Below are 72,089 nucleotides of genomic sequence, written 5' to 3' on the forward strand. Positions count from 1 at the left end.
TTTTTTTAAACAAACATTCATCTCTAGTTCATTACTGCTTTACTGAAGTTAAAAGTAACTTTTGTCCAACTGAACAATCTCTCCTGAGACCAAATGCCCAGCATGCAGACATCCTGAGTGGTCTCAGGAGATGCAAGTTCTTTTCCCTTTTAGAATCAGACAATGAAGAGCCAGCACAGGGGAAGATGGAGAGCAGGAGGCCTAGTGTCTGGAATGAATGCTGTGCACCCCCCAACCCCATTCATTCACTGGAGGCTCTAAGGCCCAGCATGCCTGCCTTTGGACCCAGGGCCTCTACGGAAACAATTAAAGTTTTTGGAGTTTAAATGAGGTTCCAAAGGTGATCTCATGGGATTAATGTTCTTATCAAAAGGGACCAGGGCCTGCCCACTCCCTTTCTCTCTATCCTCTCTCTCCTCCTCTCTCCCTCCACCCCACCTCCCTCTCTCTAGCTGCATTCAGAGGAAAAGCCAAGTCTGCAAACCAAGAGAATCTTTACTAGCCACTGAAAACTGACCTTGACCTCCTTTAGGACCTGCAGCCTCCAAAAGTGTGAGAAAATAAACGTCTGATGTTTAAGCCTCCTAGTCAATGGTATTTCCTTACGGCAGCCTTAGCAGGTTAACAGCCATGGCGACAGGCTGTAATGTGACCAGTAGTAGTGGAGAGTTGCCAAAACCAGATTTCTTGACTCCATTGCTACTATGTAACTTCCATGTAAATATTCTAACTGTAAGGCATTTGAATGACAAAATCCCTCCTTTAATCTCAGAATTAGAAATGCATAATCATTAAAAATATAAATACTGTGTTAATTTATAATCTTGTACTGTGCAATTTCCAACCTAAGAATTTCTTTTGAAACTAGCCATTTTAATGTGTATAATTCAGAAGTCCATCTTTGACCACCTATAAATCAAAGTGCTGTACTATTTCCAGATGAATATGCTGCCATGGAAACGTGTGAGGTCACCAAGAGAGCTCCATTGCTATGCAAGGTACAGGGTGTGGGCTTATACTTCCTGAATTACAGGTAATAAAGTCAAGCTTTGGATGGAAAGAGATAATTGTGTGTACATAAAAGTGTGAGGAGCAGGTATTCATGGTTAATCATCTCATTTTTATCTACTGATTCCTGACTTTCTGAATGGAGGAAATATCTCAGCATACAGCTATTGAGCTAATGACATTAAAACACTAATGTAATATTGATTTAATGCAGGTTTCTCAAAGGTTAAAGATCCTGTTGACTTCTGCATAAACAGCACAGAACAGAACAAAATGCAAAATGCCACTTGGTAAGACTCTTAATGTCTAAGTACTTAAATCCAGAGACTTTGGATGAAGTCTATGCAGATGTATCAACTATTTGGTTATGGCTTTAAAACCAACTAAACAAATGAAGCAGTTCTACATCTGTCAGTATCTGTCAGCAAGCATGCCCCATATATATCAGATTTCCATTACTCAGTGGCAAATGTGGCAGATTTTTTCCTCCCTTCATCCCAGTGAATTCACACCTTTGATATCCAGCACCTTGACATTTGGCCCACCGAGAAAATGTACAAAATCTCCAGACAGTGGCAGTCATCATGCCAGGAGCTGTTTGTTTGGGTAGATGCCTAAAAATGGTGTACTTGTTGCTGTCTTAATTATCCCACAGGAAAGTCTTAAAACACAAGAGGGAACATTATACCTAGCTCTTGAGAGCCCTGGGTCTTACAGTGAAGGATTGAACCAACTTAAAAAGCTCTGAGACACAGCCTGCCTTAGCTGCTCTGGGGCTTTGAGCAACAGTCTTCCCTCAAAAGGAGTTTGTTTCCTGACACTATTAGGATGAGAGTCTAGATACAAGACAAGCCCATCACCACAATGTACCTCGCCCAGGATCCTCCAGGAATCAATGGAAAGCTAAGAAACACTTAGGTCGTGCATATGACCTTTCAAATCACATTTCTGAAATATTCTCAAGATAATAATTTCATTTCCTTAAAAGCAATCCCTTGCTTCTTCCTTCGATGTTTTATTTATGATTGCATCTGACAGATAGAAGCTCAGATAGCAGATTATTATGTTGCAGACTAGATGTTTGTCAAAGTACATTCCCTCTTATTCTTCCTATTCTCTTTATATTGTTCTATACAGGTATTTCACAAAATATTGTATATGAGAAAAGTTAGGCAAATATTTTCCATGACACAAAAGTCACACCCATATGTTTCAGAAATAATTCAATAGAATATTGGGGTGTATACATATTTGATGTGAATCCTCTGTGTGCATGTACACATCTATTCATGGACACTGATACACACACAATTTGCAGAAAGCTAGGGCAGGAAGGAAAAAAAGAATGTATATATGTATAACCAGGTCACTTTGCTGGACAGCAAAAATTGACAGAATATTGTAAATCAACTATAATAATAATAATAAAAAAGAAACAAAAAGTTTTTTTCTTTGCATGCTAAAAATGAAGCAAGATGAAGTTACCATTGTGGCTCTGTGGTAACAAACCTGACTAGGATCCATGAGGATGTGGGTTCAATCCCTGGCGTCATTCAGTGGATTAAGGATGTGGCATTAGAGTGAGCTGTGGTGTAAGTTACAGACACAGCTCAGGTCCCACGTTGCTGCTGCTGTGGTATAGGCTGGCAGCTGTAGTGCCAATTTGACCCCTAGCCTGGGAACTTCCATATGCCACAGGTGCAACCCTAAAAAAGCAAAAGTAAATAAATAAATAAATAAATAAATAAATAAAATAAAGCAAGGTGATATAGATGTTAACTAGGCCTCCTGTAGTAAATATTTCCTGATATATGCAAGTGTCAAATCATCATGTGGTACACCTGCAACTAATATAATAACATCTGTCAATTAGACCTCAACAGAAAAGCAAAAACAAACAAGAATAAATAAAAATTATTCAGAGTTTTCTACCCTGGAAATGTTAGATTTGTAAAGACAAGTCCAAAAATATATTTACAGCTAATCACCTGATCTGAATTTCAGAAATACCTAAAGTCTTCCTCTAAGTTTGAAAATGAATGTTCCTCAGGCATAAAAATTTCATAAATATTCTATCATTTTGAAACAATGTGCACTAGGTTAATTTCTGTTAATAAGAGCACTAGATCTGACCATATACATATATATGCACATATATACATACATATGTTTGTATATATATATGTATATGTGAGTGTATATAGCCATATGAATGGGAAAGTAGAAGAAATCCAGTTAATTTAGTAGATACCCTGTGAAATTTAGAGATTGAAAGTAAAAGGAAAGGGTGTAACTGCAGCAAAATGGTGGAGTTCACAGCTCCAAAACACTCTCCCTCCATGGGGAAAAAAAAAAAAAAAAAGGCAGAAAATGTCAAAACCAACTATGTCACAATTCTGGAAAACAGTCAAGTCTGACAAGCAACCATGCAAGTGCTGAATTAAGAAAAAGGCAACTTGGAAAGAGTCAGAAAGCTTTGGGCCATTCTCACTTGCCACCACCCTCCCTGGCCTGAGATGCAGCCTGCAAGCTGGTGTGGGGCCCTGATTTCTGGCTTTAGAAGGAGAAAGGCAGAGTGTATCTACAAGTTGTTGCATTTGCCTGTCCTGACCTATCTGGTGGCTGCCTGAGGGCTGATGTAAGCCTTTCATTTCTGTTTTGCCAACTCAGCCCACTTGGGGCAGAATCTTGGTGAGCATTGCTTGAAAATATTGTCTGGCCGAGAAAAATCCACATCCATGAGGGGCAAAAGATAACAGCTGAGATATACAGAGTCCACAAAAGCCTCGGAGAACAAGCCAGGAGAATTTCCTTCAGAAATTAGGGCTTCATAAGCACCCATGTTACTGGCACAATTTAGAAAGGCACATGAGTACCCAGGACAGGGTGCATGCTCAGAAAAGACCTGAGAGACCCCAGGTTGGTCTCTAGGCTCAGCACAAACAAGCAGAAAAGGAAGACTGAGCAGAGGTTGTAAACAGCCAAGCTAGGATTAAAGGAGTCCCCAGCACAGTGGGGGCAGCATTTTTGTGATTTGTTTTTTTTCTTTTGCTTTGACTTTTGCTCTTGGAATTGAAGGAAATCTTTGTCTTAACACTATGTCAGCTGAACAAAAGGTCAGCTTTCAACCATCAAGAAAAAGACCTAAGACAGGAAGAGAATTTGATTGAGTTACCATAGAATAATATTCTGATGTCCAATTTTCAAACAACACAAAATCACAAAGTATACAATAAAACAAAAAGACATGATGGGGCAAAGGAAAAAAATAAATTGACAGAAATTGTCCTTAAAGAAGCCCAGACATTGGGGTTACTAAAGACTTTAAATCAACACTTTTAAAAATTTGCAGAAAGCTAAAGAAAACCATAAGCAAAGAAGTAAAAGAAAACAGAAAAAAATTTTAAACAAAAAAATGGGAATATAAACAAAGAGAACTTACAAAGATGAACCAAATAGAAATCCTGGAGCTGCAAAATATAATAAAACTAAGTGAAAACTCCTAAGAAAAGTTCAACAGCAGATTTAATTAGGCAGAATCAGTGAACTTTGAGATGAGACAACTGAAATTATTAAGTCTGAAGAGAAGAATGAAAAAAAATGAAGAATGGTGAACAAAAACATAGGGACCTATGGCTCACTGTGAAGCAGAATAATATATTGGAGTCCCAGAAGGACAATGGTCCTCAATTATATTAATAAATTATTTCACATAACAACCTGGGAAGTAAGAGGGCAATGAGATGACAGAGTTAAAGTGCTCAACAAAGGAAAAAACTATCAGCAATAATTCCAGATAAAAAGCTACCCTTCAAGGGAGATCCCATTGTGGCTCAGCAGAAACGAACCAGACTAGTATCCATAAGGATGCAGGTTTGATCCCTGGCCTCGCTCAGTGAATGGGGGATCCAGAGTTGCCCTGAGCTGTTGTGTAGGCTGCAGACACAGCTCAGATCCCACGTTGCTGTGGCTGTAAGGTAGGATGGTAGCTGCAGATCCAATTCAACCCCTAGCTTGGGAACTTCCATTTGCCGCAGGTTCAGTCCTAAAATGAAAAGCAAAAAAACCAAAAAAATTCCTTTAAAAAATGGGGGGGAAATTATGATATTTACAAATAAGCAAAAGCTGAGAGAGTTTATTACCTTAGACATGCCCTATAGAAAATGCTAACAGAAGTCCTTCAAGCAGAAATAAAAGAACCCTAGATAAACACAAGCAGCAAGAAGAAATAAAAAAACATGGTAAAGGTAACTACAAAAGTAAATGTAAAAGTTAATATTATTGCACTTTTGTTTATAATTCCTCTTTTATTTTCCATATGATTTAAAGGGCAAACACATAAGGCAATATTTATATTGTTTGTATCTATGTTAATGGATACACAATGCACAAAGATGTAATCTATGAAAATAAAAATACAAAAGGTGAGAGATAGAGATGTTATTACACTTTTGACATTTGCCATCATTCGCACTAGACTGCAATAATGTGACAGTATAAATTGCAATCTCCAAGGCAACTACTAATAAAGTAACAATAACAACAACGACAAAAAGACAGAAAGGGAAAGAAGGAATCATAACGGTATACCCCACACATGCACACACAAACAAGACAACTACATACAAGGAAATGCAATAATGGAAGATTGAAGAACAATACAAAAAAATCTGTAAGACATTCAGAAAAATGTTGCTAAATGGTAGAAAGAAATCTTTCCTTATTAAGCATTACTTTAAATATAAATAGACTAAACTTTCCAACTAAGCCAGAGATTGGCAGAATGTATAAAACATCATTTATCTATTTGCAGTCTGCAAGAGATTGGCTTTAGATACAAAGACACAATGAGGTTAAAAATTAAAGACTAGTAAAAGATATTTCAAACAGTAACCAAAAGGTAGCTGGGATGACTATATTATTAGAAAAAATAGGCTTTAAGTTAAAACATATACACACCCACAAAGTTACAAGAGATGAAATACATTACACACTGTTAAAAGTTTCAAGCCATCAAGAAGATGTAACAATTATAAATTTATATGTATCTAACAAGAGTCCCAAAATATATGAAGCAGAAATCTGACAGAACTGAAGACAGGAGTTCTACAATACTTGGACTTATCAATCTCCCACTCTCAGTATGGAGAGAACCACCCACTGAAAGATCAGTGGGAAACAGGACATGAACCACATTTTAAACCAATTAGACTTGAGAGATACTCAGAACTGTTCACCCATCAACAGGAAAACATACATCTTTCTAAAGTCACCTGGAACAGTCACAGGAATAGGCCATATATTATACCACAAAACAAGTCTTAGTGAATCAAAAAAAGTGTAGCAATCATACAAAGTATCTTTTCCAATCACCTTGGAATGAAACTAGAAGTTAGTAACAGAAGGAAAACTGGAAAATCCATAAATATGTGGAAAGTAAACAACACACAGCCAACCAATGGGTCAAATAGGAAATAACGAAGTCAGGAAATACCTTGAGATTAATAAAAACAAAAACACAAACTTGGTGATTCAGTGAAAGCAATGCTCAGATCTGTAAATAGTCAACAGGCACATGAAAAACAGTCAGGCTCATTCATTTCCAGGGAAATAATTTTGTACTTCAAAGCAAAAACAAGATACCTCTTCCTACCTATTAAGATTGCTATAATCCCCTAACTTGAAAACTAACAAGTCGTTTGTGAGGATCTGAAGAAATCAGAATCGTTGTCCATTGTTGGTGGGAATGTAAAATATGTAGCTGCTGTGGGAACAATTTAGTGGTTCCTCCAAAAATTACATGTAGAATCACCACATGAATCAGATTTCAGAGCTAGATATTTACTCAAGAGAATTAAAAGCAGGACTGATTTTTTTAGGAGATGGAGATTATTAATTTGAAATTCTTATCTTTGTTAGAAGAAAGTGGGTTTACACACACACACACACACACACACACACACACACAGAGGCAGAGGACTATTCCAGATACGCTGATTACATAAAAAGAGGCACAATTATATAAGGGATACATTTTCTTAGTAATGGCAGATAACTGACAAAATGGATCAATTTTATTTTAGATGAATGGAGATGAATTTTTTTTGTAACAGAATTGTCAACTATTTACTGGGTCATAAACATTCCCCAGTCTATCCTCTCCACAGAAAATATACAATAAACAAATATATGCTCTTAAAACAAAACAAACAATATACAGCAAGAGTGACAACAAATTGTTTCTCTTCTCTCAGGGTTCATTTAAGATGAGAATTTCCTTTTTTTTTTTTTTTTTGTCTTTTTGCCTTTTCTGGGGCCACTTCCCACAGCATATGGAGGCTCCCAGGCTAGGGGTCTAATGGGAGCTGTAGCCAGCGGCCTATACCAGTGCCACAGCAACATGGGATCCAAGCTGCACCTGCGACCTACACCACAGCAATGCCAGATCCTCAACCCACTGAGCAAGGCCAGGGATCGAACCTGAAACCTCATGGTTCCTAGTCGGATTCGTTAACCACTGAGCCACAACAGGAACTCCATAAGATGAGAATTTCCTAATTATCAACCAGTTCTTCTGTTTGTAATTCCTTTTACCCACATGCAAAAAAAGAAGAACAGGAGTTGAAATCAGGGACTTGAAGAGATATTTGTACAGCCATTTTCACAGCAGCATCATTCACAACAGTCAGAAGGTGGAAGCAAGCCAAGCATCCATCGATGGATGAACAGGCAGGCGAAACACAGTATCACATAGGAGGGGGTATTATTCAGCCATAAAAAGAATGCAATTCTTCTATGGGCTACCATATGGACAAACCTTTGAAACATCGCACTAAGCGAAATAAGCCAGGCACAATAAGAAATACTATTTAAGTCCATGTATGTGAATTACCTAGACTAGGCCAGTTCATAGAGATAGGAAGTAGAGTGAAGTAAAACCTATAATGGCCTGTGGAATAATGGAAAATATGCAAAACTGGAGAAGGAAATGACCTGACCAACCCCATGTGCCAGACATCCTGATCCACCTCATTAAATCTGTGCACACACCACCAAAATCAAAGAGTTCCTTTGCCATTAAATCAACAATAATTTCCGGACACTCCAGAAACTACTGCCAGAAATTACACCTACTTTTAGATCATTTTCATTTACTAAATTATTGAGAGTCTAATCACATCTAATAATGTTCTGGGTTTAATCTACTGATTATAAAATGCACTGTTTACCATTTACACTTTATATCTAAATAAGATGTATTAATGCAGCATTTTGTTACATGTACTTACACAGAGGATCTTTAGTGGTTTTAAATACACTTATTTCTGCCCTGACTTTTTAGGCATATTGTTGAACTTCCTAAATACCCAGTGAAGAATTTGTTTGGAGCTTAGTCCATAAATCCTAAGGATACTTATCCAATACACACACACATATTTAGCTGAACTAAGGTATTAGTGCAATTATGCATTAAAACATAATGAAAATTGTGAACAAATAGATATTAGTCATCCACAGTAGTCTGATGAGTAATGGACTTCACATTGATATGGAAATGAATTAACTCCTTTCTAAATAGAACTCAGTCATATGCGATGTAGAAGAGTTTCACACCATTTGACCAGTTTCCTGAATAAGCTGGCTGATGAAAGCAGAGTGCTTTTGCAGGAAGGAGAGTCAGTGGGTGACCTGCCTGGTGTGTGAGGTGGTCAGCATGTGATGGGGATCGGGGAACCCCAACAGGAGGCACCTCATCCTGGGACATATGCTGTCCCAGCACCCTTGGTATCTGCCCTCTCAGCGCTTCTTTTTCTGTGCCTCTTCAATATTTATTGAGAGCGTGTTAAATGTCCAGCCCTCTCTTTTGACCTTGATTTTGACTCTCTGCTGTCTGTTCCAATCCACTCCATAATTGTGGTTGGTAAAAAGGAGTAGGAAGTAGGGATATACGTTTCTGTTTAACCATTTCCTAAAAGCATCCTCCCCACTGTAGTGTTTCTGCATAATCATGATGCTCTGAATGTCTTCCAGCTCTCTACAATCCTTTTAGTCTCCTCTCCCTGGTCCTGCTAACTCCTCTTTAAAGCATAATGACTTTCAGTTGCTTCCATTGAGAAATGAGAGTGTTGACAGTTAAAAAAAAAAAAATCCTAGCTTGAGATGATGTGTCTAGAGATACCTGCAGAGCAAGTGGTTTGAGGTACAAGTTGAGATCATCAGTCTGTGGCTAATAAATGATTACTAATCTTCAAAGACAAAAAAGGTTAATCTCGTGGGTTGAAGCATCTTCCCAATGTAAACGCATGGTAGCAAGTTCATCTTTGAATACATCATAAAGGAGACATTCATGCCTCCAAATAAAGCGAAGGATGAATTTTTAAAATGCGTTCAAGTGTTTATCAACTTTATTCAACAGTCTTCTTATCCCAGAGTTAAATGTCCTTGAGGGACAGTTATACCATGCGATCCTCTCCATGGTGTACAATGCCTGCAAGGTGTACTGGATGTTTCAGGGGGCTCATTCATAGGGGCACTTATGTAACTTTGTTTAACCCAGCATTTGCCAAATTCATTAACCAGATAGCCCTTTGCTGAGTCAAAACTTATTAACATGTTTTGTCCAGTGTCAAAGAGGATGGAGGCATGATTTTTACTTTAGAGAGCAGAGAATAAGATAAAAATGGCATTAACTGCCAAAGGACAGAGGATTCGCTTTGACAAAGACAACCCTGAGTGGAAAGTTGATAAAAGCAGAAACCATCACCAAAAGCATTTTGAAAATCTCTCATTTCATTTTCATTGGCCTTTAAATTAACGTAGGCAGCACTGTGAGAATATTTACGTCTGACCTGGCATCATGAGAAATGTGGAGATCTAATGTTTATTATGGTATATTTTCAGAAGTAAGAACTAGTAGATACTATTGAAATGCTAGTTGATAAGCTATTTAAAAGAAACATAAAAGGACGCAAGAGTCAACAGTTGTGATCTTGTTCACAGATGGAGGCGTGCTGCGATGCAGGGCATGGGTGCGAAGCTACACTTGTTCCCTCAGACCACCCACTCTTGCTCCAGCATCTTCCCTCACAGGTAACTAAGGTACCCTCACCTCCCTGCCAGATGCAATCCATTCTAGGCTGTTCCACGGCAGGCACTGTCGGATGCAGAGTTCAACTACGGTTGACACAAAGGACAATCCAGTCTCCTTGGCTCTTTCTAAAACCTGCTCAGGCAGGGTTTCTAAGTTTCCTGCGTACTTCCCACAAATTCTGAGAAGTTCAAGCAAATCCTGTTATCAGCGTAGTAATTGTCTACAGCTTCTCCCAATTTTCTCTTGCCCACTTCCTCTGGTCCCCACTGACTCTACCAGGCATTCCAGCATCTACTGCCCTCTTGGGGGTCAGCAGAGATTCCCCTGCACAAATAGTGACCCAAGGCCCTTTCCCATCCCTAGTCTTTACATATCAGTTCACTTTGGTAGCCTGAGTGAGAAGACAAGATGTCCCGTCAATGAAACCATATGCCTCTTATTGTATTTTCAACTATGAGGGTCTTTGAGGTACTTCTGATATATTTTCCAGTGTCAGGAAGAACTGCCTAGTCCTCGTAGATCTACCCTGTTGTGTGTCTATTGTTCCACAGAAGAATTCTGCTGACTCGACATGCCCCTTTGGGCCCCCATCCAAGAGCGGGTCCAGGGCTGATGCTCTGCCCTAGTTGAGGGATGAAAACTCTCCACTTTACATCATGAAGAACAAAACCCAAATCTCCCCAAAACAGTGAGTTGTACCGAAGAGAAGGATATGTGTGTTGTTTCCACCCCAGCACACATGTGCGTCACTGAGAACCGTGTAAACACCCATTCTCTTACGTAGCAGTTATATCTAAAGCAGGGCTAATCCTCCACTTTCATTCAGCTGCCAATCACAGGAGCAAAGCTTGCCCCCTTCTCTGTGAGGAAGCAAGCCAACCCGGACACTACAGATCCTAAACAGTCCCTACATCCTAAACACCCCTCCTCCAAGAAACTGCCCTTTTCCTTTTATTTCCAGAAAATCACTCCTCTTTTCCAGTTGAGTAGTATCAGGAAGACAGAAATTAAGGATCAGTCAGACTTACCTTAAAGAGCTGTGTTTTGCGTTTCTGGCTTCTGGCCTGAAATTCCAGGAGCTTGCAAGTCATCACCCCCATCCTCAAGATGAGGAAAAAATATTAAAGAAACTGAAAATCAACAATTCCTTCTTGAAATAAAGTTACGGGGCAGTCTACTGCCGTGAAGACCTGAGACATGGGTAGGAGGGTGGGGCAACCTCCACTGAGCTGGAGACCCACACCTGTGGCCTGTTGGCAACAATTACTGGGCCTAAACATGGACCTGACTGAGGGGTGGGGGCCACAGGCCCCGTTTTGCATGAGCTTTGCCCCCAGGAGCAAGGATGACGATCTGAGCAAACCCCTCTGCGTATCCAGCAGTAGGAAGAGTCATCACAGAGCATCCTGTTATCCTCAACTAGGGCCTGACTGTGAGGGGAAAACATGAACACACCTGGGCTTTCCCAGTGCCTAAGGGGCCTCTCCAGTCTCCCACTGGTCCCTAAATGGGGGCGGCACCAAGATGGTCCAGGAAGCAGGCCCAGTAAAAGGCTGAGGCCCACATGTTCCATCTCTTCACTTGCATTTCCCATCTGAAGTGCTTTCCACTTTTTCCCATGAGCCTGGTGGTTATTAGTCACAGGTGCTTTACATTCCTCACTGATCATTCTAACATCTCTGTTACGTCTTGGTCTGGCATTGATATCTGCTATGCTGCATCAGACTGTGTGTGTGTGTTTCTTTCAGTATGTTTGTGATTCTTTGATGAAACCCAAACATGGTGTATTAAGGGAAAGGAACAGAGGTGAACAGGCCCTCAGCCTGAGGCTTTCCATATGTTTGGGTGGGGGTGGGGGAGGTTGTGTGTACATAGCTGCCAGAGGCTGGGGCTTCCTCTAGCGTTTTGGTTTTTTACTCTCAGGTGGTCCTCATTTTACCTAGAGCCACTTTTATAAGCATTCCCTGTGCCTTGCTGCTCTTTTCAGCTGCAAACCTATCGTACTCAGGAGCCCTGCCGATGTTCTAATGTGTGGAAAGAAAGAAAGCATTCTGTAGCCCTGTATTTAGGCAGTTTCTTTTCTACTCATTCACTCACGTGCTGATGTTCTCAGTTGTTTTTGGATGTCTATCACTAGGTCTCATGGGGTCTCATGGTCTTCCTTTGTGCTCATTTCCTATTTTTGCACGACCTGAACCAGCAGTTGGTGTCCACTCTGCACATGCAGGAAAGGCAATCTGTACACATCGTAACTTTGATGGGGGCTTTTTATAAAAAAATTCCTTGTGAAACATCTAATGGGCATTGACATGCAGGAATAGCTTCCTCAGTATGTGGTATTCAAGAAACCAGTAAGGCTTGGAGAAAAACCCCTTTGGTAAGGGACTGAGATCTTCAAGTTTCCATAAATCTTCCCCCATCATATTGCTACATCCACAGTCATTTCTTAAGCCTGAAGGCTATGGGGTAAAAACTTAGAAGTGGTATTTTAGAGTAACTTCTAAATCTGTTTCCCAAGATGTTCTGGACTATCACATTGAAACTCTAGAGGATCAACACAAATTTCTTTCATGGTTTTATCTATATCACAAAGATATTTTTTAAACCAAAGATCACCTTTAAAATGTTGATCCTTGAGTTCCCACTGTGGCTCAGTGGTAATGAACCCTACTAGTATCCATGAGGGGGTTCAATCCCTTGCCCTGCTCAGTGGGTTAAGGATCTGGCATTGCCATGAGCTGTGGCATAGGTCACAGACACAGATCAGATCTGGCATTGCTGTGATTGTTGTGTAGGCTGGCAGCTGCAGCTCTGATTAGACTGCCATCTGGGAACTTCCATATGCCATAGGTGTGGCCCTAAAAAGACAAAATTAAATAAAATAAAATGTTGATCCTTACGAAACTAGAATTCAAAATGATACAAGCTCTCCTATGTTCATAGCAGCATTATTCACAATAGCCAAGACATGGAAACCACCTAAATGTCCATTTACAGAGGAATGGGCAAATAAGATGTGGTATATACATGCAATGGAATATTACTCAGCCATAATAAAGAACAAAACAATGCCAATTATTTGCAGCAACATGGATGCAACTAGAGATTATCAACTAAGTTAGAAAGAGAAAGACAAATACCATATGATATTGCTTATATGTGGAATCTAAAATATGATACAAATGAATTTACCAATGAAACAGAAATAGTCTTACTGACATAGAGAACAGACTTTCAGTTGCCAAGGGGGAGATGTGGTGGTGGAGGGAAGGATTGGGTTTAGCAAATGCAAACTAGTATATATAAGATAGAAAAACAATAAGGCCCTGCTGTATAGCACAGGGGACTATATTCAATATCCTGTGATAAACCACAATGGAAAAGAATATGAAAAGGAATATATATATATTATACATACTATTATGTATATATAATATATATGTAACTGAATCACTTTGTTGTGCAACAGAAATGAACACATTGTAAATAAACTATATTTCAATAAAATAAATTTCTTAAACTGTTAGTCCTTATTTTCAAATAAGTGAGTTTTATTCCACATGAGGCTTGAGGATTTAGCTATTAAGTCTTTGGGCCCATGTTTCACACCTTTAGGTGACATACACCACAGTGGTTGGGACTTAGAGCTTACTCCATTTCTCACTGAAGATGGAGGTTTTATTTTTATTTTTTCCTCTTTTTCTATTTTGTTTTTCTCAGATTGGAAAAAGGAGAATGAAGAAGAAAAACAAAAACAAAGCTAGCAAAAATGTTTGTTAATGGTTTTTAAAAATCCTGTCTCTTTTTTGACATTATTATATTCTTTTTTGACAAATTATATAATTTTGGTTGAAATAAACATAATGGTGAATTACTACAATAGTTCTCTAACTGAACCCTTTGCTTACATTCTTTACTCCCTGCTGTACCATACACACTGCCAGTTTAATTTTTATGAATACAGCATAGTATAAGGGTCAGTAGGGGCTATAACATTTATTCATCCATTCAACAAATATTTATTGAGAAGCTATTGAAATTACTTCAGAAAATAGCTGAGAATAAAAAGAAAAAGACTTTATGTTTATGGAACAATATAAAAAGAGAGACAGACAATAAAAAGTAAACAGTTATATAAGTGACAGTAGCAATAAATACTATAAAGAAAAAATTTTTAAAATGACAGGACTATTTTTCTAGATAGGCTTTTCAAAGATTTACTTAGAAAGCTGATATTTGAACAGAAACAAAAATGTACTGAAGAATTAAATAATGTGGAGTTCCCACTGTGGTGCAATGGGAGAGGTGATGTCTCTGGAGAACTGGGGAGCAGGTTTGATCCCTGGCCCGCAGAGGGGGTTAAGGATCCGGCATTGCTGCAGCTGTGGTATAGGTCAAAACTGCGGCTCAGATATGATCATGGCCCAGGAGCTCCACATGCTTCAGGGTGGCCAAAAAAGGAAAACAAAAAACAAGGAACAAACAAACAAACAAACAAAAAAACAAAGAAGAAAGGATATGAGAGCCAGGAGGTGGTGGTCAGACAAGGCCATTCTTCCCATGGAATCATGAAGGCTGCAGAGTTGTGATACAGCCGCTGAAGAGGACCCAGGTGAAGGGGCCACCACAAGTGTGATGGGAGCCAAAATCCACAGGGTGAGAAGGTCAGGGAACTAAAAAGCCTGGGTTGAGACGGTTGTGTGCAGGGCTGCCAACATAGCCAAAAATGATAATAGTTCAAGTGATGAAAGACAATGAGCCAGATCCCAAATTGTTCAGGGAACAGGGGAGGGGAGGTGGGCGGTAAGTGAAGCACAGGTATCCATAACAGGGCTTGTCTGTGCTTCCGGGGGGGGGGGGAAACGGGGTGGGGGACGGACAAACGAACAAAAACCCTCCAAACTGTTTACAGAGAGGAGTGGTAAACAGTCGTATGGATGTGGGGGTAAATTAAAGGAGGAGACCTACCCCATCTCCAAGATCAGGGGTGCCTGGGGAGGTGTCAGAGAGGATGAGACGTGTACCACTGGGAGGGTGAGGGGTTGACAATGTGCTGCTGGGAAATGGATCTTAGAGCAGAAGTATGGAAGAAGCATGGGGTGAGACAGAGAATGAGGCTGGACTCTTGGGAGGGGCACTGACCCAGCCTGAGATTGAATCCTGCACACTCTGGTGACCTTGGAGGACACAGGCTGGAGGAGTGGCAGGACCAGAGTTGAACATTGGTATAAAGATGGTGCCAGGGAACTAAGGTTGGGGCAAGACTAGGGAGATGATGGGACCAAGAACAAGGATGAGGGTGATAGAGGGAGGGCAGGAAAGGAGGGAGGGCAAAGCAGAGAGGAGAAGATAAGGGCACAGGAGAGGAGGTACAGGAAGGCTGAGAAGTGGGTAGGATATGAAGGGATGGGATTAACTCTAGGTCCTGAGTAAGGCAAGACTAGACTGAGGGAGCCTGGGAAGCAAATACAAGGAATATTGGCTTACAAATAAGAGTAGGAAAGGGGGTTGCCAGATTTACTTTCCTGTAACATCTACCAAAGCATAAGCATACAGCATGGGCACTACTATTAGCATCCAACAGAAAGGGTAGATTAAAAGGGTTATGTTCTAATACAAAGGCAACATGACGTTTGGGCCACATTTGCAACTGTGTACACCTTCTGAGATGTCCTGTTTTGAATTCCAAATCTTTATACCCCCTTTCTAATCTCCCAAAGTTATTTTTCCTGTGTCAGGGGATCGGGATGAGGCAGGAAATGTGGAGTGAGAGGAGGGAAGGAAGGGAAGAGAATCGTTTTCAATTTTGAAGATAGGCGAGCAGGGAGAAAAAGACACTCTTCATGCTTAGGCACTTTTCCTGTTCAAATGACTGGAAATCAAGGGGAATCAGGGAACTGTAAACCTCTCTTCAGGAACATGGGAAGGAAAAACCCAAGCTAAGTCAGGACAATTAGAACTAAAATGAGCTAAAATATTTACATTTAAAAATAAGGTTCCAAACCCCATGTGCTAAGTACTCTCTTTTAAATGCACTGTGTGCATTTATGCAATGCTGGAAAGGGCAAAGTTAGTGTAAATTTGATTCAAAATCTTTTTCACTTTAAATGCATAAAAAATATAACATTTTCCCTTAAAGCCTACAAAAGCCAAGAAAATATTTTGAATTTATGTACAAAGAAGTGAAATAGCAATGTAATCGAGTGGAATTGATTTTAACAAGAATATCTCTTACTGCAAAATGTTATCAATGGACTATTAGTTAACGATCGAATTAATAGTGAAGTCAGACCTAACAAAAATTGTTAACGTAAACTTTGTGGCTACCTTTTTTTTTTTTGGCTCTGAACTCTTTCCATAACTAAAATCGGAAACAACTTTACTGTCACTTTATCTTTCCTAAAATATCTTTAATTTAGGAAATTTGGTCCTACTAATAAAATGTATTCACATGCAACATAACATGTAACAATAGGGAAATATGGAGGAGACTGAAACTGAAGTGCTTTTATGAACGACAAAATTCTTTTTTAATAACATTTTTGAGGCCAAGCACTTTGTTGAGTATACAGGAGACACTCGGCCATGGGTTCAATGAATTCAACACATCGCCTTGACAAGTCATTCAAGGTAAATGAAATATTGAAATTCTGTGAAATAACAGAAATTATATATGGTTTACAATAGGCTTGGAAGGTGTCAGGAAAATGCTCCAGGAAGCATTCTACCTTCCAAATGCCCACTCTCCACTCTGAAAGTGTCTCAAAACTGTAATGCACGAATGACTGCAAAAGCAGATTCCAACTCAGTGTTAAATAATTAGGGCCTGATCAATCAAGAGTAAAGGAATGGATGAAAAGAAAGCAGGGCTGCCACTTACGGCAAAATAAAATTTAGAGCAGATTATATCTGGGCCAAACAAAGGTTTTAGCTCCTCCATTAGACTGTAAAATTCTAACAACCCCGCCCGCCGTTCCCCTGCACTGTTGGTGGGAATACAAAATGCAACCGCACAAGTGAATGTACTTGGTAAACCAGATGGTATTGTAAAAATTTAAAATGTGTTTTTCTTTTCCCCGTTATTATTATGACATGTTAATGTTTTGCACACAGCTGGGGATCCTATGTTTGGCATTACCTGTAGGACAGAGGTAAAATCAAGTTATGATGGGCTTTCAGGACCATTTGAGAAATAAGACTCCATAGGAAAATGGAATCCTACACTGTTGGTGGGAATGTCAATTGGTACAACTGTTAATGGAAAACAGTATGGAGATCACCCAAAAAACTAAAAATAGAAGTGCCATATGATCCAGCAATCCCACTCTTGGGCATATATCTGAATAAAACTATATTTCAAAAAGATAACCTGGACCTGTATGTTCATAGCAGCACTATTCACAGCAGCTAAGACATTGAAAGAATCTAAATGTCCACTGACAGATGAATAGATTAAGAAGATGTGGTACACATACACATTGGAATACTACTCAGCCATAAAAAGGTCAAAATAATGCTAGTTGCAGCAATTTGGATGCAACTAGAGATTCTCATATTAGGTGAAGTAAGTCAGGAAGAGAAAGATAAATACCATGTGATATGACATAATGTGGAATCTAAAACGTGGCACAAATGAATCTATCTACAAAATAGAAACGGACCCACAGACATAGAGAACAGACTTGTGTTTGCTGAGGGGAAGGGGAGCAAGGATGAGCAGGGGGAGGATTGAGAGTTTGGGGTTTAGCAGATGCAAACTATTATACATAGAATTGATAAACAACAAGGTATAGCATGGGGATCTGTATTTGATATCCTGTGATAAACCATAATGGAAAAGATTTTAAAAAGAAGGGTATATATGTATAACTGAATCACTTTGATATACAGTGGGATTTACTACAACCCTATAAATCAACTACAATTAAAGAAAAAAATCAATAAAATGAAAGAAAATAAAATTAATCAAGGAAAAAAAAAAAGAGTAAGATTCCATACAAGGCCACACTCCAGGGATTTTTGTGACCAGGGCTTTTCACAGTTGACTGTCAAATCATACCAACAGATCTTTGTTGACTATGCCTGGTGGGAGAAAGTGGCTACTGAGAAAAGAGTGAGCATTTGATTAAAAAGAGGGACCTTCATTTCCAGCTGAATTTCTGTGGTTCCCTGGGGGCTCGGCCCTTAATTCAAACAAGTCTGGTTTCCTCAGGTAAAATAAGGACAATAACACAGATTGTGTGGGGATCATCTGAGATAGAATGTAAATGAAATTGGACTGTGACTTGAAAAGTGCTAAAGATGATCATTGTCCTAACATTTCATAAAGTGAATTCTACTTAAAGGTTTATAAAATAACCACAGTATTCTAGAGTCCTGCTTAATATGCCCTTATAAAGTTATTAAAGATCTTTTAAGTAATTATAGTGGATTTTTAGCTGTCAAACTTTAGTGAACTGAAAAAAAAAAACAACCCTGTGAATTGCTTTTCTTTCATTTTATGTGTTTAATGCGAGTATTAAAGAAAACATTCTGGGATTCAGCGAGATCAAAAAAGATTTTCCTGCTCATGTGTATCATCAAATCAGCAGCAGCTGACCCAGCTGCTCCTAGATCCCTAAGTCTTGCTGTAATTCTGCATCATTTACCATCACTTTTTAGATCAGTCTCTCACTGAGCTTTCAGCTCACGAGCTGGTGAGCTAATATATGAATTCATCTGAATTAATGTAGAAGAACGTTAGAGGTGTCCATTTTTCAGGTGTGTGTGATTTCACAGACTATCAACATCTCCCTGAGTTCCCATCTCTCAGGGATGGTGTAAATCGGTAAAGCCATCACGCGTTTGGCACAGTTTTGATATTAGATCTTCAAACATATCTATTTCTCTCCAGATGTTTGCAAATGATCTCCAATGCACTTACAGCTGAATGTGTTGGCAGGAAGCACTGAATGAGGAGTCTTTTTCCATCTCTCTCTCCTTTGAAGCACATCTCTCACATGATCAATTGCTTACAGCAGCCCCACCAGGTACAAGCAGGGATGAAGGCAAACAATCATTTTGTCACCTGTTAGCTTCTTTGAAAATATCTGAAAGTTCTAGCTAAGATGGTCATTTCGATTAATTATTAATTTGAATTATGACTGATTTCTCAGGCAAAAATTTGAAAGGCAAGCTAAATGGAGGTGGAAATACCTGAATGAAAATCTAAGAATAATCCAAACATTATGCACTACACAGTAGAACTCTATAGAGTGACATGCAGTACCTCCCAGAGTTAGTTAAGCATGAGCTGAGAATGAAAGCATATCCTCCATGTAACAAAAGTCATCATTATTCAGCCAAAGTCCTCAGGTTACACAACCCATGGGGGTGAATGGTGGGTCTTTCCAAAATATCTGAAAATACAAATTTCTATGTTAAACTAATTCTTTTCTGAAAAAAAAAAAAATTTTTTTTTTTTTCCTTGTAGGGCCAAAACTGCAGCATATGGAAGTTCCCAGGCTAGGGACTGAATCAGAGCTACAGCTTCTGGTCTACACCATGGCCACAGCAACCCCAAATTCGAGCCACATCTGTGACCTACGCTTCAGCTTGCGGTAACACCAGATCCTTAGCCCACTGAAAGAGGCCAGGGATAGAACATGCATCCTCAGGGACACTATGTTGGGTTCTTAACCCACTGAACCCACTGAGCCAAAACGGGAACTCCTGAAAAAATATTTTTAATCTCCACGATATGAGGCCTGCAAAACAACCCTGTGGCCTAAACTGACCATAATCTTTGTTTAAATTCCAGCTTGCTGGCCTGGGGCCCTGACTTGCTTCCCAATCTTTTTTCAGCTGAGCTCTTCTGCTACTGATATAACGGTTACTCTGTATAATTTGTTTCCTCCCACTTTTTAAAAATAGCATTTATTTTTACTTTTTCATAGAAAAATATGTGGGGGCAGTAGAATATGTCAAATAATTCTACAGTCCAGATGATGACTCCTCTAAGTGTTGGTAAGTAGTAATACATGCACAAGGTTGAGAAATTCTGGAATTCCCGTCATGGTGCAGCAGAAACAAATCCGACTAGGAACCACAAGGTTGGGGGTTCAATCCCTGGCCTCTCTGAATGAGTTAAGGATCTGGCGTTGCTGTGGCTGTGGTGTAGACCGGCAGCTTTAGCTCCGAATGGACCCCTAGCCTGGGGACCTCCACATGCCATGGATGCAGCCCCAAAAAGACAAAAAGACAAAAAAGAAAAAAGAAATTCAAACGATAAAATTTCCTACTCACAGTGCACTTACTGCCTGACATCCTCCTCCCAGGAATATGTGATCATTGTCATGTTCAAAACATCTCATACCAAACACACCATTTCTTAGCCTTGGCTTTATTTCCCATTCATAGAGTTTCATTTTTTTTTTGGTATAAATATTTCTCAGTCTTTTAAAAAATATGCATGCTAGTCCATATTATGCTATCATGAGGATGAATGATTTTTTTTAAGTCCATTTCATTCCTCATGAGCATTTCTGTTGCTTTTATCTTTAGAACTATAATGCTCTGCTGACACTCTAGTTTACCTGTCTTCTGATTTTTTTTAAAGTATATTCATAATTTAAATTCCTAATCCTGAAAGTGCTCATCAAAGTTTAATGTGCATTTTAAATGTAGATATTTATTGGCAACTGTCCTCTGAAATGTTTGTGCCCATCTTCTTGCCTGAAGTGCAGGGGTGTGGTGTTTTCTCCACAACGCACAAGGACTGTCTGCCGATTGAGAAGAGGTGAGTGTTTAACATTGTCTAGAGTTGCATGTTTTCCCAATTATTAGCAGCCTTCCCTGTCTTTATTGGGTATTTGTGTCTTCTTTGTGAAATTTCAGTCCACCTAAATTGCTCATTTTTCTGTTTGAGTGTTTCTTTTTCTTACAGGTTTGGGTGAATCTTCTGGTCATTAAAGGGAATTAATTATAATACACATCATGCAATTCAAATCGTTTATGAGTTTTTTCCCCTAGCAGATGTTTTTGCAGTGTTATCAGTCTAGAAAAAATGGAGTATTATTTCAATGTTTAAGTCTTCAGAGTATTCAATAACTGACAGTTCATAAATGTAATTTAGATATTACTATTATTAATATTGATAGAAAGGACTTTCATTCCAAGACTATATATATATATATAGACTATATATATATATTTGTACTTTCTTCTATATCTTATATGCTTTCATTTTTATATTAAGTTTAGGCCAATTTGGATCGTAATGTTAGGGTTTTTACTGTGAGAAAATAATCACAGTATCATTTTTTGACAAATTCTCATAAACTCATTGATTGCAAACCTTAGAGTGATTTAAATCCTCATATATGTTTGGGTTTGTTTCTGAATAATGATCCCATTAATGTAGATGAAACAACGATGTTAATTCTTTTCATTTTTTTTTTACCTATTTAAATTCATTAGATGAATTATGGTAATTTGTAAAATTAAAAACAATGCTCTCTAGAGAATTTAAATAATATTATTTTGGTGTATTAAATTTTATCACAGTCAATTTAAAAGGTAAGGGAAAATTTCCAACTTTACAAGATCAATATTTCTAGCAAAAGAAAACAGTGTATTTCTACATTATCTTAAATTTTTAATTGAAGTCCCTCAGCTATGCCTAAATATTTTTCTCACATAGTCCCCACACAATTTTTATTAAATTATATTCAATGATTTCCAGTGTGAATGTAATATTATCTTCTGTTACATTTTCTTACTAGTCATTGGTCACATCATATAAACTATTAGTTTTTGTACATTAATTTTAGAAGACTTTCTTTAGAACTTTTCTGAATTTTCTTATATACTTCAATAGTTTTTTAAATTAAATGTTTCTTGTAGCATACAATGATATTATACATAAATAAATGCACTATTCTGCCATGTTTCTCAAATGTTTGTCCCAAAGGTATTTATTCATAGGAGTGATAATGAATATCATTTTCTTCCAATAAATAACAATGTTTCTACTTTTTTAGTATAATTCTGAATTTTAGATTTTTTTCACTCTTTTTATTAGAATTTGATTTTTCTTTTTCTTTTTATGGCCACACCTATGGCATATGGAAGTTCCCAGTCTAGGGGCCCAATGGAAGCTGCAGCTGCTGGCCTATACCATAGCCAGAGCAACGCCAGATCAAAGCTACATCTGTGACCTATGCCACAGCTGTGGCCAAGACAGATCCTTAACCCACTGAGCAAGGTCAGGGATCAAACCCACATCTTCACAAAGACAATGTTGGTTCCTTAACTGACTGAGCCACCATGAGAACTCCTGATATATTCTTTCTTTAGACAGTATCTAAAAACCTTGAAAAATAAGAAATAAGGCAAACAGATTAAAATCCTAACCTCCAATGTAATGGTATTAAGAGAGAGAGCCTTTGGGAAGTGATTAGGTCATGAAGGTGGAGTCCTTGCCAATGGGATTAGTGCCCTTATAAGAAGAGACACAAAGGAGTTCCCATCATGGCTCAACAGTAATGGACCTGGCTGGTGTCCATGAGGATGCGGGTTTAATCCCTGGCCTTGCTCAGTGGATTAAGGATACAGAGTTGTCATGAGCTGCGGTGTAGGTCATAGATTCAGCTCAGATCCTGCATTGCTGTGGCTGTGGTGTAGGTCAGCAGTTATAGCTCTGATTGGACCTCTAGCCTGGGAACTTCCCTATGCCACAGGTGAAGCCCTAAAAAGCAAAAAAAGAAGAAGAAGAAGAAGAGACCCAAAAGCTGCTTCCTCTCTCTGCTCTCTTCCCTGTGAAAATGACCTGGGGAGCCATGGGAGCCAGCCACCTACAAGCCAGGAGGCAGGTCCACAGCAGATTCTGGATCTGCCAGTGACTTGATTTTGGACTTCCTGGCCTCCAGAAGTATGAGGAGTAAATGTTTCTTGTTTAAGCTACACAGTCTATGGTAATTTATTATAACAGCCTGAACAGATGAAGATACTTCTGAAAACCGACTTAATTAAAAAAAAAAGTAGAAAATCTGCATGGACCTTCAATAAAGAATAGGATTGAAGATTGAATCATTCATTTAAAAATTCCCATAAAGAAAAGCTCAGGCCCAGAGAGATTTGCTAGTAAATTCTACAAATTGTTTATAGAAGAATTCTCACAAATTCTTCAAAAATATTTTCATAGAATAGAAGAGGATGGAAAATTTACCAATTTATTCCATGAGCACAATATTACCCTGATAAAAGGAAAACAAGGTATCACAGGAAAGCTACAGGCCCAAATCTCTCTCTCTCTCTCTTTTTTTTTTTTTTTGGTCTTTTTAGGGCTGCACTGGAGGCATATGGAGGTTCCCAGGCGAGGGGTCTAATCGGAGCTATGGCTGCCAGGCTACACAACAGCCACAGCAAAGCCAGATCCAAGCCACATCTGTAACCTACACCACATCTCATGGCAACACCAGATCCTTGACCCACTGAGCAAGGCCAGGGATTGAACCTGCATCCTTATGGATACTATTCAGATTAGTTTCTGCTGATCCAAGATGGAAACTCCAGGCCAATATCTCTTATGAATATAGATGCAAAAGAATTTGACAAATACTAGCAAACTGAATCTAATAGCATATGTAAAGGAGTATACATGACAACTGGAGAGTTTCATGCAAGAATATAAGGTTGGTTAACATGACAATCAATCAATGTAATGCATGGTATTAAAAGAATAATGGACACAGACCACATAATCATCTCACCAGACTCAGAGAAAGGCATTTGACAAAGTCCAATACTACCATGATAAAAATCACTCAACAGAGTCAAATTAGATGGCAACTTCCTCAACGTGATGAAGGGTATTTAAGAAACAGTCACAGCTACCTCATTCCCCCGAAGATAAGAAAAAAGACAAGGATCTCTATTCTTGTCACTTCTCTTTCATATTTTATGGAGTTTCTAATCAGGGCAATTAGGCAGGAAAAAAAAAATAAATAAAAGGCACCCAGATTGCAAAGTAAGGAATAATACAGTCTCTGTTGGGGGAATGACACATTCTTAAGACACAGAATCCAAAAAACGACAAAGTCCTATTAGAAATATCAAACAAGTTCAGGAAGTTTTCTGGATAGAAGATAAATTTCAAAATTAGATATATTTCTATACACTAGCAACAATCAATCCATAAATGAAATTAAGAAAAAATCAATTTAAAAGAGCATAAAAAATGGAGTCCCCTTGTGGCACAGTGGATTAAGGATCTGGTGTTGTTACTGCAGGGGCTTTGGTCACTGCTGTGGTGCAGGTTTGATCCCTCACCTAGGAAGTTATACATGCCATGGGTGCAGCCAAAAAAGAAAAAAATAGCATCAAAAAGACTAAACTGCTTAGCAATACTTTTAACAAGGTCAAGATCTATATATTGAAAACTACAAAATATGGTTGAAATAAATTAAAGAAGACCTAAATAAATGGAAAGATATCCCATATTCATGGTATGAAAGACTTAAAAATGTTAAAATGGCAACACACCCCACATTTAACAGAAGGTTTAATGCAGTGCCTGTGAAAACCCCAGCTTCTATTTTGACAGATATTTGGCAGACAAGCTGATCTTAAAGTTCAAATGGAAATGTTAGGACCCAGAAGAGCCAAACGATTTTGTAAATAAAAAGCAAAGTTGGAGGAAAACTACTTCCTAATGACAAAAAAATTACTAAAAAACTATGTATTAATCAAAATGGCATGGTGCTGGCCTAAGTATAGACATGTAAGTAAATAGAATATACTTGAGATTCAGGAAAAAGATATTTATGGTCGTTTATTTTTGATAAGGGTACTAAGACACTTCAATAGAAAAAGAATAGTCTTTTCAGCAAATGATGCTGGGGCAAATGTATACACAAAGGCAAAAACTAAAGTTGGACCTCTGTCTCACACTTTATATAGCAACTAACTAACTCGAAATAAATAAACATGGTTAAATGCAAGAGATAAAACTTAAAAAATAAACTCAGCAAAGGGAGGGTAGGAGGCACTTTTCTTCACCTTGTGTTAGGTAATAATTTCTTATTTATGAAACATATGAATATAAAAAAAGGAAAAATAAACCAGAATTTATTGTTATTTTTTTCGTTTTAACAGGCATTATCAAAAGTAAAAATACAATCACAGATTTGGAAAGTATATTTACCTGATAAGACACTTGTCTCCAGAATTTATTAGGCAAGCTAAGAACACAAAAATAAACAGACAAATAACTCAGTTGAAAAACTGGAAACCTATGTGACTATGTATTTCTCCACAGAAGATATATAAATGGCCAATAATCACAAGCAAAGATGCTCAAAATTATAAATCATTAGCCAAATACAAATAAAAACCCAATGAGATACCACTTCTCACTCACTGGGATGACTATAACAATACAAATACATCAATAAACATGGCTGGCAGGGATATGGAGAAATGGAAGTTACTAACATTGCAGGTGGGAAGGTAAAATACCACCTCCACTGTGCATCACATTTTATCAATTCCAAAAGCTGCAGCTATAGTTACCAAACCACCCCCAAAACTCTGCTTCCAGGTACAGACACAAGAGCAACGAAAAAAAAAAATACAATTACTATTTGTATAAGAATGATCATTTCAGAAATTATTCATGGCAGCCATGACATGGAAGCAACTTAAGTGTCCATGAATGGATGAATATGGCATATCCATACAATGGGATATTATTAAGCCATAAAAAAGGAATGGGGTGCTATTATTAGCTACAGTATGGTTGGGCACTGGAAACATTATGCTATGTGAAAGAAACCAGATAGAGAAGCCACGTATTTCAGATATCTGTATCTAAAATGTAGTGTATTTTATGTCAAAATCATTTTGTGATACTGTGTAAATGCTTTTACAACATGCTTCAAATTATATTGAAAATTATTCAACATAATTTTCAAGATTTATAATTGTTGATTTGGTTCATTTACTTGATCTGCTATTTGACAGAGATCTATATTAACATGCCAAATTTTATTTACTAATTGCTGTATTGATGAACATTTAGGCTGTATTTCTTCTTGCTTTTCTTACAAAAAAAGCTGCAATAACCATGGGTGGATTTTTTTGAATGCATAACCAAAATATTATCTTTTTTTGAGTATGCTTTTTATTTTAAGGAAAACTTTAAAAAAAAATTATTTGGCCACTCCCACAACATACTGAAGTTCCCTGGCCAGGGATCAAACCTGTGCCACAGCAATGACAATGACAAATCCTTACCTGCTAGGCTACCAGGGGACTCCCAAAGGTTATTTTTAGTAGATACTTAGGTGTGAAAATTCTTAGAGGAAAGTTCTGCCTGTAGCTGGTCAGTCAGCAGGTGGTCCAGACATGCACTTGGCATCTGAAATGGGAGCCATCTGTAGGGCTGAGCCCTTAACATGTGGGATCTGATGTGAATTTCAGGTCTTTAGTGTCTGCATTGAATTAAAGTGCAGGACACCCAGCTGAGGTCTGGAGGGATGGAGAACTGGGGGTGTGAGGAGAACTCCACACACTCCATGTCAATAGTGTGTTACATAACAAACAAAACAGATAAGGGAGACTTGTCCTATAGCAACAGTCAAATTAGAAAAGGAAAAAGCAGTGTATGCTCCACAGGGAGGCGTTTGCGCTTCCTGTAGGAGTCATTTTGTGACTTCCATTTATATTGGGAGTAAATTACTTTGGCTGTAACTGACTATCCTTGGAAGTTCCTTAGAGACTTTTGGTTTGACTAAACAATAGATGCTTGTACCTAAAGGCAGAGGCATGGATTAAATGAACTGGAGGTTTCCATAGTCTTAAATTCTGATACTTTTTAATTTAATCTAATCAGATGGTTACTGCTAATTTACAATATAAAATTCTTTCTCTCCTCAGCAGGATTCAAAACTTCGTGTAGGGGAGGTCGCCTCCCTTGCTGTTGATGGGGGTGTATTTGTTCCACAGGAGAAATCCTTACGTCTAAATGAATTTTCCAGACACATGATTTACAGGTTTCTGAATATATATTCACCACCAAAATAAATTTTCTATATCTTCAAGAATTTGTAAAGTGCTAAAAATTCTCAAAACTTGACACTTCCAAATCTATTTTTGGGGGTCATTTTTAGATATAATAGCTTTATCTTGAGGTAAATTAAAATGCTGTCTTCCTTATCAAATTCCAAGAATATGCCCACTGGGTCTTCTGGGAGGTGTCACAAAGTCTGTTTTTCCTATTTGTTTTTTTTGTTTTTTCTTTTCTCCACATGAACCCATCCTCATTGAAAATAAATACGGAGGAGTTCCTGTCATGGCTCAGCAGAAACAAACCAGACTGGTATTCATGAGGATGCAGGTTGAATCCCTGGCCTCACTCAGTGGGTTAAGAATCCGGCACTGCCCTGAGTTGTGGTGTAGGTCACAGACGGGGCTCAGATCCCTCATTGCTATGGCTGCGATATAGGCCAACAGATGCAGCTCTGATTCGACCCCTAGCCTGGGGACTTCCATATGCTGAACCTGCAGCCCTAAAAAAATTAATAATAATAAAAAGAAAATAAATAAAGATATATGTTCATTCTATTTATAGGGGCAAATATAAAACTTACAAGCCAACTTCTGGCCCCAGAAGAACAATATTGGCTCGGCATGGCTTCTAACCTGGATTGGCTAATTTCATTGCTTGATATCAATGATTCTTTTTGTAATTTATGGTCAACTAGCTCATCTATTTGTGCCCATTTCATCATGTAAATATTGAAATCTGTACAAATGAGCCTCTGTGGGCTTGTATGGATACAAAGGAAAAGAATAAACTAGTTTTTAGTCAAGTGATCTTGAAACACATCACTTTCAGGAACAGAAGATTCAGCAAACATTCCAGTTTCCTAGGGATCAGGGTCTGACATGCTCACACTTTCACCAACATCCCAGTGAAACTGCTGCCGCTGGTCCTGGAGGACAACTAGCTCAAAACAATTTTTTTTTTTCTTTTTTGGGCCACATCTGTGGCATATGGAAGTTTCCATTCTAGCAGTTGAATCAGAGCTGCAGCTGCTGTTCTACACCACAGCCACGGCAATGCCAGATCCAAGCAGCATCTGCAACCTATACCACAGCTTATGGATCCTTAACCCACTGATTGGGATCAGGGATCAAACCCACATCCTCATGGATACTAGTAGGATTCTTAACCTGCTGAGCTACAATGGGAACTCCTATAAAATTCTTACTTGATGCTTAAATAGCAGGCTCATTGTCTAGATCTTATCTTCAGTCTAATCTATGATTGGACTGAAACTTTGAACCTGGTTTTTCTCAACTCTCTCTGGTTCTAAGACCTTAGACTGTGTCCTTAGCTGCTGGGAAGCAGGTGTTTCTTTCTGTTTTGCCTCTCGGTGGCCCCTATGTGACCCCTGAGCCTCTGCTACCATATATATATATATGGTATATATAGTGTGTATAAATGTATGTGACTAAATACACTGCACAAGTGGATAATTGTAAACCCACAGACTGTTAGTTTGCTGTTTAGTTACAGACTTGATAGAGCAAATTTATTTCCTATTCATCATCCATTTTCTTCCTTTTGAATAAAATCTTGACTGCTCTATGGCCAGTGGAAGCCATGCAGCTACTGAACTATCCCCAGGTTCAGACATAAATCCAGTTTGTCTGAGTCAGGGGTTGTAATCCTAGTCATTTTACTACAGTCAGCCAGGTATCTAAGAATAAGCTGGTCAGCCAAGAGCTCCTAACTGAAAGATGTTGTTGGTCTTAAGGTAGGCATGTGAATTAATGAGCTTGAAACTGAGCAGGACTCTGTGGGGCTCCTGCACCTGGATACACATAACGATGTGGAGCTCATCTGCAGAATTAAAACTCTCGTCAAATGGAAGACATGAACCACCTGATGAAGCGTTTCTCTCTCTCTCTCTCTTTTTTTTTTTTTGGTCTTTTTAGGGCTGCACCCACGGCAAATGGAGGTTCCCAGGCAAGGGGTCAAATCGGAGTTGCAGCTGCTGGCCTACACCAGAGCCACAGCAGCGCAGAATCCCAGCAGCATCTGCAACCTACACCATAGCTCACGGCAACACTGGAACCTTAACCCACTGAATAAGGACAGGAATCAAACCCGCATCCTCGTGGATACCAGTCAAGTTCATTTCCCCTGAGCCATGACAGGAAGTCCATCAAGCCTTTTTTATTTCAGAGAGAAGTTACAATCATAAACTCAGAACCACAGAATCTCAGCAGGAGAGTCCCCCCACACCCCCATGGCCAGATTAAAGGAAGGCAGGCCCTGCATACATCCTGATCCTTATCAGCAACCCCACCCTTGAACCATTGCTATAAAACTCCTCACCAGGTCCCCCTGGGTTGGGACACACCATTTTGGGAGTCATGAGTCTGCCATGTCCCTCTTTGCTTTGCAAAGCAAAAAAGTTATTCTTTTTTCCTTCACCCCAAACACCGCCTCTGAGATTTGGTGTCGGTTTCAGCAGCAAGTTCAGAAGGCAAGGTTCCGGGGGACTCTGGGGCCCTAATCAGGCACCCGCTGTATGCCTGATTTCCTTTTAATTTACTCTGATGTGGGGTGAGGTTTCTGGTTAGATGTGACTCGAAGTCTCTTAACTGGTACCCATTTCTTACCTACTTAGCTGTCCTCCTACCTTTCAAACATTGTCTTTCAGATGAGGATGATCTTTTAAAATAAACATCTTGTCATTTACTTTCCTATTTAAAATTATCCATCACTGAATTTCTTACAGAAAAAGGGCTAAGGATTTTCAGCAAGGCTCATGCTATTCTTGTATCTCCACTGACAAATACTTGCTTTATCTGTCCTGTATTTGTTGCTGTCACAACCAAGACCCTGGACCACCCCAACACCCCACTCTAATCCCATCCCCCTTGCTCATCCAGCTCATCATATGGCTCATCCTTCACATCTCAGCCTGACTTTCCCTGGAGGGTTTTTAAGACCATCTTCTCCTCCTGTGATTTCCACTTGGATATACAATGTACCCACAGAATGTGTTTCCTTGTTCATTTCTTTTCCTAACTGTGAACTCCTGGTGGGTAAGAATGATATTTGCCTTTTTATCTTTAGGACCTGGCACATAACATTTCCTTATTTTTGTTGAACTATATTATATGGGAGTAGTTTGCGGCACCCATTTAATCAGTAAAAAAATAAAAATAAAAGTACAGTTCCTGAAGGCTATCAACCTGTATCTAAATGGATAATCCTGAAAGAGTTGAAAGGATAAAATTTAATGCCTACTTTAATAAATATGTAGGGAAAGTGAGAGAAATAAAAGGGCTTTCTGTACTTGACAAAGCAGGACAGCTACCAGAGTGGTTCTTGGTGTTTATGCAAAGCAGATACTTTTATGGAATTTCTTGTCAGTCCACCTGATTTGTATGCTTTTGAAGTGAAGTGTTTAGTATGCTTCTGTTTTAAGGTCAGTGATAGGAATCTAGGCAGGGTAATTTTCTTATCTTTTTTCCCCTTCTGTTCATTCTTTCTTTTTTTCTCTTTTCTTGATTATCAATGATCTATCTCTGTAAAGTGGTTATTAACAATATTTTATAGATGTCATCTTTATATTTAGAACAGAAGCTCATGACAAGATTTGCAAATGTAATGAATGCTAATGTCTTTAGGTAGTCCTTCTCAAGGTTTAATGCATATTCTCTCTGTGCTGTGCAGTTGCTGTTCCCATAAAGATTAATCCTTAGGTATAGCCAAGACTACTTCTGCACTGAATTCATTGGGCACTGGCATAACTTAAGTACTTTTTAGACATTAAAGTCAAGACAAAACAGAACCCATGGAGGAAAGACAGTAGGTTTAAAGTTAGAAGATAGCATTTCTGGTTTGACCAGCTGTGTTGTAATTCGTAATAGAGTTGCTTGCAAAGATCTGATGGCACATAACACATAAAATTATTTTGCATATTAAAATGATATTCAAATCAGCTATTATAAATATTAACCCTCATAAAGTACTTAGGCATTTTCCAGCAACAGAAAACATGCCATACTGTACTTACATATACATTCATGAGGTTACTAGATGAATGTTTCTTTAAAACCAGGGGCACTATTGAACAGAGTAATAGCACAGACGGCTTGGATTTTCCTGCTCACGAGCAATAATATTTGAGAAGTTGTACATGCCCTCTGTGGCTCAGTTTCCTCGTCTGTAAAGTGGAGGTGATGATAACGATGTGCTGTGTAAGGCTACTGTGACCATAAATAATAAAGTGAACCATGCACATAATGTGCTTGGAAAGGCACTTGACACTCTGTAAGTGCCCAATAAGTACCAGCTAAGAGTATGAATCTGTCTCCCCTGCTAAATCTAGGCTCCAGGAAAGCAGGATTTAGGACTATTTATTTGTCTCAGAGTTCCTGGTACCTGGCTCAGCTGATGCTTAGCAGACATTTAATACCAAGCTGAAAGAATGCAGGGATGGAAGCCAGGGTTTTGAATACTTTCTCCTGCTAACATTGTGGGAGGCTCAGAAAATGAGGGGTTGGGAGGAAAGGAGCAGAAAGTCAGGCGGGGTGGGAATAGTTCATGACATGCAGGAAATTAGAGGTTGTGAAGGTGGCCATCTCAAGAGGTGGCTCACAGGACACTTTTCCTTGACATAACCCTGACAGCATGCCCTCCATGCCTCTGCCCTGTTTCTCTCCTTTTGAGTCCTGTTTTTTTTTTTTTTGTTTTTTTTTTTTGCTTTTTAGGGCCACATCTGCAGCATATGGAGGTTCCCAGGCTAGGGATCAAACTGGAACTACAGCTGCCAACCTACGCCACAGCCACAGCAACATGAGATCCAAGCCGTGTCTGCGACCTACACCGCAGCTCACAGCAATGCCGGATCCTTAACCCAGTGAATGAGGCCAGGGATGGAACCTGCATCCTCATCGTTCCTAGTCGGATTCGTTTTCCGCTGCACCACAACGGGAACTCCTCCCTGTTTCCTTAGACATCTTCAGGATCTATTTAATTCTGTCTCTCCTCCAATCAGCTCTCTTCAGAAGAGCTAAGCCTTTTTTGCTTTTTTTGAGAACTTAAAAGACTATGCTACCTTCGCCCCAAGAAATATTTGCAGTTTTAATTGTATTTTCCAGTATGAAAAGAAAAACAGGCAAAAAGAGGCTCTGCTCTCCTATTAAGAGGCAGCACCATCACCAGCAGGCAATGGAATTACCTTGCTGCCCGGGTAAATCTTCCTCTTTTTCCTGAAATTCAATTCAGCGGATTCTCCCACCTTTTTATCCAGTCCATCCTATACACACCCTGTATACTGTATACATCCTGTATCCAGTCCATCCTGTCCACAGACACAGGCTGACTTGGCAAATGTAACAGCAGACCAAGCTTTATGATCAAAACTCATATTTTAAATGATATGCAGCAAAAATTGTGAAGAATGAGAATATGTTTATAAAGATCATAAGCAGCTTTGTATGGCTCCTTAGTACACAGATTTTTATAAAATGCATTATCAATTTGTTCACAAAATGTTCATTAGCACCACATAAAGCTGAGGAAGCTGAGGTACAGAGTAAGTGATTGTCTTTAGGCAGATTGAGGATGTAAACCCAGGCACAAGCATCCCAAACCCTGAGTTTTTTCCATGCTCCCATGGAAGCAGGGCACCCTTCCTGTCAGGTGTGCAGTCCCTCCCCTGGGATCCTGATCTGATAGAGGCACCACCACCTCCTGCTCCAGGTGGGTAGGTGAAGAGGTCTCATTTTGGGGGTGCAAATGATAGGGATGGAGTAGGCACAGATAGCTGTAGAAGTTCCAACATGGGACCATAGATAGAGAGGGAGACCTAGGAAACTTTGGGAGTTCACTGTAAGTTGATAACTGCTCAAGAGGACCATCAGAACAAGGCAGTCTTGATTGACTAGAGGAGGCACAAGACAGGCCTCAGGTCATTGGGTGGGGGATGGGATGAGGCCTGCATTCAGATTCAGACCTAGAGCAAGAGTTTGAGGACCACCCTTCTGCCGATTTGAATACAAACCTTAAGGATACTAAGGAGGGGCTACTACTCCAAGAAAAAGGAAAAGGCGGTCTTTTCCAACCCCTACTCCTCTTGGATGATAAAACTGTAGCCCATCTGATCCTGGGTCAGATCCTCCTTGCCTGCCTGCTGTATCTCTCACAAGCATCCTATCTTAATAAATCTATTTCTTGCCTATCATTGTCTCTTGATGAATTCCTTCTGTGCAGAGGCATGAAAAACCTGAACTTCAATGAGTCTAGACACTGGGTGAATGATTCTAATTTAAAACTGTGGGTTTGAGTCCCAATCTGGGTTTAGGGTGGGTCCAAGTCCCAATGTGGGTTCTGGCTAAGTTCAGGACATCAGTGCTGTCAGTTTCAGATATTGCTACAACCAGGAAAGCACCGAACACACGGAAAGCAAGGATAACATTCATAAAAGAAATTAATAAAAGCTTAGTTAAGAAAGGGTCAACTTTAAACCAGTCAGAGACTCAATCACATCATATTGGGTCAATAAATGTTGGTCAATGTTTGTATGACCAGCATAAATAGGCACAAGTAAACACCTAATAGAAATCAAATTAATGATGGTCATTTGCAAGCTACATGGATGGACCTAGAAATGATCAAACCAAGCAAAGCATGTCAGAAAGGGAAAGACAAATATCATATATCACTTATAGATAAAATCTAAAATACAACACAAATGAACATATCTGCAAATCAAAAGGAGACTTACAGAGAGAAGAGACTTATGGTTTCCAAGGAGGAGGAGGTGGGGGAGGGATGGTTTGGGAGTTTGGAATTACCAGATGCAAAATAGGATATGTAGGATGGATAAACAACAAAGTCCTACTGTATAGCAGAGGGAACTATATTCAATATCCTGAGATAAACTATAATGGGAAATCTAAAAGAGAGATTGAATTAATGGAAGAAAATGATAGCACAGTCTTCTGCTCCTGAGACTTCCTTACTTTGGATGCCTTAGATCTTCTCTTACTGCCTGACACTCTTTCAAACACCTGTGTATTTAAGGACTGGCCTTTGTGATAATCATTGGTTAGCTGACGAGGTACTCAGGTAGGAAAGTTGATGTATCACTGCCTGAATGTAAAAAAGAAGGGGAAGGTAGGAGAAAGCAGGTGAGATGCTCTCAGATGATGCTGAAAATTACCTCATCTTTAGATTGATACCAAATTGTTCAAAAACTAACCAGCTGCTGTTTTTTCATACACACCATCCATTTAACAAGGACTCACTGAATGCCTGCCATGGTCCCAGACAGAATGAGCCAAAAGTACAAACATTTCTGGTGTTAAGTACCTTACATTCAAATAAAATCTATTGAATATTAGATGAATATAATGGGGGTGAGGAGGCATGAAAAGTTTCAGTAGGTTTTCACCAACATTTGGGACAGAACTGCTATTCTCCTAACTTTCCATGAAAGCCTTAAGCTGAAAAGAACAAAAAAAAAAAGTACTTCCCTAAATGAGTAGCCAGGGCAACAGGCATCTGAAGAATTGCATTTAGAACAGAAAAGTCTTAACATCTCAACATATGCATACTGTACCAGCAGATAAGTCAGTATCGGCTATTGGAAATACATGATTAAAAAAGAGGATTTTACAGCTTTTGAGTGCTTACCATGTGCCATATCCTCTAGTATGTATTTTACAAATATTACTTTATTGAATGCTCACAAAACCCAGAAGTATGGGTATTACCATTTCCTCATTTCTTTTGGGGTGGGGGGGCATACCCACAGAAGTTCCCAGGCCAGGGATGGAACCCACGCCACAGTAGTGGCCCAAGCCACGGCAGTGATAACACTGGACTTTTAACCCACTGAGCCCAGTGTCTTCCTTTTATAGTGGAGGGCACTGAGGCATGACGAAGTGAAATGATTTGCCCAAGATAAACAGCTACTGAAGGATAGAAACAGGATCTTTACCCAGAAGCCCACTCTGAAGTCCAAACTCCTAACCACTATCACTTAATCAGAGTTTTTGTTTTTGTTTTCTTCTATGCATTCCCTCATGACACTCTTAAAACTGAAAAGTCTTTCCTCTTAGTTGGTCCACTGACAAAAGCACACTGCTAAGTAAATTTATCAACTACTTCTTTAGTATGGAATTATCACCAAATCATTCCAATTACTTACCTATGAGACATTTCCATCCTCAAAGGATTGGGATTTTGTGATTTCACATTAGAAGTTCCTCCATCCTCAAAGTCGCCTTCCTGTGTTGAGCAGACCAATCTCAATTTTCCTGACATTCAAAGATGAAGCAGGTGTAAGTGTTTAATTGGGGAACATCAAAGGGAAAAGTTTCTGAAGATTTTATCACTTTCTTAACACTAGACCAACTTCAGTTAGTGGGCCTGTTTTTTTCTCTTTTTTTTTTTTAAGAAAAAAAAAAAGTACTGCTTGGAATAAACAAAGTGTTTTCTTTCTGTTTTCCTTTAGTTTTTTTCAAATATTTTTAAAACAGAGGATAGGATTAAACTAACCTGCTCCTTAGAAAAGAGATAAGGCTGCAGACACCAGCGAGTACTGATTTTATCTCCTTTCTAGAGAAACTGCCCCACATTCAAAATCTTTTATTTGAATATTCAGTTTGGTATTCAGAATTGGGTATTCTACCACTTGCTTCTCTGACCCACACAGGAAACACACCCATACACACACCCTCCCAACATGCACAGAACTTTTTTGAAAAATGTATTTTCAATTCCTAGAAGTAATGTCTCTTGCTTTCATTAGAAATATTGTTGACCTCTAACATAAGTTCATTTGGGCATGCTTTTTCTGTTTTTGTTATTGTTATTTGCGTTGTTTTTTTGTTATTTATTTTTTTTCCATTTTTTTTATTACTCAAATGAATTTATCACATCTGTAGTTGTATAATGATCATAACAATCTGATTTCACAGGATTTCCATCCCACAGCCCAAGCACACCCCCTCACCCCCCAAACTGTCTCCTCCGGAGACCATAAGTTTTTCAATGTCTGTGAGTCAGCATCTGTTCTGCAAAGAAGTTCAGTCTGTCCTTTTTTAAGATTCCACATGTCAGTGAAAGCATTTGATGTTGGTGTCTCATTGTATGGCTGACTTCACTTAGCATGATAGTTTCTAGGTCCATCCATGTTGCTAAAAATGCTGGTATTTCATTCTTTTTGATGGCTGAGTAATATTCCATTGTGTATATGTACCACATCTTCTGGATCTACTCTTCTGTCGATGGACATTTAGGTTGTTTCCATGTCTTGGTTATTGTAAATAGTGCTGCAATGAACATTGGAGTACATGTGTCTTTGAGAGTCATGGTTTTCTCTGGATAGATGCCCAGGAGTGGGATTGCTGGATCAAATGGTAGTTCTATGTTTAGTTTTCTGAGGCATCTCCATACTGTTGTCCACAGTGGTTGCACCAATTTACAATCCCACCAACAGTGTACTAGGGTTCCTTTTTCTCCACACCCTCTCCAGCACTTATTGTTTATAGACTTTTGGATGATGGCCATTCTGGCTGGTGTAAGGTGGTACCTCATCATTGTTATTTATTTTTATACTTTAAGCCACTCTTCAATGAAGTAAAACTGAAATATTAACTGACTTTACCTGCTCTGAATCTTTTCATATTTAAAAACAAACCCATTTAAACTTTTTTTTTTTTTAAATTTTGAAATCATTATAAACCCAAAGGAAGGTTCCAAAAAAAGTAGTACATAGAGAACCAGTGTTCTTTTCACTAGGCTTCTGCCCATGGTAATGACCCAAGCAGAATTTAGCATTTCCTATTATCCATCACTTTAGGGCTCTAGAAATGTGCTCCTCATTTTCTGACTTTGATGCTAGTTATAAATACAGTACCAGAGGACTTATGTGTGAATACAACATTGTAATAAGAAATATTTTTAAAGCTATCTAATTAAAATATATCCTCCAGTTCTTCCAAATATAACCCTAATTAAGCTTTCCAAGTTGTAGACATCCAAGGCTTTTAGATGCACAAGACACTTTAAAAAGTATAGCTTTTTTTAATTCTAAAAAGCAGTTTTGACATCAGTGTGCTTGCTGATTGTTGAAGCAGAGACGCGATGTGTATCTGGCTTTGGCTGAGTCCATCTGACAGAGACTTCTGTGGTTGGAGAAAGGTCTTTTGTGAGGTTGATTCTATTCAGTACAGAAGAGTTGACTGTGGTACTTAGAAAAATAACATAGACCAAAATAAGATGGGGAGTAATTATGCATAGTTGTAACCAAAGGAATAACTAGCAGTTACCATGGAAAATGTAATTCAGCAATGTGGTTAATTCAGAGATTTGCTTTAAAAAAAAAAAAAAAGGAAAAGGAAAGAGACAAGAATTGTAAGCAGCATTGGCTAGTGAGATGGGCAAGTCAGTTCCCATCACTGAGGGCTGTTCTTTCTGGTTCAGAAGAGCTACAGTTTGCTGCCTGTGAGCTAAGGCTGTAACCGTGGGCAGGTCTGGCTTGACCTCACCTTCTCTGTGCCTGAGCTGTGAGCACCTGGGGCAGTCATATGACTTCTCTACATTTTCTTGTTCTCTTCTGAAAAATGGGAGCTGATATTTATTACCGCTTGGTTTCATGGGTGTTAAACTTGTCTCTAAACTCATCAAGTTGTAGAGACCCAATATGCACAGGTTTTCATCGATCACACCTCAATAAAACAATCCTTAAAGAAAGAACACCTGTGTGTAGCACAGAGTGGCAGCATGAAAAAAAGATTCAGTGTAATTCCCGACATAGAATAAGCCCCTCATGACTGCAGCTGTTATCATCAGGAGACCAAACATCTTTTAATGCAAGTGCTACTTCTAATCTGGATTCTGGTCTCAAAATCCTCTTGAAAGTTACCCTAAGAGGATTTTGGTTGCTGTGGATTTGTTTCAATGAATGTAATGAAATAATATGTATGTTTAAGGCACATAATGGCTAACAGGAAAACAAATTATGAATTTATGGCCAATGAGATGAATCAGAAGCAGGCGCAGTGGCTGAAAGCCTGGGGTTTTGGAAGCATCACTTTGCTCTGGGCTTGCCCATCCTCCCCTGGATCAGGCAGCAACCTTTCCCCAGACATCCATTCTTTCGCTCACAAGCAAGGCTCCTTTCACTCAAACTGGCTTTTCCAATGTAGCTGTGAACTGGTATTAAGGAAATTCTTGGTTCCCTAGGCATTTTAAATCTACTGCATTATCCAAATTACCCTCACGTCTCAGACACATTTCTGTTGTTTGTATTTTTTATGTTCCCACCTATGGTACTAGTTAAATTCCTTTCTCTAGTCCCGAATGTGCATGCATTTTATATCTATTTTGGGAGAGCTGTCAAAGTTTTCTAACAATCACATGGAAGTACATGGTTTTAAACTTTAATTTGAAAAATAAATCAGATAGCCCTCAAATTAGAGTGAGGAGTATAATGAGTCCCATATGTCTATTCTGCAGAATCAATTTTTTCAAAGTTTGCTTACACACTTGATCCAAGGATCCAATTTTTCTTTCTCTTATGTATAGCTAATGGATTTTAAGGCAAAGAGTAAACATCATGTTCTCCCACCCCTACACACATCTACCTGCATCTCTAAAAAGTAACCATTTTCTTACAAAACCAGAATGTAATTAAGTCAATAAAATTAACAATAACTCCTTGTTGCTCATCCCATAATCACATATTCAAAATTTCTAATATTATGCTATTTTAACATTGGGTTGTTTGAATATGGCTGAAAAAAACTATGCTAAAATATATTTTTAAATTTTTAAACAAAAGATGAACTTGAACTTAAAGTATTAGTAGAAAGTTGAGAATATCTATAGGGCAAGAAACTTTCTGTAAGTTGTATGGGTTTAAGATAGAAAGACCTCAGACTGTAATATGGAACTCAGCCAGGAGGGGGAGGAAGCACCAAAGAGCTTGCTTTTCACCATTTCTACTAGGGTGGTATTCACTAAATTTTAGGAGGGCGATAAAACACCCATTGGAGCTAACATGCTGCAGAATATAATGCTATAATTCCTATTGGTTAAAAAATCTTTTAAAAATTATCAAATGAGAATAAAAAGAGAAAATGAGCAGAGATGAATATTGATCATCAAGAAAACTGTTTATATTTGGGCCTACTAAATGTGTGAGGCATTATACAAAGAATGCAGAAAGGAAACCAAAACAAAGTTGAAAACAGAATTTCCTATCAAATTATCTTTCATCAACCATGTTGTGTTTTAGCAATTATGTTGAAAAGTCATAATGTAGTATGCACCTCTTTCTTAGCACCCCAGCTGTGTTCTGTACATTTAACAAAGTAAAAGAAAATCATTTGAAAATATAGATAATGCATGACCAAAATTAAATTAACTCTAGGTGTTTACCTGTGTTCAACAGGTAATTATGAAGCTCTGAATACTTGCTAGGTACTGGGTGGATATTCTGAAGAAACTAAGAGCTAAATAAGGTTATTTTCCAATATAAATAATATTATGTATATGAAATAGGGAGAGGAGTTGTTTTATTTTTTGATATTGCTAAGCTAGGCCACAGGATGCTGACCTGCTGACATTTTCTTTTATAAAACTGGTAAAGTTGTATTTTCATGTAAATCCAGGTGGTTAGAATGTATACACTTTTTGTAAAAATAGCAAACCGCCCTAAAATGATACCTTATAAAAAGTTTAACAAGTTGGTCAATGCAAGAATTAACGCATGAAGAAATTGTTGAAATAAATTATTCAAATAAAATGAAAAATGTGTATTATATGAAGACTCTTAATGATCACATGAATGTCAATGTCCTGTGCATTTTGGGAAATCTAATCTCCATCAGGACTCTGCAAGCATAATGTTATTAATTAAAATTATATCTATAGAGTGATGTATAGATAAAAAATAAATTTCTGATATTTTCCTTATTTCAAAATTATCAATTACTTTAAGATTTTGAATTCTCTTTAATGATCTATTAAAGATTAATTTATCATTGATAGCATCATTTCCAGAACTAACCCAAGTATTTTAAAAGTTAGCAGAAAAAAATATTTAGAGACCATAATTTTAAATGTGAATACTGTTTTTGCCTTATCAAATTACTAGCCTCTGTGTTTCTGTGAAAAGAAAAAAGTCATGTTCATCAAAACCCTAATGGTTGTTAAATCACATCGTTGCCGAATAAAAAGAAACAATTCCTTTAGGATATTTGTCGAAGTTTCTTAGATTTTTTTTCAAAAGTTGATTTAATTATTTTTGTTGTTATTCTGATCTCCAGTGAAATCTGGCATATTTTCTAGGTTGACTGACATTTGAAATCCTAAATCTTTTTGTTAGCAACACATTTTGAGAATAGGCAATAATGCAAGTAGTTTTGAAACAATCATGCTGTAATCAACAGAAAAAGGAGTTTTATACCAAGACACTTTTCATAAATGACAACATATAACTTAAAGAGTCACTGTGGGATGAGCACTAATATCATTCAGGTCAAGCTCTGTAACTCCTTAAAGAACAGTTTAAATGCTGTGAATATCTGTTTTGGGTTATGATTCACTTGTTAACAAGGCATTACAAGCTACCTAAAACCTAGTTAGTTAGACGATTCTAAAGGATTTGAATTCACCTTTTAGGTTCAAAGAAATGAGCATAATTAGTGATAGAACTTTCCATGGAGAACAAAGCACTACTGCAATATATTCTTCCCTCCAAGAGAATTATTGCCATAATTATGTAAATAGAAGGGGATCAATAAGTGTGTGTTGTAAGCTCCATGAGATCCAGGTTTGCTTTTTTCAGTATTGAATCCTTCTACTAGAACAACAGCTGGTATCTATCACGTAGGTGTTGTAGAAACATTTCTTGACATGAATAAATCTGGGGGTCAATGAACAGGGTGCTAGAGAGAGAGAATTCAAGCATGTGGAGATGTCTTTTGGTGGCAGAACTGTCAGGGTTGTGGATGGAAATCTGGAGCAGAAAGACAAATGAAGAGAAGTTAAAGGAAATTCCTAACCCGTAATTTTCCTGGCCAGGTTGAGTACATCTTGGGGTAGAAGTTCATAGGTTTGGTTAAAAGAAAAAAAGTAGCATCCAAGAGCAAAAGATAACTATGAAGTAACATATGCCAATCTGGGGCCCAAAGGCAAGTTTGTGATTGAGATTATAAACTTGACAGTGTGATGCCTACAAATAGAATGCTCAGTCCAAAAGGACTGATGAATACCCTAGTAATGAAGGTAAATACAGAGAGAAAAAGAGAGACTTCCCCCTGGTGAGCTTATCATCATGGAACAGAGGAAAGGAAACTGGAGGAATAGTCAGGAGAAAGAAATTCCAGGACTGTGGGAACATATAGAAGCATCTAAAGAAAGTTCTAACGTCTTGATGGAGAATATAATCTAGTTGGGAAAAAAGATGCAAACCTTGACGCAGCTGGGCTAACACACACTATTTCTCTTTCTTTCTTTCTTTTTTTTTTTTTTTTTTTTTTTTTGGCTTTTCAGGGCCACACCCAAGGCATATGGAATTTCCCAGGATAGGAGTTGAATTGGAGCTGGAGCCACAGCCTACACCACTGCCACAGCAATGCAAGATCCGAGCCGGATATGTGACCTACACCACAGCTCACGGCAAAGCCTGATTCTTAACTCACTGAGTGAGGCCAGGGATGGAATCTGCATCCTCACGGATACTAGTCAGATTCGTTTCTGCTGAGCCATGACGGGGAGCCCCAACACACGTGTTTTAAATACAGGTTTTAAGAAAAAGAGTAGATGATTTTTTTCACCAGTAAATTAAAGCAAACAGAGATTCTAATTCCAGTAAGGTAAATATCCTAACAAGGTAAAAGTCAACTTGAAAATAAAAAAAAAAAAAAGCACTGAGTTTAAATCACTACCAATCCTGATAAGTGATAGGTTCCCAGGAGGATGGTGACAGACATTCCCCCCCTCCACCCCACAGACACCAATGTGGCGTTTCCCCTTGGAGACCTGCTGCAGACCCTCTCCGGGAATGTGGATGCTCAAGTTGGGCATCAAGAAACAAAGGCCTGCGGGAAAACCTGCCTGCAAAGATTAGCCACCTACGAAGATTAACTGCCCTCTCTCAAGTGACTCAACTCCCCATCCCTCACCTGACCTTTCTCTCTTCCTTCATTGTTCCCTCCATAAACTTACCCCACAGGTTCCAGATAAGCCTAACATCTCCTATTAGTTGGCATTGGTGCCATCTTGAGCTCTGCCTGTCCATTTCAGATGTCTCAATTCTTTTCTCTCGCTTTATCAACTTGGCCTTGCGCATTCCTCCCTGGGCAAACCTAACATTAAGCCCATTAAACTAGAAGCCAGTCCACTTGATCCTCCACTGGCCCAGGAAGCAAGGTCCCATGGTGCTTTGAGTCCCACACTGTATTCTGAAGGAACTATCTGCTATGCTATGTTCAAAAAGCCAGTCTATATTGGGCTATTTTAAGCAATAGATTTACTTCTTATAATGACATATCAAGTGTATGCATATGGATAATCACCTCTATTTCCAGCTGCAAAGAGAAGTTTAGTAACAATATTCCAGTGGTGTCCTTGGATGCAACAGTTCTAACATGATATACTAGTTACCTAGTGTTTGTTATTTTCAGTTTCAAACATGTAAATTGCTAATTTGAAAAATATACGATGAGAACATGGAAAAGGGAAATGTAATTTTGAGGATGTAAAAGAGAGTACACAAGATGCATCATCGAGAGAGACAAGCACACAGAAGAGAGTTCCACAGATGATCAAGAGGTCTTTGTTAATTATGTATGAATGGGCACTGTGTTCCACAGCTAAGGAAAAAGAAGCATATGCACAAAAAAGAAATTCGAGACCTACCTTTTATGTTCCAGGTCTCTTTAACTGTTCTCGGCACCTGACCTAGCATCGGGAGATAAAACAGCAAGTGACAAGTCAGATGAAGGGCTCTGCACAAAGACCTTCAGCCAAGTAAAAACACAAGTCAATGCATCATCTACAAAGAGAACAGCTTTCAAGCACTCTAGATGTTTAGTACTTGACGTTAATTATAGGGACCTGAAATGGAAATAGAACTTCATCCAGGCGGCCCCTGGAGGCCTTTGCTTACAAGCTATACTCCAAGGAGAGGGTGGCTATGTGGGTCCTGCCATAGCTCCTGCCCATTTTGTGCTGTTCCATAATAGAATTAATTGCAGGCCCTGATGCATAGGCTTTTATCTAAAGCTTTCACACTAAGAGTCAGAATCTCACCATTGGAGCCAGGAAACCTTGAGCCTTTGTCTCTACATCTGTAAAATTGGGCTCCTTCATTTGACCTGCGAGAATTCTGTGAGGTTTAAAGTATCCAGCATGTTGTAGTTCCAGTCATGGCATTGCAGAAACGAATCTGACTAGGAACCACGAGGTTTCAGGTGGTTTCGAGGTTTTCGGTTTCCCTGGCCTCGCTCAGTGGGTTAAGGATTCAGCGTTGCCATGAGCTGTGGTGTAGTTTGCAGACACGGCTTGAATCTGGTGTTGCTGTGGCTCTGGCATAGGCCAGCAGCTACAGCTCCGATTCGACCCCTAGCCTGGGAACATCCATGTGCCATGGGTGCAGCCCTAAAAGGACAAAAGACAAAGAAAGAACGAAAGAATTAAAGAATGAAAGAACAAAAGAACAAAAGAAAGAAACAAAGAATCTATCATGTTACTGAGTACTTCATAAGATCTCAATAAATGGTATTTAATAATAAATATTTTCTTTTTTCTTTTTTCTTTTTCTTTTTTTTTTTTTTTTGTCTTTTGAGGGCCGCACTCAGGGCATATGGAGGTTCCCAGGCTAGGGGTCTAATCAGAACTACAGCTGCCTGCCTACCCCACAGCCACAGCAATGCCAGATCCGAACCCTGACTGCCACCTGCACCACAGCTCATGGCAATGCAGGATCCTTAGCCCATTGAGTGAGGCCAGGGATTGAACCCCCAACCTAATGGTTCCTAGTGGGATTAGTTTCCACTGTGCCATGACGGGAACTCCAAATATTTTCAACTTTTTAAGCTTGCACGTTGCATAGTTAAAATAACATAATGTCATCTTTGAGACTAAAACATGATTTCTCTTTAAGAGGACTCGCTGTCTTATATTGTTCTTGAAACTTAAGGTGGTTTGTCCATGGGTTGCACCTGGAAATAAAACATTATCTGGAAGTCTCTCTACAATTTGATAATCTTGGAAACTAAGTTTCTAGAAAACAATGTTTTATGCAGGAGAAAACAATGTTTTATGCAGGATTTTCAATGACATGGGGTATTGTAGCTCTACATTTGATGCTGATCTTTTTCATTTTTATTTATTTATTTATTTTTTCCCGTGGCAAAATGGAAGTCCCTAGGCTAGGGGTCAAATCAGAGCTGCTGTTAGTAGAATTTTTTTTTTTTTTTTTTTTTCCGGTCTTTTTGCCTTTTCTTGGGCTGCTCCCACAGCATATGGAGGTTCCCAGGCTAGGGGTCGAATCAGATAGCTGCCAGCTTATGCCAGAGCCACAGCAACAGGGGATCTGAGCGCATCTGCGGCCTACACCACAGCTCACAGCAAAGCTGCATCCTTAACCCACTGAGCAAGGCCAGGGATTGAAGCCACAGCCTCATGGTTCCTAGTCGAATTCGTTAACCACTGAGCCACAGTGGGAACTCCAGAGCTGCTGCTGGTTTACACCACAGCCATAGCAACACTGGATCCTTAACCCACTGAGTGAAGTCAGGGATCCAACCTGCATCCTCATGGACACTAGTTGGGTTTGTAACCCGCTGAGACACAAACATGAATAAACCTATTAAGAGTATCCCAGTGCTAGATATGTGATAACTATCTAGAGATTGACTCAAGATTGTGGAAGTTGTTTATTTAGCTCAGCTAAGCTAAGAGCGATCATTGCAGTTCCTCCATCAGGATTACTTAACTGAAGACCTCATGAATGAGGTTGGCAAACTCAAAGGGGAGATATCATTACATATTTATCTTCACTAACCTTTAACTAAAATGTAGCCTCCCTTTCAATTAGGCAGACAGGAAAATACAAGAAGTATTAACAGTAACTGTGTATTACCCATAAACATAACAGTTATTTTCATATTTTTATATAGGTTTTTCTTAATGGTTTCATTCAACATTGCTCTGAAATTCAGGGCTTATTTCCAGCCTCTTTATTTAAATTGGAACGTCATAACTTGAATGTTTATGGGTAAGTAGGTCACAATTTCTGTTTTAAAAATTAAAGAAAAGAATACAAATTTCAGTTACATATTTTAGTCAGAAGCAAAGCTTAAGTGTTTTAGTTCTCAGGTCAGAGGTCACAAACCAGAAAATACTTCTCAGATGGAATGTCCCCAGCCCTGTACTAAGCCACCAAGTACTTCCAGGTCAAGTTTGTCTTCTGCTCTCAGAACCATAATTCCTTTTCTCAGGGGATTTGTGAGCTGGAGATTATAGGTCTGACTTTCTGTCCTTCAACCCTACTGAATTATCAAAGTCCTTTAGGGCAGAACCAATGTGGAATCATGCTGTATAGTGTGTGTCAGAATGTAGCGTATTGCCAGAATAAAAACAGATACGCAATTTAAAACGTTAAATATATATGGTAAGTTAATGAATAATTCATTAATTAACTCTCCTTCCCAGAGAAAATAAAAAGAAGCAAACAAAGGACAACATTCATATTTTCAAAATAGACTAAAATATATTCTGAGAAATTCACTAAGGAAGAAAAAAAAATACACACACACATACAATATCGCCAATAGAAACGAAGAAAGAGTTTTGAGAGTAGTCTCTCCTCATATTGAACATAATATCGAAGCATCATTATTATTGTGTCAAGGCACAGACCAGCCAAATCCATGTCTATCCACCATCTGGAACCCAGACCACCTTGGATGAAAATAAAATGGAACATCTCCCCCACTGCTGATTATCATCAGTTTGCACAGGCTAAAGTCTACCTTTCAAGTATAGCTACCAGCCAAGAAGATTTTAATACTATTATCTTGCAAGGAAACACTTTCATTTAATTTAGGTGAATCCATGGCTTGTCATTGTTGCGGAGGAAGAAGAGAATGTTGAGACTTTCTATTGATTTAATAGAGATAGTAAGGCACTGCTCCTCTCCAAATAAAGCTTATTTTATATACATATATATTTGTGCATATATTTTATATACATTATACATATCAATCATATTAACACATATGTTATGTAAATGTATTATAAATTATATAATTTATACAATATAAATATAATATTTATATATACGTAATATATTATATAATTATATTAATTATATATAACATGTATACATACAAAATTAAATATACATAATTAGTAATAATCGCTAATTAGTTATGCTTAGAAATTACATAAGACAGACATTTCACAAACTATGGGCTTTCACAATGCTGAAAGGAATTATCAACACATTATTTAGATCTTTCTGTTTGGCTATCATGAAAAATAAAGAACACGACTATTTCTAGTTTAGATGTATTTCTAACTAAATCTGAGACGGAGCATATTGTCTCAAAATCCATCAAGCATTGTAAAATCTAAGAAGTAAAGAGCTTTATATTAAACTACCTTTCAGGCTTCCTATAAAAGTGAAAAAAAAAAAAAACCCAAAAAACCCCGAAAACGAATAGAACCTATGTTTCTTATTAACAATTGTGAAGACAGATGTTCATATTGAACTAAAGTACCATGGACTAGAAAGGAAATTGGTCCTTGAGTTTTTAATCCATAGATTTGGATTTTAAATCCTTGTAGAATTCCATCAGTGTTTGAAATTTTATTCCTAGAAGAAATTAATCTTAAATAGTAATTATGGAACATTTCTATAGTTGAAAGTTGCCCACATATTTCTTGTGATTAAAAACAAAATGCACTATTGCTTTCTATTTTTCTAATAAATTTTTTGTAATAGAAATACTTCTCCTAGTTGTTATTTATCAATTGTCTTATTGTTCTTTTAGGTCCTGCATTTGTTTTTCGTGAAGAAATTAATCTAACACCTTCAACATTTTAAATAATTAGTCTTGCTGGTCTAGTTTTAGCAAGGGGTCTATTTATAGTGTTGCAAATTTTGCTAGTACATTTTAAGTTATTTTAGGACTTAAGCAAAGAATATTAGAAAAGAGATTTTTTTTTGACCATCTTAAGAATTGACTCTCTGGTATATGCGTGTGAATTACAAAAACAAGACACTCCTTTGAATTCTTCATGGTTTGACCCAAGTACAAGTGTGATGTGATTATCATAAACTTTAAGATACTCTACATTTGAGGGAGTCATTAAACACTATAAGCAACTTGATTTGTTACCTCCTTTCGGGGGGGGGAGGTGTTTTACCTTATTATTTTTTTTTGGTCTTTTGTCTTTTTTAGGGCCACACCTGCAGCATAGGGAGGTTCCCAGGCTAGGGGTGGAATTGGAGCTACCATTGCCGGCCTACACCACAGCCACAGCAACGCGGGATCCAAGCTGGGTCTGCAAGCTACACCACAGCTCATGGCAATACCAGATCTGTAACCCACTAAGCGAGGCTGGGGATTGAACCGCGACCTCATTGTTCCTACTCGGATTCAGTTCCGCTGCACCACGATGGCAACTCCATGTTTTCCATTATTTACCAACTGTAAAATAGGAACTGAACAAATATTACTAGAATTCTTCTAATCTTTAAAATGTTAAATGGCTCTCACTTGTATTTTTTCAGATATCTTGGATTCATTTACTATGTTTGAGGGCCTTTTCCCTGCTGGAGTGTTCATCTCAGGAGACAGGATCTTACCTAAGTCATTCGAGGATGGGTCTATAGCCCCAGAATGATGCTTGGAACACAATAAACTACCTTTTGGTCGCCTGTCTGATGTCCTGAATGAACAGACTTAAAACACAAAGTATGACAGCATGTATTCCACCTTGTAACTGATGATTTTTATGCAGTTGCTCCAATATTTAATATTTAATAATGGCTTCACTAAACTATTACTGAGCCACTTGTGATAGCAAACACCATTCTAGGAATATTGAGGGTATATGTCTTTCTTTTCTTTTTATTTTTCAGCCACACCCACAGCACACAAAAGTTCTCTGGCCAGGGATGGAATGTGAGCCTCAGCAGTGACAAAACTGGATCTGTAACAACTAGGCTGCCAGGGAACTCTTAGAGTATCTATCTTTCACTGAAATGAGACATATTCACTGAAAAAGAAATTGATAGGGATGGAGTAGGATAATTACACAGGTAGTTGTAGAAGACCCAATAAGGGACTATAGATAGAGAGGGAAACACAGGGAACTTTGGGAGTTCACTGTAAGTTAATAACCGCTCAAGAGGGCCTTCAGAAGGAGGCAGGCTTACTTGACTAGTGGAGGTATGACATATGCCTCAGGTCATTGGGTGGGGAAGGGCGAGACCTGCATTCAGGTTCTGACAAAGGGCAGGAGTTTAAGGGCCATCTTTCTGCTAATTTGAATAAGCACCAAAACAGTCCTAGTTGGACCTTATAAGGTCAAATACTCTCTTACCAGATACCAAGAAGGAGCTACTATTCTAGGAATGAGGAAGAGGTGGGCTTTTCCCACCCCTACTCCCCTTGGATGATATAACCTAACCCTCAGGGCAGAGCTTCTTTGCCTGACTATTTGCATCTCTCACAAGTGTCCTATCTAGATAAATCTATTTCTTGCCTATCACTTTGTCTCTTGCTGAATTCCTTCTGTGCTGAGGCACAAAGAACCTGCACCTCAGTAAGTCCAGACACTGGGTGAGTGATTCTAATTTAAAAACTGCGGGTTCAAGTCTCAATCTGGGTTTAGGCTGGGTTCAAGTCATAAGTGTTGTCAGTTTCAGAATTGCTGTAATGTCTAGAATGGGAATTGATTACATTTTTAAAATCATGAAATGAATGGTTTATTTAAAAGTGGCCAAATTATGTTTAATCAGAAGACTATCTTCTGAAATTTGTTTTCCTCACACTTGACCAAAAACAATGACTAACTTAATATAATTTTACACTGATGGTTTAGATCTGCCATGTATTTGAGCAATGCTCTTTGAAGAGAGCAAGTTTTATGACAATGATATTTAAAAGGGTAACCAATGTTATGTCATCACTTAACATTTTTGCCCTTCCCCATTAGCAATCATACACTTAAAGCTGTATTTCTATATTAATGAACAAAATAAAAATCAATACAGCTTAAATTACTAAATGTACATTTGGTAAACCTTTTTTTAAAGCTTTTCCTTTTTCTTCTAGCTAATTTATTTCATTTTCTGCGTATTTCACTTTCCCCAGGTCTAAAATCCTCAGTTGTGCTCATTTCTCAGCAATAGCTGTTTCACTGATGAGACTACTTCATAACTTCATTTTAATTTTTAATTCAAATCTTCTTTTCCTAACAACATACTGTGGCTGCAATTGGTTTTGGTTATTTTACCTACCTGAATTTTATTTCTGAACTTAAAAATTCCCTTGGTTCCTGTGCATTTTGGCTTTTTCTTTTTGTTTCTTACTACCTTTAAATTCACTAGCATTAATATTTAAATGCTTGGAAGGGATGCCTATTGATGAAAATCGCTACTCTTTAAAAAACAAAAACAAAATAGCTTTATCTCAAATCATTTCCAAGTTTCATAGAGATTAAAATTCATATATATATATATATATGATTTTATATTACTCGGCCATAAAAAAGAATGAAATAATGCCATTTGCAGCAACATATTTGGCCCAGAGATTATCATATTAAGTGCAGTATGTCAGATAAAGACAAATATCATATGATATCACTTATATTTAGAATCTGAAACAATGACAAAAATGAACATATTTACAAAACAGAAATAGACCTACAGACATAGAAAACAAACTTATGGTTACCAAAGGGGATAGCAGGTTGCAGGGGAGAGTTAAATTAGAAGTTTGGGATAAACGCATATACACCACTGGATAAACAACAGGTAAACAACAAGGACCTACTGTATAGCACAGGGACCTAGATTCAGTATCTTGTGAACTGAACTACTCTGCTGCACACTTGAAATGAACACAACATTGCACATCAACTATACTTCAACAAAAAATAAAAATAAAATAAGTAAAAATGCCTTAGAAGAAGAATCTTTAGACTAAGTTCTCAAGTTTGAAGAAACTGCATTATTTCTTGTGAGTTTCTATTTATAAGTTTCTCCCATGTTTTCATCCATAAAGGGAGTCAGAATTTGATGACGTTATTAGGATAGTAAGAATAATCTTTTTTTTTTTCCTTAGATGGAATAAATGTTTTACTTCCCTCAGTAAGAAGAAAATATGTACCTTCCTGTCAGTCAAATGTGAATATAAGTTGCCAACACATGGATCATTTCTAAAGAGAGTTCGTTTCCACCTGCCAGTGCCCACCTGGGCTCAGAGAACTTGTGTTCCCAGGCAACTGAGATGACTACGGGGGATGTTGGTTATTCTAAAAACAGGTGAAAGTCCAGTTTTCTACAGGCCTGAAACCTAAATCATAACTGTCTCGTGGGAGCATCTTTTCTTCGGGAGCTCGTAGTGACTTCGCTCTCAAATTGTCTGCTGTCAAACTGAGCCTTTACCACAACAATTAATCACTGCACATCTGTTAGGCAACACGACGATTAGATTTGCAAAACAAATTGCATAAGGAATACATATTCTTCTAGAATTTCTGAACTATATCCTTTTATCAAGTTAAATTATCAGAAATCACACGCTTATCAGCAAACAGCAACTATACAATTCAGGCTTGTTAACTGGAGTCACATTGTTATACATTAGATTCCCAGAATGTATTCATCTTGTACAAGTGAAACCTGCTAAGTGTGGTAAGTATGTGGGGGATGAACACATTAATGAGCTAGGCTGTGGTGACTATTTAACAAGATAGACACACATCAAAACGTACAACTGTACATTTTATTATTATTATTTTTGTCTTTTTTTAGGGCCGCACCCACAGCACATGGAGGTTCCCAGGCTAGGGGTCAAATTGGATCTGCAGCTGCCGGCCTACACCAGAGCCACAGCAACACAGGATCTGAGCCGCATCTGTGACCTACACCACAGCTCCCAGCAACTTTGGATCCTTAACCCACTGGGTGAGGCCAGGGATTGAACCCGCAACCTCATGGTTCCTAGTCAGATTCGTTAACCACTGAGCCACAACAGGAACTCCAGTACATTTTAAATACATACAATTTTTATTTGTCAATTATACCTCAATAAAGTTGGAGGAGTGGGGAGAAAGAAAATGCCACTCCTGGCTTACACTGTAGCTATAGGGCTGTCCCAAACTTGGTGCCTCCCCTTTTTCTGGCCAGGTCACATGTGGATTTTCCTAATTATAGTGAAAGAGAAAGTTCTGAACAGTAATGTAATAGGAAAGAACAAATCTGACTCCATATTGGATCTGTTTCTTTCACTTTAACCTCTGTATTCTCTTGGTTTTCCTACAAGTGAATCCCTAAAGCAATGTTGCCCACCTCTGGGAACTCTGCCTCCCAGACCTGAGCACTAAGCTAAAATACCTTTGTTTACCTGACTAGGCCCACCTGTGATGGCTGTAGGAAAGAAGAAATTAACACATCCCCTCCAGAGTCTGGCCAGAACCAGAAAGGATTTGCAACAACTTAGTGCCTTTTTAACTTTACCTTTTCACCTTCCCCTCTTTCTTCCATAAAAGAACCTCACATTCAAACCTGGACAAGATGGTTCCTTGCCACACAGTCTACCATCTTCTCTGAATAAAGTCGCTATTCTTTGCCCCAATATCTGGACCCACGACTGACTGGCCTGTCGTGTGGTGAGCAGTGTGAGCCTGGACTGGGTAAGGTTAAAAGTTGGAGATGAGAAAGCAGGTGCCGCAGACCCTCTATTCCCTGTAAAGTGTGATCCCCCAGGGACCACCCACATGTGCCCTCATTCCTCACTCCTCAGGGGCTGTAATGACCCTTCCCTTATGTCAGGCTCCTGCTTGATGTCCACAACCAGCACATTTCCTTGGAGATTTGGAGGCGAAGGGAAGAAGGAGGGAGAGGAACTGGGGCTCTAGGGAAACCTAACCATAACTCTCTCATCAGGGTAAAGTTCTTGTTAAAAAAAAAAAAAAAAAAAAAAAAAAAAAAATCTCCATTTAGGTTCCTGCTCTGCCACTTAGTAAATACATGAAGCTGGCAGCATAACTGAATTAACTGCACTCAAGTCACTGCATCTGTAGGACAGGTTGTAGCATCAATCCTAAAATAAAGTGGCTTTGTATACATGAAGCCCTTATCAGGAGGCCTGGCATGATTTCCCTGCATATTTGCCACTGTTTTTGTTGTCGGAATCATTATTTAGTTTGCTCTAGAAATAAGAACTCAGTTTTTGACTTACAATATCAAAGTGGGCAAACAGATAAGAATCCTAACGAAGGCCCATTAAATCTGTAATTGGTTTTATTTATTCTCCTTTATCATAACATTGGAAAAAATGAGTATGCTTTGAAATACTGTGTTCAGGAAAATCTGCCATCCATTGTCAATGTATTTGTCTCTATGTGAAAAAAGCCTCGGGTCTCATTTGCGTTGTTTTATGAGGAACTTCCATAACAATTACTGAAAATAACCAACAGAAAACACTCACCAAACTGCAGCTCAGTATTACACTTTAAAGACATATGCCATGTCATGAATTGTTTAGCATCTCTCATATATACTCAAAATTCAGTCTTATATTGCTAGTGCAAAAGATATTGCATTTTTTTCCCAAAACAAGTGAATGTAGTTGTTCAGATGAATCCTATAGGTTTGTTAGTTATATCTTTTATAGACAAATACCTTTTAAAATAACCACTATTATATTACTGCTAAGAGAGGTAAAATATAATTATGGGAAACTTTAGTGACTTTGTAATCCTTGTTTTAATGGATACATGATAGAATTATCCAATTCCCAATGTGGATCTAAAGGAAATAATGTGAAAGCAAGATTTCACTGCAATACCAGAGATTACAGCATCATTTTATACATATGCACATAAACATCTTACTTTATTTCCTGTGTACCTTTATTCATATAGAAAAAGTTATTGTGCTCCAAGTTTCTGAAGGCTTGGTCATTTTTACATTACACATATTGTCAAAATATTGAAGGCTTTTAGGTATATTCATAATCTAATTTAACATAAGCCTGATATTTAGAAAATTTTAAATATTTAAAATAATATCTTTGATTCGTGCACTAGCCAGCAATAGCCTGGTCCACTCAATTTATCTGTATTCCACAGTTTTGGATAATTGAGTTGTATATAATATGACTTATTAAATTTCCATTAGAAAGCAATTTTTAAAATGCATGTTATTCATAAAATCTAAATGGGGGCGATAAGACCTGACACCCTTGTTTCATGAAGTTAAAAATGAAACCATAAGTGTTACCTCATGGACAGGGTGTGGCGTTCTAGAGAAGGAGGAAGCCAGGGATGACTTCATACTTCTAGGTGTGAGTAATGTGCAGGATGGAGCTGCCACTGACCAAGGCTGGAAAGACTGCATGAGATATGGGTTTGAGAAATGGTAGGGATTGCTCATTTCACTGCATGATGAATTTGAGATGCTCATTACACATCCAAGCAGAAGAGTCAAGTAGAAAGTTTATAAGCTTCTGGAGTTGAGCTGAGATGGTTGGGCTTGAGGAGTAGACTTGGAGTCATTAAAAGCCAAAAAATGGGGAGTTCCCACTGTCATGCTGTGAGTTAAGGACCCAACTGCAGAAACTCCGAGTAGCTGCAGAGGTACGAGTTTGATTCAAGAAATGGATTAGCTCAGCCAGGGTTGAGGTAAGCAGGAGAGTTGAGGGCCCATGATCAGAAGGGATGGAGCAACACAAGATGCATTTTTGGGAAGGAGGTTAAGGATGAGACCAGGTTAGACTGAGCCTTCAGAGGTCTTCCTGCAGAAGCCAAAAGATGGAAGAGAACCAGCAAAGGGCAAAGAACAAAGATGCAGGAGGCAAGGACATTCAGCACCAAGGCCTGTGCATAGAAAGAGCTTAGCCAAATAGAATAAAACGCTCTCTGCTATTTGAGCCTAATTCCCCTTCCTGCATCTTTTAATTCCATAACATTACTGCTTGTTCTTTTACCATGTGCAATTTCTCTTCTGATCTTTTTCTCTCTTGGAAACACCCACCCTGTTCCTGTTAATATCCTTCAGCTAAGTGGCAGAGTACACTTGAGGGTCACGTCCTTTCCCTGAGGCACACACATCAGCTGATGTGCTGCTTACGGACCCTGAGCCTCCTTGATTGTCAGTATAAAGTCCTGCTTTCAGAACACACACGCAAAAAACACACAACCCATACATTCTAAGATGCATGCATATAGATCATACAAGCATTACATGGCGACCCTCACTCCAACCCTTTGTTTTTAGATACAGGCAACACTCCAGTCTTAGAAACCATCTTAGAAATCACCTGTCCATTTACAGAACTATGAATGTTGAATAATTTCTCAGAGACATTTGAGTTTATGTTACTATTTATTATTTCAATTTAAACCTACCAAAATCCAACAAAAAATATTATTTGGAAGTAAATATGTCACAGAATATTTCCACACAGTACTTTTCAACTTGGGTAAGTTATACTGCATCATGATAAACTTGCAGTAATACCCAAAACCTCAGGGATCAAGTCACAAAAAAATGAAGACAGGCTCTAGGTTGGGATGTCTTACACTTGGGGTTATACTTGATTAAAATTTCCAGTTCACATTTGTTTCTCCTTCCTCTTGTTGAAATACTGCTCAAAGTAATTCTGTGATCGTATTATTGCTTCAAAGATTTTATATGAACCAAGCATATATATGTACTCATGTGCCTTAAATACACATAACTTTATTTTGCATAGGTTAAACAGCCATGCCCTTATTCTTAATTTTGTATTGTGGGCAATTATATAACCACCCAAAGAAGAAAATAAAAGTACTTTTCACAACTGAGAAATCCAGGAAGAAAGATATAATATAGTAATACAATTTCTTTTTCAATTTCAACTAGACCCATAAGATCATCAATTTCTGTGTAGATACATAATTATCTACGCTTTTTTTTTTTCCATTGGAGCTCAGTTCATATGACCAATTAAACTCATACAGACTGTTGCACTTTTATTTAAGGTTGACACACACAAAAGCCAGTTTGGGAATTCAAATGGCAATTTAACAAAATAAATCTGAAAGTCCTATTAGCCTGACCGTAGCTTTCTTAAGCTAATACATATCTCTCTACTACTTTTTGCAAACTACATTAAGTCCTTTTTCTATGGAGCACATCTAGAATAGCAACAGTCTTTAGTTAATCGATTTTTTTTTCCCAGTATGATCCTATCTTTGAAGGAAATACATCCTGATGAAAACAATATTAACACATTTTCCCTTACTCTGGGCTCCAGAAATAATCCAGAGAACCATCAGCTTTGAGGACACTTCTTGTCAAGGACTACTTGCTACACGTTTGAGCATCTCTCCTCCCCAAAGTCCTGCACCAATGTCTCCATCTCTTGTCTCCCTCACACCAAGGTCATCCAGTCTCCTTCCTAAAACTAGAGAGTGAGAAGTCTTGTCCTACATTCAAACAAGTCACAGATCTAGACCTGAAAAACATTTAAGATGTTTCTTTAAATAACATCACAAAGCTTGTTTTTCTATGTTCAATAACACACCATTCAAAACGGTGATGTTTCACTTGCCCTGAATACTTTTTCTTTCTTTCTTTCCTTCTTTTTTATTTTTTATTTTATTTTTTTGTCTTTTTGCCATTTCTTGGACCGCTCTCGTGGCATATGGAGGTTCCCAGGCTAGGGGTCAAATCGGAGCCATAGCCGCCAGCCTACACCACAGCCACAGCAACGTGGGATCCAAGCTGCATCTGCGACCTACACCACAGCTCACGGCAACACCGGATCCTTAACCCACTGAGCAAGGTCAGGGATCAAACCTGCCACCTCATGGTTCCTAGTCGGATTCATTAACCACTGTGCCACAACGGGAACTCCAATTTCTTTCTTTTTTTAAATAATTCAATGAATTTTATTATATTTATAGTTGGAAAACCGTCATCACAACCCAATTTTAGAACATTTCCATCCCAAACCCCAGCCACCCCAGACACTTTAAAAAATGTTTAAAAGAATGTACAATTGACTTCATTATTCCAACAAATATCTCATTCATAGTGGTGAATTATCCAATGTTAATTTAAACTTCACAAATTACTCTCTGATATTTGAAACAAAGAACTGTTTCTCATATCCAAACAAGTACTTTTTGCCCTTGTGTATTCAAACACACACACACATTTCAGTTAGAAGAGATGTGCATTTGCTTTTTTTTTTTTCCCAAGTGAACCATGTATTTCCTTAATGAAGAATTCCCTATCCAGATTTAGCCAGTTTAAAAGCCTACAGGCATCTATTCTTTCTTTTGATTAAACCATATCCATTCTAGGGTGGACAGCTTTCTAGCAACAACTGGGTCACCAGTTTCTCTTCAATTTGACAGAAACATTAGTTCACAATCACTTCAGTTTTCCAATTTTCTTGAGTTTATAGAGTGGCTCAACCTCATGGGCTCAGAGGAATGTCTCTTCTTTCCAGGTGGAAAGATAATCCTGAAAGCAATACTAAAAGGAGGAGACCATTAAGAAAGCATGGGCCCTTTACAGCTATTCCAAAGGTTTTCTGGCATTAAAATCAGACTTCTGAGTGTTTATTATAATTCTTTAGCTCTGATCTAGCATTAAAATCAGACTTCTGAGTGTTTATTATAATTCTTCAGCTCTGATCATTATGGTGTTTTCAAACACCTCTGACCACTTGAGAAATCAATAAGGCAAAGTGAGATTTGCAGGAGGCATTGCAGTGTGAGGAGGAAGATAACCCCCACATGGTACCCTGTAATAGAATCAGTTGTTGTTTATTTGGTCTGCAATAAATTCTTCCCAGATCTGAAGGGAGTGCATTCTTTTCTTATTGCTTTTCTAAGAGTCTGAAAGTGTTACTAGAAAGCTCACAATTTATCCTTATCCAGAAACCCCTACTTCTGGCATTAAATATTAGTTCTTTTTAACCTTAATGGCAGACTAACATTATTTTGGAATTTGGGAAAAATCAAGATAACATTCTATAGCTCTTAAAAACATTGCCTGAATATGTCTTAGGTTTGAGGAGTTTTCAATTTCTCTTTCCTCTCAGGGATCCTTTCCAAACATGGAATTAAATGGATCAGCAGAGACACAGAAGAAGCTTCTATGGAGATTGGTTATGAAACTCATGTCGAGCCTAATCATTCTTTCTAATACCCTTTTTTTCCACCCACTAAATCATTACCTTCATTAACAGTGATTAAAACTAAGCCTCAAAGCTGGCAGAGTTGGACGGGTTCTTACATCTTTCTAATGACTATGGTCTAAAGCACCCTCTTGGGAAAATGAGCTCTCCTCAGAGCAGGAGCGTGGGGACACAGCAGAGAGCTGAAGATGACTCAGTGTTCATGAATGTGACACAGAGAAAAGGCTTAATTCCAGGGTGGGGCTTTCCAAAGGCAGCTCTTCAGTACACAGCGCCTTAAGTACATTTATTTGTAGAGCTGAACTTTGCATGTGAAAATCAACTGACACATTCAGGACAATCAGAAACCATATGGACTAGATTAAAATGTCAATAATCACTCATTTCTCTGAATTGAATTCAGATTCCATATGTAGCATAGAAATTGATCACCATGTTAGCAAAGAGATCACCGACAAGCCTTGAATGCAGTGGTAAAAGTGACTTCTAATTTATAAAATAAATTATGGGGCAATATCCACTCAACCTGTAATGAATATTACATGTGATTTTTATAAAATGCGGACGTTAATACATACTTGCTAGAAGAAAGTTAGATGATGGAGAGATTCTATTCAGACACTATATTACTCACAAGAGGACACAGTTTGGGGAGAACTTTCCTACTGCTTGCTCAAAGGGATTATTTTGGCATAATCATAATCATAAATTGACCTTTCCAGGTTTAAAACTGAACATACACTTTAAAAGACACAGGAGAAGAATTTGCTTCCTATGAAGTATTTTCTTTCAGAATTCAGAATTACTGAAATATCTCTTTATGTGAGATGGCTGATTTAACATAGCAGTCATTCGACAGTGACTAGAAAGAGGAATCTTCAAAATAAGTATACCATGGGGGTAGAAGTAACAATATAAAAGGAGTTGGAATAAAGTCATTATAAAGGGATTTTAGAAATTTTGTCTAATTGAATAAATGCCTCGTTTATCCTCAAGAGCCTATTTGAATTCTTATACAGGATTAGAAAAAACATGGCTATTGAAAAAAAAAATTGACGTGATATTGAAAATAGAATTCTCTTTTTCTTATTGTTTTATTCTTGCACCTAAAACTAATTTCTAGAAGTTATGGATGAGAAAGAGCAAACAGCTTCCCTGTTTCTCATGTGACTGGCCCTCATCATAATCCCAGCCTGATGAATTGATCAGGCTGGGAAAGCAGATGTGAGAGAAAATTCTAGCATGTGTTTCTTCTTTTAAATGAAATGCTAATTTGGAATTATTACTGCTTGACCCAATTGATGCCATAGCTGTAGGGATTCGACAGAAGTTTGTCAAGGGCAATAGAATTTACTACCAAGTCTGCTCATTGCCCAACCCCATTATCCTCATTTAAAGAAGGAAGAAATCTGTGTCATCACAGCATTGAATTCAAACAAACTGCCAACAAAATAGTTTCTTATGTTCACCATAGTTGGAACCTTTGCTTAGTTTTGAAATTGTAAGCCCGTGGATCTAGTAACAAAATGTCATGAAGTTTTGCCCAGTTTCTGTTTCTTTAGAATGGTATAACATCCTCAGCTCCATCCAGCTTAAAGGGTGTGTGTGAGGATTTGTACATCTGAGCATAATATCCTAGGAAGGGAATTATGGGGGATGATAATCAGGAGAATGGAAAGTTTCTGCAGCCAAATACTGAGAAGCAAATTGGAAAAAGGAAGTTGGAGTATGGGAGGAAAAAACAAAACTTGCATAGGCAATGATAGCAGAGAAAATTAGAAAATTCTGGAGGAGTTTGATTCTATCAAGTGAAGAAATTTTTTTCCAAGCTTTGCTTTTTGCTGGAAAATTGGAGTCTTGAGGAACAGGAAGAAATAGGGCAAGCTGAAAAGAGATGAAGAAAGAGAAAGAGGAGTGGAATGAAGACAGCAAAAATTAATGAGGATGCTGATGATCAATCTTGCTCTTCAACTGGGTTGGAGAGAGAGGCTTCACAGAAAGGATGGGACACAGCGTCTGGGCTTGGGGGATGACAACCAGAGGGCCAGGCCGAAGTGGTGGTTTTGGTACCCTTAACAGTCAGGAGGGGGAAGGACTGCACAGCAGGAGAGGTGGAGCAAGTAAAAGGTGTGTGGGGATTGGCGGTATGAGCCATGATGGATTGTGACCAGGCATAACAGTGAGAAGAGAGCTTGGATGGAGAAGGACGAGGGGGAACCATGAGGTCAGGCTTGAGAATAAACAAGAAAGGACTTACAGAGCTTATGATCTTAGGCAAGACTTATGGAATACCATTCATTCCAGATGATAGGTTTTTTTTTTTCTTAATTGAGATATAGTTGATCTACAATGTGTTCATTTCTGCTGTATAGCAAAGTTATTCAGTTATGCAGCTGTAGGCATATACCATAGCCACAGGAATGCCAGATCTGAGCTGCATCTGTGACCAACACCACAGCTCCTGGCAATGTCAGATCCTTAACCCACTGAGCAAGGCCAAGGATCGAAACTGCATCCTCATGGATAATAGTTGGGTTCACAACTGCTGAGCCATGATGATTCCTCCCATTCTTTTCCACTATGGTTTATCTCAAGACACTGAATATAGTTCCCTGTGCTATGCAATAGGACTTTATTGTTTATCCACCCTATATTTACTAGTTTGCACCTGCCAATCCAAACTCCCAGTCCATCCCTCACCCCCACCTCTTTGGCAATCACAGGTCTGTTCTCTCTTTGTGAGTCTGTTTCTGTTTTGTAGATAAGTTCATTCGTGCCATAATTTATATTCCACATATAAGTGATAAAATGAGGAACTCTTTCTGACTTAACTTCACTTAGTTTTATAACCTCTAGTTCCATCCACGTTGCTGCGAATGAAATTACTTCCTTTTTTGTTAAGGCTGAGTAATAGGCCACTGTATATATGTACCACATCTTCTGTATCAATTCATCTTTTGATGGACTGGGAGTTTCCATGGTTGTTTCCATGTCTTGGCTATTGTGAATAGTACTGCTATGAACACAGGGGTGGTATGAATCCTTTTGACTTATAGTTCTATCTGCATATATGTCCAGGAGTGGGATCGGTGGCTCATACGGTAATTCCATTTTTAGTTTTTTGAAGACCCTCCATACTGTTTTTCATAGTGGCTGTTCCAATTTACATTCCTACCATCAGTGCAGGAGGGTTCCCTTTTCTCCATATCTTCTCCAGGATTTGTTATTTGTGGTAGACGGTAGAGTTTCATTTTAGTTTAAGCAGATGTTTGACAGTCTTATTTTTAAAAAAGAAAGTTGATATATTCTTAGGGAATAGTTTTAGATGAAGGACCTAGGTGAAGAAAGAAAACTCTTAAATACATATTGGAGCGCACCTTTCTGATAGAATAAATGTTCACAGTTTTCTTTCCCTCAGAGGATGAGCATTTTTGGTTTAATTTAGATGACAACTATCAAGCTTATCCTTGTCAGTTAGTCAAAAGTCATCTTTTGAGGGTATGTTATTTCTTTTTCTTTCTTTCTTTTCTTTTTTTTGTCTTCTTGCCATTTCTAGGGCTGCTTCCCATGGCATATGGAGGTTCCCAGTCTAGGGGTCGAATCGGAGCCTTAGCCGCTGGCCTACGCCACAGCCACAGCAATGCGGGATCTGAGCCGCGTCTTCGACCCACACCACAGCTCGCTGCAACGCCCGATCCTCAACCCACTGAGCAAGGCCAGGGATCGAACCTGCAACCTCATGGTTCCTAGTCGGATTCGTTAACCACTGCGCCACGACCGGAACTCCCCGAGGGGATGTTATTTCATTCAGAAGCAGATAGACCAAGAGAGACTTACAAAACGTAGAAGGAAAAACTGCCACTATCTGCCAGAAAAGCAGTTGGTTCACAGCTAAGAGCACTTTCTTAAGATCAGAAATTTAATTTTTTTAAACAATCTAGGGAACTCACCAGAATTTAAGAAAAATAAATAAAATACATGAGGAATGAATAAAGGAAAGGTAGCTCTACCCATGAGATGCCAAAGGAAGCACATGTAAATCAATATTTCAAAGTAAATGCTAAAAAACCTAAGATGGCTAACGGTGGTTGTTGTCTCTAGGCCATGGAGTGGGAAATAAAGGCTTTCTTTTCACTATAAATACTCTGATTGGGTGAAATTCATTGACTTAACACAATGACCAGAGGAAATACTCTGAAAAAAATCCACTAATTCCAAAAAGCAAAATACATACTACCAAGCACAGAAACATCATGAAGGCTATCAAAGAGACACCAGTAAATAAGGAGCAAAAAAATCAATAATTGAGAGTTCATTATGAGAGTCCAAGGAAAAGGAGAGGGCCAAGTCAAAAGAAGGTTTAAGACTCACCCTCACTTGACAGGAAAGGAAGGTGATGCCCATGTTGGTGCCTGTGGGAGACAGGGGGCTATGGCAGGGGGCACCCTTGGGTAACTTTCAGGATTAAGAGAGAAAGAAGATGAAAACAGGCACCAATGATGAACGACCAAGCAAAAGATTAAGAAAAATGGTTTTATGCCAAATGTCACAACTGAAGGAGTGTGAAGAGCATTAAAAACAGCTGAGCAAGAAGAAAGCTCTTTGAATACAGAGTGAGTCCTGGGGAGGTTAAGTTCCCAGGACAATTCAAAGAGCAGATTTAGATCTTCCACAATTCCAGGAAGATTTAGATTCAAATTCTAAACTTGAGTTTATCTGCTTCTTGAGACTGGGCAAAGGACTTCACTTTTAATTCACTTTAGTCCTGTTACTGGTTAAATGGAGATTATCATGTCTACACTAAAGATTCTCCTTAAATCTCATCTTTCTGATGTTTACAATGCTTTATTTCACAAACAGATCTAGAAAAATCATCTCGCATGTGCCTGACTGTCCTATATGCTAAACATATCATAACAGATATGAAAAAATCAGTGCTTTCCCAGAACAGAAAACCTTGTAGGATGGATAGACTGATAAATGTTTAATATGAAAGTTATAGTAAGTGCTAAAAGAAAAATAAAGCAATAGGACAAGTGATGAAGATGCTGTTTTAGCTAATGCAGTGAGGAATTTGCCATAAGTAGAATCTGGTAAAATATGTGCACTTATATATATGTCTGTGTAGTATTACTCAATATAAAGTAAACAAGGGAGTTTCAATTATAACAGGTGAGGTTATACCAGATGGTGCTAGAAAATGGTAGCCTAAACTGAAAAGAAGTTTCAGGACAAACTAAAGGGATTAGAATGATATATTTTTAGAATAAGAATAATTTCTTCAGACACATGAATATTATTTTAAAAGCCATACATCTGGGGAGTTCTCTTGTGGAGCAATGGGTTAAGGATCCAGTGCTGTCACTGCAGCAGCCGAGGTCACTGTGGTGGCACAGGTTCTATCCCTGGCCCAGGAACTTTCACATGCTACAGTGCAGCAAAAAAATTTAAAAAAAGGTCATGCATCTGGAATGCCAGATGCATGGTGACTGAAATACATTGATGCACTATAGAAAAGGTTATGACACCATATTGAGACCAAGAGATTGAAGAAAATGCAGCCCTCAGAGTTACCCAGTGTGGAGAATATGTGATAAAACCAGCACACAAGAGGTATCTTCCATTTACTTGAGTGTCTCTGGACTTCCTCATGAAGATAAGCACATTGCACCTAAGTGAGGCGAACGTGAGGATGAGATGCTATGTTTTTTCGAGGCACCTGGTGAAATCACATGAGACAACTTGTAATAGAATATAATACAAGAGGGTGAATATACCAAACATTTGAGTAGAGCTTGAAGTCTGGCTTTCTGAGTCAGACCTAAGTTTGAACTATGATTCACCCATCTCAAGACCCTAGGAAATCCTAAATCACCCTACTTAGCAGGGTTTTATTTGTCAGAACTACTCAAAGAGGTTCTGACAAAAATATGGATGACCCAACACCAATGTTTAAGTGAGACGCAGAGGTTTATTGGCTAGCATAAGGGAAAGCCACACCCAGGGGTACACTTTTGGTTTGACTATTATTACCACATGCCACTCAAAGTGGTCGAAACACATGATTAATTATTTACTTTTTTTTTCCCTTGGAATGGTATGGACAGTCCAGGACTGATGCAATATTGTTTGAGGTCCTTAGAGATGCAGACCATGAACTTTGCTTTGCCATTTTCACAATCTAATTTTTATCCTTAAGCAGCCTTCACATGGATTTTCTAGATAGGAAACTGGAGGATTGTTGGAAGGTAGGATGGACCCATGCTGGTTTGCTGGCTCAAGGAACTTTCCCAGACACTCTGTTCCTTGTTTCAATTACACCTCATTGGTTCCCCCTCCTAACAGGGAGCTTAGAAATGTGGTCTGTAATGGCACCTGTGGCCAGCAGGAATGAAGCCAGTGCCCTGCTCAGAGGAAGAAAGGACCAAGGGCTAGTGTAGCCACCCAAGCACCTGCCACAGGGTTTAAATGGACAGGTGAAAACGATGAAGAACAAAAGAGCAAAAGGATTTTGCTTACTTCTACAAAGGGCTAGAATCCCTCAAATTTGGGAAACTAACAGGAAAATTAATCAAATGCTTGGGGGTGGGGTGAAGTTTAGATATTACAGGGCTGGTCATGTATGTTATGCTGACAATTCCCCCCCAAATCCTCCCAAGAGAATTCTGACTTCCTGAAACAGATTATTTTAACCCAGTCAATGAGGGAGCACAAGAATCTTAAGATTACCATTGAGTGTTATAGGTCAGAGATGGTCAATCAAATCATTTTCATTGTGCTATTGTGTTTCATATTAGAAAACGGAAAATAAAAGCAATAGATCAGGTAGCTTTGAATTATATTTTTCCTCAGCTTGGTAAAAAGAAAAGGTGAACTTCTGAGGACAAAACACATTCAAAAACAGACAGAAGGTAGCACACAAACAAGACGATCCTGAATAAAGAAACCAAATCACACATTATTCAAGGAAGGCTTATAAACATACAGAGAAACTGAATTGATAAGAAGATTTAAATTATTTGTATAGGCGGCAGGAAATAACTAGGATCAAGTAAATATCATGGAGAATGTTTTATACAAAGTAACAGTTAAAGCCATTTTGGAGTTTTGGGAAAGAAACTCTATAAATAGTGTGGAAAAGATAAGCACAGTATATAGATCCCATGTTCTTACACTGTTAATGTGAAATATTCTGGAGACAATTGGTAATGATTCTGAAAGAAACTGACCATACTACAACTATAAAGAATAGTGTCAACTTAAAAGAATAAAGGGTCACAGTTCTGGAGATAAGTGAGATTCTGAAATGCATGCCTTCAGAATAGTACTGAAAAGAAGGAAATGTGTTCATACTTTTATTTCACAATTTTTTATGTACTGTCTTGGTGCTGTGCACACAGCAGTGGACAGATGCACATGGGGATAAGGGGGAGGGGTACAATAACTGTGGATTGAAATTGCTGTTCAGTAAAATAACTTTGGAGGGAAATCGTGGATATGCAAGAAAATTAAAAACCATTGCCAGCACACGGAACCCCACTGAGAAGTCTAACAAGAATTTGAAAATTATGGAATGAAGTTGTTCCTATATGTTAAAGGGAGATGAATACAAAACATCAAGAATATGCAAATTATTTAAGGAGTCAAGTCCAAGAGAACCCAAAGGCAACTTGAAAAAGAATATGCAGAGGCACAGATGAAGGAGAGGTTCATAAAGGAAGGTCAACAATCTTCACCACATGAGGTTGCAGGTTTGATCCCTGGCCTCACTCAGTGGGTTAAGGATCCAGCGTTGCCATGAGCTGTGGTGAAGGTCACAGACATGGCTGGGATCTGGCATTGCTGTAGCTCTGGCATAGGCGGCAGCTGTAGCTCTAATTAGACACCTAGCCTGGGAACCTCCATATGTGGGGGATGCAGCCCTGAAAAGACAAAAATACCAAAAAAAAAAAAAAGAACAATCTTCACCAAACACTGCCTTGAGGCAAGTACAGATGCCTGACCTTGAACGCTTCACTTGTTCGCAGGTAGTGGAGACTTTTGGAGACATGGATGCATGTCTGTCTTGGCAAGACACCAGTAGCTTGTGTTTTTCAAACTGGTGCTATTTCTTCTGAATCTATGATCAACAAATGACCTGATTTCTGCAACACTGACTAAATATTGGTAGAGATTTGAGTGTGTCCATTGTCAACAGAAGCTCTTATTATGAAGTAGCATTGTCTTCCTATTAATAGCTATCAGTTTGGTTAATTTTATTCTGCACTGAGACATGTTTATAACACCCCGCCTGAATTAACCTAAAATGCAGACATAGTATATGAAATGACAATTTTTATAATACTATTCCTCAGACAACAAAGGACCATACTCCATGGAAGGACCAGAAACAAACTATCTGAGCCCTAAGCTTGTTCTAGTTTCTTTCCTTGAGTGTGCAGTCTATAGCACAGGAAAGAGGTAACCAGGTGAGACCATGTTGACCAGACCATGTTGTCCTGAGTCTTGAAATAGACTCAGGACAGAGGACCAGTGAAGAAGGAGCTGCACAGCAACAGAACTTCAGATACATGCACAGGGCCCATGAGTGTTTGGCTGAGCCTGGTCAATGCTCCTAGGAACATGCCAGAGTCTGGGGAAAGAGCCACCCAAGAAGATACAGGTAACACTGCCCCACCAGCCAAATGGGAAAACCTCAAGATTCTTCTTTGAGAGGAGGACTTAGAGAGTATTGTATCAGTAATAAGATATAAATATTTCTAACCTAATCATTACCCTAACAGTCTCAAAAGCAAGCCCTAGAAAGATTAAACTGTTTGTAAGCAAGATAACAGCACTCTACAACAAAGTTCAAGAATAGTTATAGGTATGCACACTGTGGTAAGTGGAATAACTGGCCAACTGGGATCTGCTCTACAGCACAGGGAATCCTACCCAATATTCTATGATGGCCAATGTGGAAAAAGAATCTGAAAAAGAAAGGATGTGTGTACATGTGTGACTGAGCCACTTTGCTGCACAGCAGAAATTATCACAACATTGTAAATCAACTATGTTTCAATAAAACTTTATAAAATGAAAAGATAACAAATTGGAACAAAAACAAAAAGAATAGTTATAAGACTACAAAGGGATTTGATACCACATACTTTAAAATTCACATTGTCTCCCAGACTCGAATTCTATTCCAACAAAAATAACGTTGAAATAAAGGTAGAATAGAGAATTTTTAGACCTAAGAGAGGTGGAAGAATTCACCTGAAGTATGTTTCCACTAACAGGCAAGTCAAAGAATATTATACAAACAGCAGAAAGGTGATACCAAGTAGAAATATGGATCTACACAAAGAAATAAATAGCCTGAAAGGATGATTTTGTGATTATACATGTAAGACATTTTGTTACTATTTAAATCTTTAAAAAAATTAACTGTTTTAAGGGGAAAAAATGACAATTAAGTGTAGGATTTATAATAACTGTAAATATAAATTATGTGACAACAGAAGCACAGATAATAGCAGGAAGGAAAGGGAATCATACTATTGTGAAGTCCTTACACTAATTGACGTGACATGATATAAGTTGAAAAAGCTGTATTCTTTTGAGAGTTCCTGTTGTGGATCAGTGGGTAAAAAACCCAATTAGTGTACATGAGGATGTGAGTTTGATCCCTGGCCTTGCTCAGTGGGTTAAGGATCTGGCATTGATGTGAGCTGTAGCATAGGTTGTAGGTCTGGCATTGCTGTGGCTGTAGCACAGGCTGGTAGCTGCAGCTCCTATTCAACCCCTAGCCTGGGAACTTCCATATGCCATGGTGCAGCCCTAAAAATAAAATAAGTAAATAAGTAAGTAAATAAATAAATAAATAAAACCACAACATATTCTTTAAAAAGAGATGTATTCTTTAAAGATGTCTTGTTTAGTGCCTTAAAGATGTATGCTTTAAAGATCCAAATACATGCTAAAATATAAAATAAGAGCTTATGCTTATAAACTAAAATAGAAGAAAAATTTAAACCACAAATAATCTCAAAGAAGGCAGAAAAGGAGGAAAGGGACAATAAGAAAAAGAGGAACAAATAGAGAACAAACAGCCTGATTATAGATTTAAATTGAACCATATCAATAATCACATTAAATTTAAGTGGTCTATAGTTAAAAGTCAGAGATTGATAGATTGGATAAAATAACAAGATTCAGCCTTTTGCTGCCTAAAATAAACTTTAATTATAAAGAAACAAGTAAGTTAAAAGTAAAAGGATATAAAAATATACCACTGAAATATGAATTTAATCAAAGCTAGAATAACAATATTACTGCCACAAAACAATTTTTAGAACAAACAATATTACTGGGGATAAAGAAAATCATTTCATAATGCTAAAGAAGGCAGGTCAGCAGGAAGAGAATGCAACCCTAAATAATAGAGGGCTGTGGTCTCTTGAGACTACAAGTTTGTTTAACGTATGACCCAAAACTCATATGTTCAAATCCTAACCCTCAAAGGTGATGGTCTTTGGGAGGTGCTTAAGTAATGAATGTGGAGTCCCCCTGAATAAGATTAGTGTCTTATAAAAGAGGCTCCAGGGAGAGAGAGACCCATATAGCCTCTTCCACCATGTGAGGACAGCAAAAAGGCACCAGCCAGGAGAGAAAGAGAGAGAAAGAGAGAGATGACATGAACACTCTTATGTCAATAAATCAAGTGACTTAGATGAGCTAGAAAAATTTCCTCAATGGGACAAACATCTAGGCTTACTCAAGAGCGAACAGATACCCTGAATGCCCTCTTTCCACTAAAGAAATTGACTTTATGATTAAAAAGTTTAATACATAGAAACATCAAGGCCTAAATTGCTTCACTGGACTATAATGATACTGATACTATACATTTAAGTAAGAGTGAAAATAATCCTATGTGAATTCTTCTAGAACATAACAGAGGTGGGAATATTTCCCATCTCATTCAGTGATGTTAGTGGTACCCCAATACCAATAGTAGACAAAGATAACGCAAAGAAAAACCAAAAGGACACATGAATTTCCCTCATGAACACTGATGCAAAATTGAAATAAAGATCTGGCAAATGGAATCCAAAAATAAATAAATTATAACAGATAATGATCAGTAGCAGTTTTTTCTGAGAATGCAAAGTCAGGTTAAAACTTGAAAATCAGTTACTATATTCACTATATTAGTAAATTAAAGGAAATCCATGTGATTATCTCAATAAACAGAGAAAAAGTATTTTGTGAAATCCCATATAAATTCTTTTTTGGCTACCACATGGCATATGGAGTTCCCAGGCCAGGGTTCAAATCCAAGTCACGGTTGTGACCTGCACCACAGCTGCAGCAATTCTGCAGCCTTTTAACCCACTGTGTCAGGCCAGGGATCAAACCTGCATCTTGGAGCTGAAGAGATGCCACCAATATCATTGCACCACAGTGGGAACTCCCCAATAGAAATAATTGACCAAAAAAACTCTCAGCTGATGAATAATAGAAGGAAAATTCTTGAAGCTGATGAATCTAAGCATAAACACACCACTAACCTCTAACATCAAGAACAACAGCAGAAGGTCAGAGCATAGCTTAGCAATGCTTTCTGTTTTGGGGTCTCATAAAGCTGTAGTAAGGTGTTATCTGGGGCTGTGGTCTCATGTGAGGCTCAGCTAGAGAAGGGTATACTTCTGAGCTCCTGGGGTTGTTGGTGTTATAAAGTCCCTTGCGTTCTCTGAGACTGAGGGCCTGTGTGTCTTGCTGGCTGTTGGCTGGAGGCAAACATGAGTTCCTTGCCCAGTGGACCTTCTGATGTCACTACCTGCTTCCTCCGTGTCAGCAAAGGAGAGAGAGAGTCATTTTGCCAGATAGAAACATAATCTTCTGTAACATAAGGCCTCAAATATAACTTGCAGTCTGTCACCTTGGCCATATTCTCTTGGTTAAGAGCAAGTTACAGGTCCCAACCACACTCCATGAGAGAGGAAAACATAAGAACAAGAATGTCAGGAAGTGGCAGTCATGGTGGTCACCTCAGATTTCATCTAACTCAGATTCCGACAAAAGACATGAAAGACTGAAAACTACAACATTGCTGTGAAAAGTAGACCTAAATAAATCGATAAGTATCCCATTTTCATGGATTGGAAATGCAACGTAGTCAATATGTCAATTTACCCCAAACTGATCTATCTATTCAATTCACTCCTAATCATAATTTTTGTAGAAATAGAAAAATGTAAGGTTTTATAAAAACTGACAAAATTATTCTAAAATTATGAAAATTCAACTGAAAAAAAAACTTTGGAAAATTACTTTGAAAAATATCTTTGAAAAAGAAGAAATATGGAGTAATAATTCTATCTGATTTCAAGACATTTAAAATCCTCACTAATGATGACAGTGTGATATTGGCTTAATGATGAACAGTAGGTACATGGACTATAATAGAGAATCTAGAAATTGACCCACACATATATAGACAACTAGTTTTTGACATAGTTTTAAAGGTAACTGAGTAGAAAAAGGATAGTCTCTGTGATAAACGGTGTTGGCACAGTTAAATATACATATGAAAGAAGTATTATTTTATCCACACCATGCTTCACTTAAAAAAGTTTACTCAAAACAAATCACAAACCTAAATGCAGACCACCAACTCTAAAACCTCTACAGAAAAACAAACAAGAAACCCCCTCATATTTTATGACCTTGAGTTAGATTTAGATAAAGGTGTCTGAGATACAACACAAAAAAAGCACTATTTACATACAGGAACACATTTATAAAAGATATTTCACTAAAATTCATACTTCTACTCTTCAAAAGACACTAGTAAGAAAATGGAAAGGTTAGACACAGACTTAGAAAAATATTTCAAAACTATAAATCAGATAAGGGACTTGTATACAGAATATTCAAAATACTCTCACAATCAATAAAAACAATATCAAGCAACCCAATGAAAATGATCCATTTTTACAGACACATAATCAAAGAGGGATGAATGATAAATACATAGTAATAATAAGTTATGCATCATTAACTAAACTGGAATGATTAACAAATAGTTGTTTTTTTTTTTTAAAGTGACCACAACAAATATTTAGAAACTTGGGCAGGAATTGGAACTTTGACACAATTCTAATGATATACAAAATGGTAAAAATACTTTGAAAAATAGTTTTACAATTTCTTAAAATATTAAGCATGCATAGTATATAATCCAGGTATGCCTCACCTCAGTGATTATCCAAGGAAAGTGAAATTACATGTCCATTAAATGACTTCTACATTAAAGCTGTATCATCTTCAATTTCTTTCATCAGCATCTTATAGTTTTTGGAACACAGTTTTTGCCTCCATATAAGTAGGTTTATTCCTAGATATTTTACTCTTTTTGATTTGATGGTAAATAGGATTGTTTCCATAATTTCTAATAGTTAATTTTTAAGGTATAGAAATGCAACCAATATCTGTGTATTAATTTGGTTTCCTGCAACTTTACCAAATTCATTGATGAGCTCTAGTAGTTTTCTGGAAGCATCTTTAGGGTTTTCTATGTATAGTATCATGTTATCTGCAAACAGTGCCAGTTTTGCTACTTCTTTTCCAATTTGGATTCCTTTTATTTATTTTTCTTCTCTGACTGCTGTGGCCAGGACTTCTAAAACTATGTTGAATAAAAGTGGCGAGAATGGGCATCCTTGTCTTGTTCCTGATCTTAGAGAATTGTTCGGAACAGCTTTATTTGTAGGAGTCAAAAACTAGAAGGAATCCACAAGCACATGGATACACAGATTATGGTATACCCCTGGAATGCAGTCAAATTCAGCAATAAAAAGAATGAACAAAGAATACATACATGAATAGATCCCAAAAGAGCTGTTAAGTGACAGAAGGATCACCAAAAAAATAAAGAGTGTGTTTCATTTATAAAAATTTTAGAGAAGGTAAGTTAAAGTGACAGAGAACATGTCAGTGGCAGAGGATGAATCAGGGGAAGGGGTGGGGGGAGAGATTACAAGAGGTTTGAGGAAAATGTTGGGAGTGACGGATGAGTTCCTTGTCCTCACTGATGTAATAGTATCAAAAATATATACATATCTCAGAACATATGAAACTAGACATGTTAAATATGTGCAGTTTATTGTGTATCCATTACATGTGAATAAAGCTATGAAAAATAATTTAAATATTCACTGTCAAATAGACCCATTATTGGTAACCTGAAAAACATTTTTTTTTTTCTGAGCCTGAAGACTGAGGTTTGTACACTGGTTTCTAACAAACTTTCGAATCTATCAAGAGACATTTGGATTTGACCAGATTTATTGTCACCATCCTCCTGCTACAAACTCCTCTCTAAATCCTGGACATTCGTGTATGTATTTTTCCTTTGAATTTGAACTTACAAAAACTCTAGGCAGAAACTTTTGAGTGCTTCATAGCTAAGAGGTGGTGTTAATTAGACAAAGCCTGGTGTTATTTATAATCTGGAAGACTGTCACTTCCG

Source organism: Sus scrofa, chromosome 15 (assembly GCF_000003025.6).
Source record: "Sus scrofa isolate TJ Tabasco breed Duroc chromosome 15, Sscrofa11.1, whole genome shotgun sequence".
Lineage (NCBI taxonomy): Eukaryota > Metazoa > Chordata > Mammalia > Artiodactyla > Suidae > Sus > Sus scrofa.